The sequence below is a fragment of the Labeo rohita genome, unplaced genomic scaffold, assembly GCF_022985175.1.
Source record: "Labeo rohita strain BAU-BD-2019 unplaced genomic scaffold, IGBB_LRoh.1.0 scaffold_336, whole genome shotgun sequence".
In the NCBI taxonomy this organism is placed as follows: domain Eukaryota; kingdom Metazoa; phylum Chordata; class Actinopteri; order Cypriniformes; family Cyprinidae; genus Labeo; species Labeo rohita.
The window spans coordinates 1-72089 of NW_026129254.1; the positions used below are offsets into that span (position 1 = coordinate 1).

The 72089-nt window shown below is 36.0% G+C and overlaps 1 protein-coding gene and 1 long non-coding RNA gene across 7 annotated transcripts; one reads left to right on the forward strand and one right to left on the reverse strand.

Annotated features, from left to right (window-relative positions):
• Positions 1–5324: 5324 nt before the first annotated feature.
• LOC127160358 (uncharacterized) lies at positions 5325–20331 on the reverse strand. 6 transcript variants are annotated; one of them, XM_051103003.1, is made up of 13 exons: positions 20249–20331; positions 19443–19742; positions 18686–18736; positions 17784–17834; positions 17325–17396; positions 16140–16235; positions 15781–15833; positions 11857–11881; positions 11367–11551; positions 11232–11279; positions 7569–7646; positions 6972–7023; positions 6818–6890 (listed from the first exon to the last, which is right to left on the reverse strand). In XM_051103003.1, exons 1-9 carry the CDS (start codon positions 20301–20303, stop codon positions 11451–11453), a joined length of 804 nt encoding a protein of 267 aa, XP_050958960.1. In that variant the 5' UTR covers positions 20304–20331; the 3' UTR covers positions 6818–6890; positions 6972–7023; positions 7569–7646; positions 11232–11279; positions 11367–11450. The 6 variants fall into 6 exon arrangements, with proteins under 6 accessions (XP_050958961.1, XP_050958960.1, XP_050958965.1 ...); XM_051103008.1 differs by lacking the exon at positions 19443–19742; XM_051103007.1 differs by lacking the exon at positions 17325–17396.
• A 26954-nt stretch (positions 20332–47285) lies between these two features.
• Positions 47286–49342, forward strand: LOC127160357 (uncharacterized). The gene is made up of 2 exons (XR_007826713.1): positions 47286–47645; positions 48112–49342. It is a non-coding gene; the product is annotated as an uncharacterized LOC127160357 (long non-coding RNA).
• The last annotated feature ends 22747 nt before the right edge of the window (positions 49343–72089 follow it).

Consider the following 72089-nt stretch of genomic DNA (forward strand, 5'->3'; position numbering starts at 1 on the left):
CATGATATCAAAATTAATACTGTGTAAATAATTATTCACTCAGTTATTCATTTTATTAGGTACTAGTTTACTGCTTGATGCATAAAAGCACATGTTCATTGATCGGACAATTGTTTATCAGAGATACAACAAACAAAACCATAACAATTTTAAATTGCATGTAAAATGGCATGTTAAATGTTAAATCATAAGAAACCAAATAACAAAATTCTGATGAATAATCTCAAATATGATGATCACTGCTGAGAAAGTGATTCTTCTTGTTTACATTTTTTCCATAGTGGTATAAGTACTCTATTCTCTAATAAGGGATAATAAAAATGTACTTGTTTCTGACTTTCTGGTAGAATCAGGCAGAGTAGAGGCTACTAGAAAAATAAACTAAACATCTCACAGCTGATCTTCACTGAGCTGGACTCTCTTATGACATCTGGAGATACTTTTACATTAGGAGATTCTGCAACAACCCAAAACAGATCAATAACTACATTGCATATCCTAAGTGACCATGTTGACAAGTACAACATGTAATTACAAGGTCCATTGTCTGGCTGAGACTTTGGTTCATTCAAATAAGACCTTCACAGCTATTCAAATATTCCTGTATAAATATTAAACATAATCAATAATCATTTTGTACTTTGTGTTTGAACTTTCCGCTGATCAGACATGCTGAAATATTCTAGATGATGAAACTTCACAAAAAAATGAACACAAATGTAAACATAAAGTATTTAAGAAAATATTAAACAACATAAAACACTTACTGTAGGAATGAACCTGCAAAAAGAGGTGAAGAACTATGAAGACAAAAAACTTCATTGCAGTGAGTGTGACAGAGACAGAATAAAACGCAAATAATGGGTGGATTAGGAAGTAACACATCTGACCACAGGAAACATAATTTAGGCTACTGTACATTTTCATGTAGCTGAAACTGTGTATATTAAGACTACACGTAATGACATGCAATGTAACATGTGCACACAAGGAACTTATCTTGGTGATAAGCCCTGAACCACAATGTGGGGAAAACAAATTCAGTTTTATTCTGCATATGACTTCCCTCCATACAGCAAGATTAGGCTATCATTAGCAGATGTAACCAGGACTCTGTAAACACTGTAATAAATTGCCCATGTTTTCCCTGTTTTTCTCCATATTTTCAGCATGTAGTGCTGGGCAAACCGAACAGCAAGATGCGCCGCAACTGTAGTGCATGTTCATAATATACAACTAAAAACAACTCCAGCCTTTATATATGCCAACCAATGTCATATTGATCACATGTAACCTGATTTCTTCTTGATTACAAAATGAATTACAAAATTGTGTAAATGTATTATTTAAGGTTTGATTTAAAGGGGTCATCGGATGCAAACTTCACTTTTTGATGTTGTTTGAACATTAATGTGTGTTGACAGTGTATGTACAAATCTACCCTATAATGATAAAAATCCATGCAGTGGTTTTTAATTAATCTGTAAAAATAATATCCCCAGAAGTGTGTATAAGCGTTTTTTTATGAATCTTTGCCATCACCTTTCCTTATAACGTGGTAGTTAGGAAGTTTAGCGGCTAAACACAGCTAAATGCAGCTAAAGTAAACAAGATCATCATTCCACGGAGAGAAGAGAGGGGCGGGGCAAGCAGAGCTCATTTGCATTTAAAGGAACAACCCCTTAGAATGAGATGATTTTTGAAGAGCTCATTTTGACAAGGTAAAAAGGATGTTGTTTTACAAAACCATTGAGAATTTTGAATCAAAGTATATTAGAGACTTTTCATTAAGACCCTAAAGAATCATATCAACTTGTGGAAAATGGGCATCCGATGACCCCTTTAAGCATTAGATTTATGCAAACTGATAGCGACACCTGGTGGCCAAACAAACCTTAGACGCTTGACAGAGGGGTCCTTTGAGGTGCAGTCATTTGTGTACAGGGAGAAGAGCAGTGGGAAGGGAACACATCCTTGAGGGGCACCAGTGCTGATTAAGGGTCCTGAATATGAGTTTCCCCAGTCACTAGCTGCTGCTGATGTTTTTAACTTTAAACCGAAGTTTCTGGCTAAAACAGGAGTCCGCCATCCATAATGCTTTCTTTAGTGTTTTGTTTTGATGAGCTATGTTTCTTCCTACCTAAAGTCATCAATTGATTGATCACCATATGCAAAATGTTCAGTTATTATTGATTAATTAATTTCAGATCATTAATACTAACTTGGTTTTAGTCTTCCAATGAAATGAGAGAAAGATATTTCTAACCATTCATCCTTTAACAAAAGTAGAGGCTATGACAAGATCCTTTTTTAAACTTTATTGAATTGATTCAGTGTAACTCTGGTATGTTTTAGTTTAAAAATAAATGTCACTCACAAGTTCATGTGGCAGTTGCCAAAACTTCAACAGTAGAGGTCGCTCTTGAAACTGAAATTGATAGAATTCAACAACATGACATTTGTGATGCATTTAAAGTAATACATGACCTTATTTCCAGGCCTAGATATCACAGTTTTAAATCAGCTACCCAATCAAAGCTGCCAGAATATGGTAAACGTTTGAAAATACAACAACAACATAATCTGCAGAACATTTTTATTGTATATATAGTTTAAAATGTATTTTAATTTTATAGTAAACTCAGCTGACCAGTGTCACTATTTCAGTTTTGTCTTTTAGAGTGTGATTTTTAACAACTACAAGAAATGGATACCACATTTTTTGAAGTGAGAAAAGTGAAGTATTAAAGATCTGGAGATCTGGAGTTCTTAAGAATAAAAACTTGAGTGATGTCATAGTGTAACCATCTGTATAGCTCCCTATATAAATATATAGAGAGGCTTTTGCATATATATATATATGAAGAGTTAAATATGCAAAACCAGCTAAAAGCCATCTTGGTCAAAAATGAGATAATGATACTGAGTGAATGCTCCTGACACAAATTATACGTCCATCAAATACTTTTACTTTACAAACTTTACAAACTTGCTAAATTCCAGCCTCAGCCCAATCAGAAGTACCAGTACTTACATAGAAACCTATACAAAGTAGCCAGAAAGAAATGCTAATGTTAAAGAAATACGTCAGATGGATTTAGAGGCTTTTGCACTCTTCATCTTATGGGTCATTCCTGGGATTCAGTAACAGCTCAGCTCAACTTTGTTTGTTTCCTGAATAACTGAAGCAGATGCTCTCAATTAGGCCTGAGGAAGAGGTAATGAAGAAAAAATATAAAAATGGAGAAGTGGTCAAAAAGCAAAAAGAAATAGGGTATTTAAATTGCTTAGTTTCAGTTTTTTAGAAACTGTTTGGCAGTGAAAACTCATTGGTCCAAATTGTCTCTCATTGGTGCTCATCTGAGCACTTTAGCCATGCAAAAACATGGTTAAAACATAGCATGGTAACTTCAACAAATACATTTTTATCACAGTATTTTATTTCTTTAAAACTATGCTAGATTTTAGGCTTGGGTTTAGTGAAACGGTGCACAAAGTGATATAATGTCAGGTATAGATTGAAGTTTACGTGTTTTTATGTTCTATTAAAACTTTAACAATCAGATATGCTTTGTTACCTATACGATTTTGAAGTTGGAGAAGAAAATGAGATGGGAGTTTTTCGACGTACCCTAACTGTCATGAACTGGAATACAAAGAGTTCACGCAGAGCTAGACAAGACAAGCATTTGAAGTTAAAAAATGTATAAATTGTCTTTTTTTTTTTTAGAAAATAACCAATTGTTTCGCTAGATAAGACCCATCTTCATTTGATGGGATCATTTAGAGCCCTTTGAAGTCACATTTAAACTGCATTTTGGAAGTCCAAATTTGGTGCACCACAGAAGTCCATTATATGGAGAGAAATCATGAAATGTTAATTTCTTTATGACTGAAGAAAGAAAGACTTGAACATCTTGGTCACCTGCTGTTCAGTCTGTATTTCAACAAAATGTGGGAAGGATCATGCTTCTTTGAAACAATCGTAACATAAAAAAAGCCATTTTTAAAGCTAAATACACACTGGAATTAATAATTCACTAAAAACAGGATGTCAGTGACTATTCTCTATTCCATCTATGATGTAATCAACTAGGTTTTGTGGGAGGAGAAGCTAACGGCACAGGATGGACCTTTTGTTTTTTTGAGTAATATAGAATACTAAGAAGAATATTTATACATATATATATTCTCTGGAAGTAAAGATACTTTATTTATAGTGACTGTACATAATAAAACTTGAGATTCATCAGTGCATTTTCAACAAACTGTACACAATTTTCTGTGTTTGAGTGAACTAGTTTATATATATATAATTCTCCAATGCAAGTGGAGTGTGAGAAAAGAGACAGAATGAGACTCAAACAATGGGTGAATTAGGAAGTGACACATCAGACCACAGACTATTTAATGCACTGTGTGGTCATTTCTATGACGATGAACGTTGATCATGTGACCACATGTACAGCTGTCTTCACCCATATCTGGTGCAAAAACTCACACTTAATGAAGGAAGGTAGTTTTGTAAAAGTTACATATAAATGTGCCAAAACAAAGTCAAGTGGTTCAGTTGCTCATTTATCAGACAACTGACAGAGAAATAATAATACAAATTAAGTCAATATGCTCATTTTGGAAATTGTTTATAACATGCTGTAACTTTGTTAGGATTATGTTTAATACACTTATTTGTACTTGTATGACGATAAATTTATTTTTTATTAACTTTTTTTTTTTTTTTTTTTTTTTGAAAGGGCAATAGAAAACACAAACATTTTTCTACACTCTGTTTTCTTTATTTCATACTTTTCCATACTGCATATAGGAGCCCTGTTTATGTCCCTAAGCATGTGAAGAAGACAATTTCTATCAGAAAATACTCCTCACCCTTCCCACAACTGGTTTAGACCTTTTCTTTTACAGAACTAATGCCCAATACTGTGTATATTATATTTACTTAATAATATTAATAACTGTAATGTATCTGTTCACCTAGTACATACAAATCAATCATATCCCACTGCTGCTATACTTTATATATTATCTACTTATTTAACTGTCAGTCCTGTTTTTACGGTGTGTACCTTGTAGTACTATTGTCAGTATTTATTGTTCATATTTATTGTTGTCTTTTAGCCCTTGTTACTGTCTACTACACTCTATTGTTTCATTTTCATCCATTGTCATGCAATGTGCTAAAAATGAAAATAAATTTGACTTTAACTACAGTAATACTATATAGTAAAACAAATATGTCAGGTTTATGTCTTTGTGTTTTTAGAAAACCTTATATAGACATGCTGAAATATTTTAGTGAAACATTATTTATTATAAATATTGACATACATTTTTAAGAAGACAATGAACAGCAGAGATTTACTGTAAGACTAAACCTCCAAAAGAAGCTGAAAAACTGTGTTGATGAAAAACTCCATTAGAGCAAGTGTGAAAGAGAGAGAATGAGACCTAACAATGGATGAATTAGGCAGTGGCAGATCAGACCACAGGAAACCATTTAATGCATTGAACAGTTTTATGTAGAACAAAGTAGAGAATATTAGACATGTGCAAATGTAATATTGTACAGTGTGAACAAGAACATTTCATATAATAGATTTAGAGGCCTTAAATATAGTTAAAGATATTTAAAGATAAATATTTAAACTGTGGTATAAGCTTCATGATTATCACAAATATATATATATACTGACTAATGAAAATAAACCTACTTTTCTCCAAGTAATGATACTTTATTTATAGCTGTATGATGAAGACATGAGATTCATCTGTGCATTTCCAACAAACTGTAGACTTGATCTTCTGCATTTGAGTGAACTGGTTTGTCAGGGATCGTGCAGTACAGATGATAAACATTCTTAAAGAAAAAGAACGATTATTAAAGACAGAAGAAAATGTGTTTGTATTTTGTTCAAGATGGATGATTATGTATGTTTGGTGTGTGACTATGTTCACAAATACCTCATTTTCCTCTATATTTCCCTGTTCCTGTTGTTTATTGACCAAAACATCTGTAATGCAATGCAGAAGCATTTATCACTTAAAAAACAAGTTGACCTTAATGAAAAGCTCTTTGTTATAAAACTTTAATGCATTTTTAGCTTTGACACTTTGCACAGCAGAATCATCTTTTCTCAGACTCATTCTGTGCAAAAGTGTTGTGATGAATTTAATATTTGTCCAGCTTCCTCCTTATTAGCTTAGCGTGATTGGGAAGCTAAGTTTCCCATCTTCTAAATGTAAACATTAAAAATGCTGTTTTTGGATTGGAGAGGAAGTTTTGAATTGTGAAACCACAGTGTGTTTTTATAGTAGGTCTAATTAACTTTTATGTGAAAAGAAAGAGAACGATTTGATTCCTCAAGTATGACCATTTTAATGAAAGAAACATCTCATTACCTGAGGGCTGGTAAATTGAATTTACAGACATAATGAAAGAGTTAGTGTCTGTGGGATCTGTTGTGTTGTCCTGATGTGACTCTGGGTGTTCGGGGCCTTTGAAAAAACAACATGATGAAGAGGGTCAAACAGAGCTAATAGAAAACCAGAGGACAAATGCAAAATGACTACACCATGACTAAATGATGCATTTGCACAGAAGAAAGTAAGTCTTATGGTTTTGTAACAGTGTAAATTATTTTCATTTTGGCCTGAACTGTTCCTTTAAAAGAAGATGTGGTTAATAATGCAATAATGATGATCTGCTGAAGACTTGAAAGGGAAATAGTACCAGACACTGCATTTGTTAGCTGCTATGCTTTTAAGCCAAGATCATTTCCTGAGAATGATGTTCTCTTACCTCCACATATGGGTTGAGATGTGGCTGGTACAGAAGTGATCAGAGCATATGTCTCTGCAGGTCCAGAACAACTCTAAATAACATAATTAATAATTAAGATCAAGTCCCTTTCACATATAGTGATTTTAAAGATTGTAAATGCACAGATACTCACCATACCAATTTCTTGACTGGGCACATCTGGTTTTATTGATCTCATTTTATTGCTAAGAATCAAATATTGATTTCATAAATGCATATATCAGAAAAGAAGCTAAAAATGTACACATTTAGCTCCTGGACTAAAAAGTAATTTTATATACAACAATACATATCACAGACTACTGAATTCAATGCATGAAAAAATAACTTACTGTTTTCTTCTTTTTTTACCTAGAAAACAATGAGCTACTGAATTATGTGTTTAATTCTATATTGCATGATAAATTCTGTATTCAACAGCATGAAGTTCAGTATATATACAAAAGAACGTATAATAGGCCTCATTCATGACATAAATTTTCGCATTCATGAAAGATGATCCAAAGATCACACAAAATTCCTGTACACAATTCACATAATTGTAATTCATGGGCAGGGATAATGCTAATTGTGAATGAGTATGCAAATGCACACTATTTACAAATGATTCAAATTCATTAACATCAGAGGTTTACAATGCATTTACTTTTTATGCACAAATGACTCTGAATTTACTCTGAATGTTTCATGAACAAGGCCCAAAGAATGTATATTTGTAAACTTTACTTACTTGCAAACCAGCACAGACAGATGAGTCCAGACAAAATTACAGCAACACCAGTGGAAACCAACACTTTAAATGATATATCTGTGTCAAAACAAAACCAGCACTTTAATCCATGTTTATGTGTATTATTATGTTTAATATGTGTGCTTTAGATACACAAAACAATTGAGAAAATCTTGAATATAGAGATTTGAAATAGACTGAAATAGTCAAATCAGTTAAAATAAGGAAAAAAGGGACTCAAATAATAATAAAACCTGTGTTTTGTGATGTGAGTGGTTCCCCTTCAGGAACTCGAGCTGCGTCGAAAACGCTATGGGAGCGCCTCCAGCGTGACCACGCTCTGAAACACGTGTGCATATAGTCCAATGGAGAAGCGAGACGTCACAGGCGGGGTGACGTAGAGACCAGGAAGCTTAAAAGCATGTGCGGTGCATGCAGCTGGCAGCTACTGTCTTTCAGCAAGCGCGCTGTGTGTGTGTGTGTATGTGTCACTCTGTTTTTTGTGCTAGTTTGCACAGCTTTTATTTGAGAGTGTCACTATGTCCTACAAAGCATTCTTACGAATATAAGCAGCGGCATTTTAGACTGTGTGTTCCTCTCTGCCTGCGCTATTTCGGGTGGCGATACACACAATCTATTTGTTGTCTGTCTGGGAACGAAGTATGGGAGTCAGTTCTCGAGGGAGCTGACTGCCCGCGTTTGCATTCCCCGCGCTCAGCTCACGCTTCAGCTCACGCTTCGTTCCCGGAGGGCTCTCTTCGAGGAGGGAGCCCTTGTGAACTTCCCTGTGGCTCAGGTCCCGCTTTTGCCGAGGCAGAGCGGCGACTGCGGCCGTGGGGATCGCACATAGATCGACGGACGGGTTAGAGACGGGTCCGCCCTATCTCTGCCTTTCTCCCTAGATCTAGCGCTCTCTTTTTGGGTTTGGAAGCCCGCGCTGCGGTTCTTCCCCCTTTGAATGAGAGCTAGCGGCGAAGCGGGCTGCATCAGCTCCCGAGGGAGCTGACTGCCCGTACTCTCGCTGCGCACGCTTCGTTCCCGGAGGGCTCTCTTCGAGGAGGGAGCCCTCGTGAACTTCCCCGCGGCTCAGGTCCCGTTTTTGCCGAGGCAGAGTGGCGACTGCGGCCGTGGGGATCGCACATGGATCTACGGACGGGTTAGAGACGGGTCCGCCCTATCTCTGCCTTTCTCCCTAGATCTAGCGCTCTCTTTTTGGGTTCGGAAGCCCGCGTTGCGGTCCTTCCCCCTTTGAATGAGAGCTTGCGGTGGAGCGGGCTGCGTCAGCTCTCGAGGAAGGCTCGCTCTTGGAAGGCTCTCTTCGAGGAGGGAGCCTTCGTGAGCTTCCCCGTGACTGCGCCCGTGGGGATCACAGCATAGATCTGTGAACGAGTTAGAGACGTGTCCGCCCTCTCTCTGCCTTTCTCCTTAGATCTAGCGCTCTCTCTCGGGGCTCGGAAGCCCGCACTGCGGTTCTTCCCCCTCTGAGTGAAAGCTAGCGCTGCTGCGGCTATCTTTCTCAGAGGAGATTGATGCTGTCCGCATATGAGCTGACTGCATTTTAGATCGCTCGTTTCTACCTGCTCTCGCTTTTAAAGAATAAATAAATAAATAAATAACAGGAACGGGGATTCAAGCGATTTATGTGTGGTTTGTTCGGGAGCTGAGCATGTACAGTCCGCCCTTGAGGGGGCGGGCTATGTTCATTCATAAATGTGTTCAAAAAAAAAAAAAAAAAACGTGCATTTTGAATGTTTAGCTGTTCTCCTATTGTTATTTAATTCTGATGAATCAAATTTATTTACTGCACTCTCACCCTGTACTTTCGCTAAGTGTGTGGATGCTGCTAGGAAAAAGTGGCTTAGCTGTGGCTGCCAGGGCATCTGCATACTGAACCTTATTGACATTTTGTCAGTATTAGCTCATTCTGAGCATGGGCGGTGCGGCATCGAGATGTCGTCCTCGCCCATATGAAAGAACTGGGGTTGTGACTGAACGCAGAGAAAAGTGTGCTTTCTCCATTACAGAGAACCACTTATCTAGGCGTGGGGTGAGATCGACCACGATGCAGGCATGTCTTTTTCCTGCTCGTGAAGCAGTTTCATAATTGCTGGGTCTGATGGCAGCTGTGTCCAACGTGATACCTTTTGGCCTGCTGTACATGAGACCCCTGCAGTGGTGTTTTAAGACCAAGGGGGTTCTCCCTGAGGGGAAACCTGCTTTGCATGATCAAGGTCACGCAGCGATGCCTACGTGCCTTGGACGTGTGGAGGAGACCTTGGTTCTTGTCTCAGGGCCTGGTGCTGGGAGCTCCTTGTTGCCGCGTATGCTAGCGACGGATGCCTATCCCTCGCCGGCTGGGGAGTGGTCATGAGTGGCCACCCCGCCCACGGTCTGTGGAGCGGTCACCATCCAATTTGGCACTTCAGCTGCCTGGAGATGCTGGCTGTGTTTCAGGTACGGAAACACTTTCACCCAGACCTATGAGACTATGGTCCTGACTCCTATGGTCCAGGACCTCTGAGGGCAGGCCCTACTGGGGAAGGGCGTGGTCCACTGCATTCTTTGGTGCCCGTCTCTCCTCTGTGCCCTCGGGAGATTAGCCTGCCAACCCTGCCGGTCTTCCCACTCTGGTGGGCCCCGAGCAGGGTCTGGTAATGGAACAGGAAGTAGACACTCTCTTAAGGAAGGCCATCGAGGTGGTCCCTCCTCACGTCAGGGAGTCCGGGTTCTACAGCCGGAACATTGTTCCGAAGAAGGAGGGGGAGGTTGCGTTCAGATCTGAAGAACGCATAACTCCACATATCCATCCTTCAACACAGGAAGTTCCTGAGGTTCGCTTTGGGGGCGAAGTGTACAAGTGTCGGGTTCTTCCGTCCAGCCTTGCACTCTCACCCCACACTTTCACAAGTGTGTGGATGCTGCACTGGCTCCTCTGGATTCCAGGGCATCCACATACTGATCTATATCAACGATTGTTGATAATAGATTGTTTCAGAGCTTTGGGGGTTTGACATCGAGATGTCGTTCTCGCTCATATGAAAGTGTTGGGGTTGAGACTGAACGCCAAGAAAAGTGTGAGAAAAGGCCGGTCACTCACTGCAAAGCAGTTTCAACAACTGCTGGGTCTGATGGCAGCTGTGTCCAATGTGATACTTTTTGGCCTGCTGTACATGAGACCCCTACAGTGGTGGCTCAGGACCAAGCGGTTCTCCCCGAGGGGAAACCCGTTTCACACATCAAGGTCACACGGCTGCATGCACCGCACATGCTTTTAAGCTTCCTGGTCTCTACGTCACCCTGCCTGTGACATCTCGCTTCTCCATTGGACTGTATGCACACGTGTTTCAGAGTGTGGTCACGCTGGAGGCGTTCCCATAGCGTTTACGACGCAGCGTCTCGTTCCCTCGGGGAACCATGGTTACATACGTAACCTGAGACGTTTTTATGGTTGTTTTCAAAGCTTTAACAGTAGATGTCGCTATTCAGACAGAAATATAAGATTCATCAAAGTTGAAGTGTCCATTTAGTTTTGGAAAAAAAAAAACTCTAATTAGTAGTGGACTTATAATACAGCACAACATCCAATTATATAACATGACAATGTCAGAAATGCTCTACTATAAGAATTCTCTACAGGTATCTTGAGATGTAAGGTTACTCAACTTGTTTTTGTGCTTGTCAAAGTTTCACCAAAAGAGGTCGCTGTTGAGACTGTAACACATAGGAGAAGTATAGGTAGGGATGTAGTCATTTGTTTTTGAGAAAAGTTTTAAATGTTTATACATATAAAACACTTACTCTGGACTGTTACTGTCATTGGATCAGAGTGAGCAGATGGTTTTTGAGCTTGTCTCTTCATCACAGTGTAGTAGCAGGTTATTGTCACAGATGAACTCTGATCTCCAGACCAAATACTGATCTGCTGATCAGCACAGAGTTGGACTCTCTTATGACATCCAGAGATACGTGTACAGTAGGAAATTCTGCAACAACCCAAACACATAATACATGCATACTGACATTAACAAGAATATTATCATGACATATGATGGAAATGTCACGTAGAGTCAATAACCTGATCTCTATAACCAAAGTAAGCTGATACTTAAGATTCTAGCAGCTGATTGCATACAGGAAATATTCAATAGTAAAATAAATGTCAGGTAGGTTGTAGTTCATGTGTTTGTATATTCATATTAAAACTTCACACATAATCAGACATGCTGAAATATTTTAGAATGTGAAAATAAAGTATTTAAGAAGATATTAAACATCATAAATCACTTACTGTAGGACTGAAACTCTATCAGGAGCTGAAAAGCAATAAAGATGAACAACTCCATTACAGCAAGTAGAGAAGAGAGATAGAATAAGACTCGCACAACAGGTGAATCAACACATTAGACCACAGGAAATCTTTTAATATATTATGCAGTTAGTGTATGTAGAAACATGTAGACCACATTTACAGTCGTGTGCACTGTGACATATAGGGCAGATCAGGCCAGATGCAACTTTTTTTTTTTTTTTTTTTTTGCACCCAAAGGTTGATTTCAAAATGGCATATTAACATACTATGCATACTACTTCTGCCATATAAAAAAAAGCATATGTAAAGAGTAAGAGTAGAATGGCAGTATGCAGTTTTAAAATTGGCCACAAATATACTTTTGTTTGTGCTCTCACTTGTGATCCTGTAAATAAAAGTGTACACAAGTATTTTTTTTTTTTTTTTTCACAGAGATAATGAGGTATCATGCTGATCACAGACTAGCATTGAGTACCACAAGGCTCAGTACTAAGACCGTTGCTTTTCACACTTTACATGTTGCTCTTGGGAGGTATTTCCACAAATGGTTTAACCCATTCAAACCCTTTTCACAAATGGTTTAACTGTCAGTTCTTTTTTTTTACAGTGTCAGTATTTATTGTCCATTTTTACTGCTGTCTTTTTAGGCCTTGTTCCTGTCTGCTACACTATTGTTTCATTTTTATCCATCGTCATTTAATGTGCTAAAAATTACTGCATATTTGACTTGGACTACAGTAATACTCTAAAACGTAATATAAGTAAAACGAATACGTCAGGTTTGTTGTAGTTCATGTGTTTGTGTTCATATAAAACCTTCACAACAATCAGGCATGCTTTGATCTTTGTTCACTATAAATATAAATGTGGACTTTTTAAGATGACAATCAACAGCAGAGATCACTGTAGCACATAAGGAGCTGAAAGACTATGAAGATGAACAACTCTGTTAGAGCGAATGTGAAAGAGACAAAATGAGACTCAAACAATGGGTGAATTAGGTAGTGGCAGATGAGACCACAGGAAGCATTTAATGAATTAAGCAGTTTTATGTAGATTAAAGTACAGATCATTAGACCGCACTCACAGACATGTGCAAATATAGCATTTACATGTAACATATATCATAGAGTGTGAACAAGAATATTTGTTTTAATAGTTTTAGAGGCCTTTAACATTTAAAGATAAATATTGAAATTCTCATAAAACTGTATTTTCAACACGCTTTTCAAAGGTAAATTTAGGTTCTTTTTTTTTTTTTTTTTTTTTTCTTTGTTTTTTTTTTTACAAAAATAACACTTGGAGACTCCCAAAGGTCACCTGATATCTATAAGGAGTCCATATAAGTGTGCACACAAAACCACTCATGAAAAACTATCCAAAATATTATTTTCAATTGTAAAAAGACTAATAACAAGAACAATAATAACACCAGCACCATTAACAATAATAATAATTTTCATAATTCACAGTGTATGGAAAAAGTGCAACAGCAAAACTCATGAGGGAAAAAATGTTCAATCACAAGTCGAGATGCCATACAAAACAGGACTACATGGGGAAGACAAAAAGCAGCCTTGACCTGACTGCATTTACTCTACGGATCCATTCAAAATGACTAAACATATTAAAATAAGCATAAAAAACACTGTTAATGTGTGGAAACTCAGCAATATCATCAGTGATTTCAGTGAGTGCTTGTGTCTTTTGTTTGGAGTGTCTGATGCCCACTTGACCTGCCATTTAGCAGCATGTGGGTGGATCATGCCTTCTCAGAAACAATCACATATATAAAAATATATTTTTTGAAGATAAAAATACACTAGAATAAATGATTAAAACAGGATGTGAATCACTGTTCTCTCTTCCATCACTGATGTAATGAAATGGGTTTTGTGAGAGGAGAAGCTGGTAGTTTTATACAGAATACTAAGTACAACTTTATTAATTAAGTTGGCTTGAAAAAGCCAACTTACTGATATTGTATTTAAACTTCAACTTCTTCTTCTTCTTCTTCTTCTTCTTCTTGTTCTCCTCCTAGAGCTTTTAAGCTAGAACCACCAAACTCGGCCCAGACCTTCAGACTGGTCTGACTCGGGTTGCTATATCTTTTCTAACTGATCCGGCTTACGGTTTTTTTAAACCAGACTGTCAAAAGCACCAAAAAATCCCTTAAAAGGACTTAAAAGGATTCTTGGACTCTTGGAGTTTAGATTTGAATTCTGACAGTTGGAGTTGGCTTATTTGAACATTCCATCAATGTAAGTCTATGGGATTTTTAATCAGCTTCACTTCTATGTGCTATTACTAATCATTTAGACTCATTCAAACTCATCTAATATTTCTAATCTATTTAAATCATGTTAGCAGTATGCTAATCAGGCTGATTATAAGAGCCAGCAACATGCTAGTTAACATATTAATCATGCTAGAAACATGCGAATAACTTGATAATCATGCTAGTAACATGCTGATGATGCTAGAAACATGCTAGTAACATGTTAATCATGTTAGTAACTTGCTAATCATGCTGTTAGTAATTGAATCATGCTAGTAACATGCTGATGATGCTAGAAACATGCTAGTAACATGTTAATCATGCTAGTAACATGCTAACCATGCTAGAAACATGCTAGCAAATTGCTAATCATGCTAGTAACATGCTAATCATGCTAGAAACATGCTAGTAACTTGCTAATCATGGTAACAACATGATAGTAACACCATAGCAATCACCCTGAGTACTCTAGCAACTGCCTAGAAAAACCTTAGCAACCACCCCCAGGTACCCTAGCAAGTCCTAGCAACACTTTAGTAAACATTCTCAGTTGTTGCATAGCAACACCCTAGCAACCATCCCTGAGTACCTTAGCAACCACCTAACAACACCTTAGCAACCACCCCAGGTAGCATGGCAACCGCCTAGCTTTAAATGCAAACCCCCCCAGAGCACTCTAGCAACCGCCTAGCAACTGCTCTAGCAACCAGCCTGAGTACCCTAGCAACCACATAGCAACACCCTAGCAACCACCCTGAGTACCCTAGAAACCGCCTAGCAACACCTTAGCAACCACCCCGGGTACCCTAGCAACCACATAGTAACACTCTAGCAACCACCCTGAGTACCCTAGCAACTGCATAGCAACACCTTAGCAACTGCTCTAGCAACCACCCTGGATACCCTAGCAACCACATAGCAACACCCTAGCAACCACCCCAGGTACCCTAGCAACCACCCTGGATACCCTAGCAACCACATAGCAACACCCTAGCAACCACCCCAGGTACCCTAGCAACCACCCTGAGTAACCTAGCAACCACATAGCAACACCCTATCTATCTGTTAGTAGTTCTAATAGACTGTATTGCCTTCAAAACATTCAGACTTTAATCTTTCAAACTATTTTAAACTAAACTATTTTAAACTGAAATTAAAACTTTTAAACTTTCTGGCTAGGCTTTTTCAAGCCAACTTAAAGTTTGTCTGTGAACTTTACTATCTAGTTTATCATTACATTTTTAGTTCAGCTCGCCCAAGCTTTTCTTACAAGGTGGTATTGCACTAGTGGGGCTTGCCAGAGTAGATCCTCTGGTTATTCAACAGTTCACAGTATATTCCACACCAAACACTGCATAATAAAAATAAACACCTATTTGTCTGCAAATAAACAGACTTTACTTACTGTATAGTAGCTGTATATAATGTACACAAACATGAAATTCATCAGTGCATCTTCAACAAACTGTACACATGATCTTCTGTGTTTGAGTGAACTGGTTTGTCAGGGATTGTGCAGTACAGATGATAAACATTCTTAAAGACACACACAAAGTAAACGTGTTAGTATTTTGTTCATGATGGATTGTCATGTGTGTTTGTTGTGTGGCAGTGTTCACACATACCTCATTTTCCTCTGTATTTCCCTGCTTCTGTTGTTTATTTACATCATTTACATCTGTAAAGCATTTACATCTGTTTAAAGTTGACCAGTCAAATCATGTGACGTGTTGTTCTTGATGAACAAGCTCTTTGTCGTAAAGCTTTAGTGTATTTTAAGAAGCTTTCTGTGCATCAGTGTTGTGATTAATTTAGTATTTGTTCTACTTCCTCCATGCTGTTTCATGTGAATCAAAAATGCAGTTTTTGGATTGGAGAGCATTTCGAGTTGTGAAACTATAGTGTGTTTTTATAGTAGGCCTATATTAACATCTCTTATGTGAAAACAAATATGTCTACTTTAATGAAAGAAACATTTCATTACCTGAGGGCTGGTAAATGGGATTTATAGATGTAATGACAGAGCGAGTGTCTGTGGGATCTGTTTTGTTGTCCTGATGTGACTCTGGGTGTTTGAGGCCTTTGAAAGAAAAGCATGATGAAGGGGTCAAACAACGTCAGTGGTCAAAACTATACAAAGCAAGAGGACAAATGTGAAATGGCTTCACCTAAAACGCTTCAAAATAGTCAGAAATGGCCCTGGGTTCACACAAGCTTAAGATGTTTTTACAGTTTATTCTACAATATAAAATACAAAAGTAATAACTCCTTGTGATTACTGGCTAAATGTTGAAGTCAAATGACCATGGTTGTTCATAGTCTATGTTTAGTTTTATACATTTGGCGACTGTATTTAGGCTGTAAAATTGATAAAAGTGTGTTCAAAATGCTTAAGAAACGTAAGTTTTTGTTGTTCGTAGAGCTTATTTTCTTCAGTAGTCCAAAAGCCAGTCACAAAATCGTATTGTTTTTTTTTTTTTTTTTTTGGGTTGTTTTCTGTTGCCTTTGTCGAGGGAATGTGATAAAAGGTTGTTAATGCTGATCTGCTTTTGTTTGATTTTAAAAGGGAAAAATGTGTAAAAGGGAAAGATTTTAAAAGGTTATATGATGTGGTCACTGAACGATGTTTCTAACTAAAAGATCACACTTTCAATTTTGCTAAGAATGATGTTCTCTTACCTCCAGATATAGGCTGAGATGTGGCTGGTACAGAAGTGATCAAAGAATATGTCTCTGCAGGCTCAGAACAACTCTAAATAACATAATCAATAATTATGATCCAATCTCTTATGACGTTTAATATAAATATTTATTATTGTAAATGACACTCACCATTCCAGTTCCTTGATTGGTCACATCAGACTTTATTGGTTTCGTTTTATTTCTGAGAATCAAACATTGATCTTCATGGCATATTTACATACATGCACATATCAGATAAGAATCTAAGCATCTACAGCTTCTAAATTTTATTTATTTATTTATATTATTTATTAGACTAATTTTTTTATTTATTTTCCAAAAAAAAAAAAAAAAAAAAGAAAAAACAATATGCATGAAAATACTTACATATTTCTTCCTTTTTTACCTAAAAAAAAAAAACCCAATGAGCTAATGCATTATATGTTTTGGTACATGTATAAATCAAAATTGACATTAAAATACTTACGTGTAAAGTGGCACAGACAGATGAGTCCCATGAGTCCAGCCAAAATTACAGCAACACCAATGAAAACCAGCACTATAAACCATATATTTGTGTCAAGAATAACACCAACACTTTTATGTGTATTATGTTTAATTTGTTTGTTTTAAATACATCAGTCCACCTGTCAGTTGAGTGATATACAGCATAAATAAACTGAAAATATATGTACATGTTCATTGGTTTTATTTTTGTGTGCATGGAAACGTTTAACAGAGATTTGAAAGAGAATGCAATGGTCAAATCAATTCAAATATGGAAGAAAATGACTAATACCTGTGTGCTATGAGGTGAATACACCTTCAGTATGATCTCTGAGTTCTACTGCTTACCATATACAAATAAACTTTGAAAACAGATCCCAGCTATATTTTTGAATTTGTCTTTTTGAATCTATATGAATTCTGATGTGGATGAACTTACTTATAGTTTCCTTTGGTGTGCTAATTGGCAGGTTTGTCTTGGATGGGAGGGCTACCAATAAAAAAGTAACATAACAAGTGAAATCACTTTTCAGAAGGGATTAGTAACTAATACACTTTTACTGTATGTTGTGGTTTCAGAAGTGCACATTACAATTTGAAAAGCCATTGTAAAATTTGCAGTGATGTACAATATAGTAATTATAGTTGTTAGGGGCCATTCAGACAGAATGTTTTTGCTTTGAAACTCAAGATGCAGACAGTGGAATGAGAAAATACGGAAAGTCTCGAGATGTGTTTTTTAAAGTTACAGTTTAAATTGAGTGCCATGTTTTTAAAATGCTGTGTCATGCACGAAACACTGCAAGAGACATGAGACAATCAATAGTCAAGCACATCTGTTTAGTACATTTACATATAAAAACAATGAAAAAGTAGTGCAATGGTATGGAAAAAATGTGAATGCCCCATAACCAATGCCCCAATACCAATACACTTTGAAACAGGGTCCCAGCTGTATTTTTTTTTTTAAAATGACTTTTAAATCCAACCTATTCATTTCACACAATGACTTGTACTATTGAGCAATAGTGGACAAACTAGGACTGGAGGTGTGTCAATACAGAAATAACATATTGCAAGGGGAAGAAAATCACAAATTTAATCTACAAACCCAGAAAAGCTACTCATATACTACTGTTTATGTTGCTATGTTATTAGAAACCAGTTTTACTGTGTGTTGTTTCAGAAGTGCCCATTATAATGTTAAAAAAGACGTTGTGAATTTTGCAGTGACATATAGTAAATGTTCAACAAGTAATCAGGAACTTTAAAGAATAATTTTTATTTTGAGGACATTCAGAATGGAGTAAGAATAACTAATTTTCAAATTCAATTACTCACAGGTTTTCATGGCTGTTGTTGTAGTTTGTTCAGTGGTGTTTGATGTTGAACCTGCAGAGACAATTTATCAGCATTATAGGAAGTAATTTTACTTTATTTACAAACTTTAAAGAAAAGACTGTTGAAGGTACACGTCCTGCAAATACAAAAATACCATATATATTTATAACTTGACATTACCTCTATACTGTTTCGCATAAGTATATTAATAAAAAAACTCACTCTGAACGGTTGCAAAAATCTTAAGTCCTTTTGTAATATTATTTTGGAGGGATAACAACAGAACAAACATCCATATTAGCAATTGTTTGATGAACTCAAGTTTTTATATATTTGTCAGATATAGTTTGGCTCTCTGACCTCTAACCTTGGATCACATGATTAGTTCGAGAGACTCTTCCTTTGTGCCTTAATTTATTAGATTATTCACTTTTTAAAGTCACACTGTGGTTTAAGTGTTTGTCTAAAAAGGACTTACAAGTTTTTCTGTGTAAAATCAAGACTTAACAGATTACTTAACAGTGTCTGACAACATCACACAACAGATTGAATCAGCGTCAGTATGTTGTTTCTAAATAAGTCTGTAGCGTCCTAGGTATTTTTATCAACAACATTCAATTCCTGCTATATTTAGTAGCCTATATTTGTTCTTCAATAGTCCTTCTGACCTACACAATAAATCATACTGGCTAAACATTTATACAGGTGTCTTCATGTGCTCTTGTTATATTAAAAAAAAACAACAGTGATAACTCACCTCTGATGGTGTATGTGTCACTGTGTGGTGATCTGATCTCAGGTTCAGTCTTGAGTGAATAAACACAGATCAGCTGTCTGCTGTTCACTGATCGTGTGAAGAGTTCACTATGACTTAATCGAAACATACAAAAATTCCCTCCAGACTGACTCCACTGAGAGTCACCTTGATACCGAAGATCACCATCCTCAGTGTAGAGACTACAGTTGACATCAGCTCTGACTGAAAGTGGTATTTCACATGCTACCATGAGCAAGTCGTCATATTTACTAACACTGATGGTGGGTTTCTGAAGTGAATCTGTTTGAAGAACAGTTGTGTAGTTACAGGTAATGTAGATAAATACAGGTGATTTTACAGCTGCCCATCTGAACACTTCAGCACCAGTGAGCTCAAGCTCACATGATGGACTGACTTTTATTTTCTCCTATTCTGTGTTTGTGATGAAATAACACTGATACACTATAACATCTGCTGCCATCTCACAGCTGATCTTCACTGAGCTGAACTCTCTTATGACATATGTAAATACTTTTATAGATCAATCACTACATTAACTACATACACTTTAACACATCTAATCACTGACCAGAGTTTTCGGGCACATACATTTTGGTTCTAAAAACCCAAATAAGACAACTGCTGATTATATACAAAATATTCTACTACAACAAAATCAATGTCAGGTAGGTTCACCTGTAGCTCTACTGATCAACATGTTAAAACATTTTAGACAATGACACTTTGTTCACTACAAATGTGAACATACAGTATTTAATCAACATTAAACAACAAAGAACCCTTACTGTCAGACTGAACCTCCATAAGGAGCTGAAAAACTATGAAGACGAGTAACTCCATCGCAGCGAGTGTGAGAACTGGTGTCGCACAATAGGTGAATTAGGAAGTAATGCATTAGACAGGAAGCCACATGCTTTATGCTGTCTGTTTTATGAAGATGTACGTGATCATGACACCACACTCACAGCACTGTAACATGTAAGTGAACCTTTACTTTAACTGTTCAGAATGTAAAAAAAAAACATTTATGTAAACTAATTAATTTTAAATTAAAATATTAAATTAGCAGAACTTAAAATTTTCATTTCATGCTGTAAAAGTCAAACTAAAACCTTTACGCCAAAATGCTAGTTAGCAATAACAAATAACGTGTAATGTTGATGTAGCTATCAAAGAGGCTATAAGGATATATAGTCTTAAAGTTTTATAGTCCGTCCCAGACTTAAAGGGATAGTTCACCCAAAAATAAAAATTTGATGTTTATCTGTTTACCCCCAGGGCATCCAAGATGTAGGTGAATTTGTTTCCTAAGTAGAACACAAACAAAGATTTTTAACTTAAACCATTGCAGTCTGTCAGTCATATAATGGCAGTCAATGGGATCCATGGCTTTGAGAGTCAAAAAACATACACAAACAAAACCAAATTAAACCCTGCGGCTCGTGACAATACATTACGGTGTATGTACGTTAGACACGAAACAAGAAACTGTGCAAGAAACTGAACACTATTTATATTATTTTTTACCTCTGATCCACTGCAGTGTCCAACGGTCTTTTTTATCCCCAAAATTTTTTTTTTACTGCTCTGAATTGCACCTTAGACCACACAATCCCTCAAAAAAATCCAGAAACAGAAACAACAAATACATCTGTCTAGGAAAGGTTACACTAGTGTTTACACTAGTGCATTTTTGCCATGCCATCATTTTCAAGTCTCAGTTTTGGTCAGTTTACACTGAAACACAACCCAAGAGTTTTAAAATTAAAACGGGGTCTTCAGCGTTTTGCGAAAGTCTCCATTTTATACGATCGTAAACAACACAACGTGTAACTGTAGCTAAAGTTAAGCGATTTAAAATGAAATCAGACATCTGAACAAATCATTCGTTAAGATAGTCACTTGCTGCCACCTATTGGTGCTGTATTAAATCTCATGACACATGCGTTTAATACGGTTAGGGAAAACTGCCCTTTAAATAGGCAAAACAACAAAAAATAAATAAATAAATAAATAAATTTTAGTACACAGTAACTTTAGTCATATAAAACATATTTACATACATGTATATATTAAGGAGAAATATTAAAATATATTTATTAAAATATAAAATGTATAAAAATATTTATATTTATATATAATATAAATTATATACAAATATTTACATACAAATATATACAATATATACAAATATGTTTTTAAATATATACATATATGTGTGTACTTATATATACATAATAAACATACACAGTGCATCATCATACACAGATTCAGCATTTTGAATCAATTAATCGCAACTAATCATTTAGCAGATTTAAAACACACTAGTGTAAGCGTAGCCTTAGACTCTAAAGAACCACAGTGAGAGCCATCGTCTCCAAATGGGAAACTCGGCACAGTAGAAAACCTTCCCAGAAGTGATCAACCTTATTCCTCCAAGATCACATCAAAAACTCATCCAGGAAGCCACAAAAGACTAGGGCTTGACATGAACTTTTTTTCCTCACCAGCCACTGTGGCTAGTGGGTTACCAAAATTTACTAGACACTCAGCATTTTCACTGGCCACACTTTTGTTGTTGGGAATTTACGTTTTATATGACTAAACTTACTGCATACTAAAATTTATTTAAAATGATTTCCAGGTTGTTGTTGTTGTTGGTTTTTGGCCTATTTAAGTGGCCTATTTTTTGCCTATTTAACTGAATTTCAACACCAAGCTCATAAAAGATGATGCATGCACTTTAAATGCATGCATCATCTTTTATGAGCTTGGTGTTGAAATTCAGTTTTTTTTTTCACTGAGTCATGCCTTCAAACGATTCGTTAAAATGGCTGATTCATTTAAGAATGAAGCAAGTGCCTGTCTTTATGAATGGACTACTAAATCATTGAATGAAATTATTAATTCAGAAACGCCAAATCATTCAGTAACAAAACAGTGCTGTGTTGCTCAGAGATCCCTGGTGAAAAAAACAGCATGTGCTGGTAGGTATGTTTTGATACTGGTTTAAGCTGGTCCTTTGCTGGTTTATGCTGGTCATGTTGCTGGTCCTTGACCAGCAAAGGACCAGCATAAACCAGCAAAGGACCAGCTTAAACCAGCAAAGGACCAGCATAAACCAGCAAAGGACCATCTTAAACCAGCAAAGGACCAGCATAAACCAGCAAAGGACCAGCTTAAACCAAGCTTAAACCAGCAAAGGACCATCTTAAACTAGCATCAAAACAGGGATGCATGACTGTTCTGTTGTCATCTTTGTTTTGAACTATTTTCATTAACCAAATCAAGCAAAAAACAGTCCACCCTGACAATATTGTACTAAAATGTGTATTAACTACTCATTTGAACTCTTGTATGAAATCAATGTCAAATTTACAGTTGTGGTTTTCAGGGAAAACTGCACTCTCTTGGTTGTCATGTTGCTTAACTGAGCTACATGTTATAAACATTAAACCTACATTTTTACTCCAGTATGTTTCTTCTGTGTGCAGTTGTGTTCGTTTGTGTTGATTTCTCCACAAGATTCTCTCACAACTGATCCTCAGCTGGCGTGATCTTGTTACTGTCAATACATTATCCATTTTAACTTGCCCCTTCAAAAAATCCACTTGTCCCAGACAAGCATTAATTTCTAATTCTGTTATAAAATTTAACCCGCAATGTGGGATGCTTTGCTGATTCAAACCTTGGCCAAACTGTAATAATATGAACTGTGCTTTCTACCAGTAAAACCTGAAGCAGAATGCCTGGCTTTTTAGTCTATAAACTGAAGCTCAAGCACTTGATTTTCCTGACTTGAACCTAGCTGAGATGCTGTGGCAGGACCTTAAATGGGCAGTTCATGCTTGAAACGTCTGTGGTCAAACTCTGTGCAACAGACTGATTTCTGGTTATTGGATGTTAAGGAGGTAGTTTTTTTCCCACATGGATGGTAGGTGTTGGAACTATTTATTTCAGTTTCACCAGTAGAGGTCGCAGTTGAAGCTGCAATTAGATATTAACAACGTAACATGGTGCACTTTAGTTTTGGAAGTAAAACTTTAGTTGTGGCATTAATACAGTATAACATACAAAAATACAATATTATATTCAAATTAAATTAAAAACATTCATATTTCATATCCAAAGTGTTATTATATTGTAAAATCTGCGACGTGTATAAGTGTAACAAAAGCTTGTATGTTGATATGTAAGGTATATGTCATTAATATTTTTAATTTAAAAATTAACTTTCACCTACAAGTTTTATGGTTGTTGTCAAAGCTTTAACAGTAGAGGTCGCTGTTCGGACAGAAACATAGGATTTAACAATGTTATAGTGTCCATTTCGTTTGGAAATAAAACTCTAATTAGTAGTGGTATTGTATTACAGCACAACGTACTTTAGAAAGTTACAAAAACATTTACTGTTAGTCCTTTTCAGTTCTTTTGTAATATCATTTTGGGGGAAAACAACAGCACAAGAACTGAGCAATAGCTTTTTATTTTTCTATCATGTTTATTCTGTTGCCAGTGTGCAATAATCATAAGTAATCAAGTCATAATAAAAAACATGAGTTTAACTAGAGTACATTTCTTCAGAACAAAATGATCCAATAAGAACTTACAAATAATCTTTTTATTTAAAATGTTATTCCTAAAGCTGGAAAAATTCAATAGCAAACCAAATTTCAATTTCACATCAGACTTGCTGAAATATTGTAGAATATGGCTTTAAATGTGGACATAAATACCAGTATTTAAGAAGATATTAAGCAACATAAATCACTTACTGTAAGACTGAACCTCCACCAGGAGCTGAAAGGCAATAAAGATGAACAACTCCATTACAGTGAGTGAAGAGACAGAATGAGACTCACACAATGAGAGGATTAGTACATTAGACCACAGGAAATCTTTTAATATATTGTGGAGTCCATTTATGTAGATGAAAGTGAAGATCATAAGACTGCACTTAAAGCGGCACAGACAGATGAATCCTATGAGTCCAGACAGAAATACCAGTGAAAAACAGCACTACTAAAAGCCACAAGTCTGTCAGAAAAAGAAAAAAATAACCTATATTTATATTACAGTACAGAAATTTAATATATCTTTGTTTTAAAGAGTTTTTAGAGAATCTCTTTGATACAACAGCTGACAAATCAGTGTTGTGTTGTTGTATATGTAGATTAATAACTTTTAAGATTAATGTGAACAGTAACAAAAAAAGAACATAACAGAACAGAAAAGATCTCAGGTGAATCATGCAGTATTAGAGTCAGAACTAAAAATGCACAGTTCTGCCTGTTGTCAATGTTTTACCAGTAGATGTTGCTGTTGAACCTGAAACGAACATTCATTGTGACAGAGTGTGCATTAAACCTTTAATTCGATTTTGGACAATTTTAAGAGGGAGGTTTTCAGTTTTCAGGTTACAGGCTGGAGGATGGAGTGATGAAATAAGGATCCATAAATGTAAGTAATGAGAAGCATTCTTTGTGTTGTGATGCTGTTTAGTTCCTGTTCTGTGCAGTGCTAATTGTTTTAACCTTTGCTGCTGTGCTAAGAGTGTTTGCAACAGCGTGCTGTTGTTGTTGCTACCTTGGATGCATGGCCAGGTGATACTCAGATGTAAACAACAGCATTGATTGCACTGTTATGTACTACTGAATATGCTGTTCTGATAATTAATGCTGTCTAAACCACAGAAGAAAAGAAAAAGTGTGGAAGCTGCTAAATGGACTTAGTAAGCAGGAAAGGTGCAATATTTTGACTAACTAAAGTTTACAGGTGTTATAGATACGTGCAAGCAGTTTTAATTAAGATATTAGCCTAATATTTCACCTACCTGATTGATTAATAAGAACAAAAATGTTGTCAAGATTCTTGCTCTGAATATTCTTGCCCTGCTCTCTTTGATTTGTTATAACTTTTGGCAGTTTATAGTACTTAAAATGTTTTTTCCGGTCCGACCGGTTAGTACCATTCAAAACATGAAAACATGATTTGTATATTATTGTAAATATTTTTTTCATAAATACTGTTTTCTCTTGGTTTTATTTTATTATTTTGTTGTTGTGTACTGTATTCATTTTGTTAGGTCAGGGAGGTATACTGATATATTGCCAGAGAAGATCCATTAATACAAATGAAAAATATGAAATGCATATTGTTGCCTTCGAATTATAAGGTTCTATCTGACATTTTTGTCAAAATTGACACATGTTCTTTTTCGGTGACAACTTATTTACATTATGTGATTTTTTTTTTTTTTTTTTATGTAAGCTGTGTACATTTTGGGCCTTTTTTTTTAGAAAACAAAAGTGGTTCTATTTACAAAAGTCTATGGAATGCAGAAACTTTGAAGCTCAGTATCTCAAAAGTGCTCAGAATGCAGATAGAACCTTATAATTCATAATTATAAGGTTTTTATAATTAATGATGTATAAAAACATCCAAACAGACTCAAGTGGTTCAGATGCTTATGTATTATTATTATGTATTTTATCAGACAAATTACAGAAGAACGGCAGTGAAATCTTAAATATTGTGAATTTCCATCATGAGCTGAAAAACGAAGAAGATGACCAACTCCATTATAGCGGGTGTAAGAACAGAAATGCGACTCACACAATAGGTGAATTAGGAAGTAACACATCAGACCACAGGAAACCATAAGCTTTCTGCAGTGCATTTTATGAAGGCAAATGTGATCATGACACCACACTTACAGTTGTGTGCATTGTAAACCTGTAGCAAGCTTTTACTTTAGTACAGTGGGTCATACGTTTAATTAATACTGTAAGTTTTAGGTGGAAATAACTTTGATTTACAGATTTTACCAGCATTTCCCACAGTGCTTGCAATTGTAGGATTCACAAACGTCTCTGAGTTGGCTCTTTTAATGAATAGTTTAAAAGACTTAAGTATATACATATAGACTACACTAAATTTAATACTTTTAGCAAAAGGAACAGAAAGTAAAAAGTTCATTCATGTTTTGAGGAGCAGCTCTGTGAGAACATCAGCAGAGATACAGACTTTATTATCATATGTTTCTATATCATGGACTTCAGTTTATGAACAACTAAACCTGTACATTGTACTTAGTGGTAAAACAGCACAGACAGATGAATCCTATAAGTCCAGAGAGAAATAATCCAATGAACCAGTAAAAATCAGCACTGCTGAAAGCCATGAATCTGTCAGAAGAAAATATTTTTTTGATTACATAATTTTTAATGCATCAGTAAAAATAAAAAGTTGTATTTCATTTGAAGATCTAAAACTGTTGGAGGACATTTCAAGGTTTGTGTTTTATGTCTTATAAATGTGCTATAATTATTTTTATTTAACATTTAACAGATTTAATATCAATGCACATGAAAAATATACGTATGTTTCTGTGTCTCTGGTTGAATCAGGCAGAGTCGAGGCTGCTGTGAAAACAGCTGATAGAATCAACAGTGTGTCAGAGTGTGATGTGATATGACAGACATGAAACTATACAAATACAATATGTAGTAAATCAGTTGCCACAGACAATGGTCAATTACCTATACAGTTTAACTGTACTTACATAACACTTATCAGTCACATAATCAAAACAGCTGTAGAATAAACTGATACAGTGAACTCAGTAAGAACATTTTTAAACACTGTAGTTTGAAGTGAAATGCACAATGTTTGCTTGTCAAGTGTTTAATTTTAAAAATATATATTATAACTTATATATAAGTTCTTTACATGCAAAAATCAGCCAATCATATAGCATCACCAGTCATTAATTGGACCGTAGTTTGACAGAGAAAAATAACACAGACAAAATCAGTGGGGCACTATGAGAATTTTTTATAATTTGCATATTTAGTTAATATTTTGGCTAATATGAAGGCTCTTTTAGCTACATGTAATACATTTTACCAATATAAAACCCATTTTCTCCTAAAATCAAATTGTCAGTAGCTACTATGCAGATGCTATGTATCTGGACATGTCATTTTTTTTTTCTCTTTAGCAACAGAGGTGCAACAAGTAAAGAAAGTATACAGTTTGTTTACACTGAGAGAAATCAGTAGATTTCTCTACTTCTATTACATCTACTTTACCAGTAGATGTTGCTGTTGCATCTGAAACGAACATTCTGAAACAACTTTACTACTGTCCTAGAGATAAGTAGAGGAGAAAAGAATGGGAAGAAGCCTGTGGACATTGGAATAATAAAACTTCCTAAAGATCTGCCTCTCTGTTTTCTCCACTTTAGCTCTGGTGTCTTTTAAGGCTTTTAGTAGACCACAGCTACTGAAAGAGCTTACAAATGAATACAGCTGCCATTCCTGGAGATAAATCCACTATAGCCGTCTGTTTAGTTATGGGTGATCCGTGTGTTGGTATCCTTTATGTGGTGGAGCCACTGCAGGGGTGTATGGTCAGAGCAAAGTGGAACTGGGGTGAAGACAGCTCACCTGATCTATAACCTGTTTTATGAATGTGAATGTGATCATGGCACCTTGACTCTATAGTGAGTTACAGTCAATGGGTTGCAAGGTTTTAGGTAGACATAAGTTTGATTTACATATTTTACAAGTGTTTCTTGCAGCTACTGATGCAGTAGGATACATGAACACATCACTCCAATGAATTCATCTAATGAACAGTACTCACAATTGAATAGGTTTTTATTAATCTGACGAATCCTTGACTGAATGAATTCACTGAATCTGTGAGAGCAACTACTGACTCGCCTACTGAACTCAAGTACCACAACAATGCATCTATCCTTTAGTAAAGCAGTCAGGCTGCTTTTACTTACTGTTCCACCAAGAAATTTCTTTATGTAAATACTTCACACTCATGCCTTTGTTCTTGTTTATCTTCACTTTTATAGTACACACTATATAGTATAAATGTTTTAGTGATTTCACACACAGCTGTACACTCAGTGATCATTTTATTATGCGCATGCTTGCCTCTTAATGCAAAAAAAGGTGATCAGAATATCATATGAAAGCAACTGCATGAAAGTATGCAGAAAAAATTAAGCAGTTTAGTTGGTCAGTTATCATACTGTTATCTGACAGAAAACAATGGACAAAACCAGTAGGACACTATATGATCATTTTCTGAAATTGTTGCAGTTCAATTCTCAACTTTATTCTTAGAATTTGTGTGCATGTTAAAAGCAATGCGTGTTCATAAACCTACATTTAAACAGTATATGCATATAGACTAAATTAGATTTAATATTTAATACTTTAGCTATAGCAGTGCAACAACTGAATGAAACAGGAAAAAAATAAAACGGGTCACCCATGTTTTGACAGTTAAAAGAGATGTTGTTTCCATCTGGCAGGAGGTGTAGTTCAGCTCTGAGAACATCAGCAGACCCTGCAGAGATACTGTCATGAATCCTGTCTGTCTGCCCACCACCAGAGGTCGCCTGTGCATCCCCACTAACAGTTCACATCACACAGACTGTTGCACTACACCCCGCACTACGTTTCCCATCACCCATCCTGCTGTATCCTATCACCTGTACCCAATCAGGCGTGCTATATAAGCCTCAGACTTCCCTCTGTATATCACAGAGTATTGTGGTTAAATGAGGTAGAAAGTACAGATATTTGTGTAAAAATGTAAGAAGTAAAAGTAAAAAGTAGTCAGAAAAATAAATACTGAAATAAAGTACCAATATCAGAAAAATCTACTTAAGTACAGTAACGAAGTATTTGTACTTCATTACTTCCCATCTCTGCAATGGGTGAAGTAGCAGATCAGACCACAGGAATCCATTTAATTGCATTGAGCAGTTTTATGTTGAACAAAGTTCAGATCATTAGACCACACTCACAGACGTGTGCAAATGTAGCGTAACAGATCAGAGCGTGAACAAGAATAGTAGCTACAGTACTTTTAAAGGCCTTAAGCATATTTAAAGATATGTTTGAAGAAATGTTTAAATTCTGTTACAAGTTTGAGGATGATTAAACTGTATAAAACTCTATTTTAAATGTAAGAAAATATAGTAGTCTTTTCAAAAAGGTCACTTGGAGACTCCAAAATGACACCTGATATGTATAAGGAGTCCACATACAATTTAGGACTAGTGTACAAACTAAACCACTCATGAAAAACATTCCAGAATATGATTCTGACGACACATAATGGACCTTGAAAAACTGATCTTAACTTTTTTTTTTTAGCAATACAGAATACTACAAAGAAAAAGAAGAAAAACTTTTTAATTTATCATTGCATTTTAGTTCTTATTGAATGCACAAGATATTTTTACGATGTGGTATTGCACCAGTGGGGCTTGACAGAGAAGATGCTCTGGATATTCAATAGGTCACAGTATGTTCCACACCAAACACTGATTAATGAAAGTAAACACCTATTTGTCTGCAAATAAAGATGCTTTACTTACAGTGGCTCTACATAATAAAACCAGACTTCAGACACATCAGTTCATTTGCAGTAAACTGTAGACTTGATCTGTGTTTGAGTGAACTGGTTTGTCAGGGATTGTGGAGTACAGATGATAAACATTCTTAAGGAAGAAGAAAGAAAGACAGAAAAGACACAAAGGAAGTTAATCTGTTACTGTTTTTTTTAATAATGGATGTCTAATTTAGTTACGTGGGTTTGGTGTGTGGGAGTGTTCACACATACCTCATTTTCCCTTCTCATTTCCTTGTTTCTGCTGTTTATCGACCAAAACATCTGTAATGCAATGCAGAAGCGTTTAAACCAGTCATATCAATTTAAAAAACATGTGTTGGCCTTGATGAACAAGCTCTTTGTCATAAAGGTTTGACATTTTGCACATTAGTATAATCTCTTCTCAAACTCATTTTATGCAAAAAAGCTGTTTTTGGACTGTAGAGGAAGTTTCAAGTTGTGAAACCATAGTGTGTTTTTATAGTAGGTCTGTATTAACATCTCTTGTGTGAAAAGAGCAAAGATTTAATTCTTCATGATATGACCATTTTAATGAAAGAAACATCATTACCTGAGGGCTGGTAAATTGGATTTATAGATGTAATGACAGAGCGAGTGTCTGTGGGATCTGCTGTGCTGTCCTGTTGTGATTTTGGGTGTTCAAATCCTTTGAAAGAACAGCATGGTGAACAGGGTATTAAAAACTTGGAATATAGAGTTGTTTGTTGTCCTTTATAAGACATTCATGGCAATTTAATTTTTTTTTTTGTGTGTGTGTGAAATGTTTCTTTAACAGAAGATGTGGCTAATAATATTGATCTGCTAAAGACTTGAAAAAGAAACTTAAAGCTCACATGGTGACATTTGTTAGCCACTATGTTTTTAATTTATCTGAGATAATTTCCTGAGAATGATGTTCTCTTACCTGCAGATATGGACTGAGATGTGGCTGATACAGAAGTGATCAGAGAATATATCTCTGCAGGTTCAGAACAACTCTAAATAACATAATTAATAGTTAAGGTCAAGTCCCTTATGACAGTTCTTATAGTTTAATATAAATATTTATTATTGTAAATATTATACACTCACCATACCAATTCCTTGACTGTTCACATCAGGTTTTTTTGATCTAGTTTTATTTCTAAGAATCAAATATTGATCTTTATGGCAATTTTTATGCATATATCACATTAGAACACAAATGTTTTTTTTTTTTTCCAAACAACCTACAGTACATATCACAGACTACTAAATTGAATGCATGAAAAAAACTTACTGTTTTCTTCTTTTTTTACCTAGAAAACAATGAGTTAATGCATTATATATTCAGTTTTTATTAATTTAAATATAAAATTGACATTGGCATTAAAATACTTACTTGCAAACCAGCATAGACAGATGAGTCCAGTCACAATCACAGCAACACCAGTGAAAACCAGCACTATAAACCAACATTTTTATCCACGTTTATCAGTATTATGTTTAATTTGGTTGTTTCAGATACATCAGTCCACCTGACTACTGATAGATCAAAAATGAACTTTTTTTTTAATGAATTTGTATGATGTGTGATCTTAAAGAAGCATTTATGATGCATATGTGTAAGTCTGTAAGCCAGAGTTAAAAATGCAGTGACATCTACATCACTGTGGTTTTCCCAATAAACAAACAAACACATATTTTGGATTAAACATTCCATGTTCATCCTTTATGACCTGACACTTTGTATAAATTTTAAGCATAACAATTTTGCCATTTGCTTGCAAACTTTGCATCTACAGTACTTACTCTTTTCTGATATTGCGCTGTTACCAGGCGGAGTAGAGGTAGTGATGGAAACTGCATAAAAAACATAGTGCCACAGTATGTAGTTATAGTATTCAAATAGAGAAAAAAAAACAATGCAAGTAGTAACCCTGCTGGAAAACACAGCATAATCATGAAACACATCATTATTTAGTTTACTTACTCATGGTATGTTTTGTCATGCTGGTTGGCAGTTTAGTTGTGGAATGAAGGTCTATCAATATAAAAATAACATATTGCAATGGGAATCACTTTTAGAAGGAAATCATTTCTGAAATTTAATCTGGAATAACTAGAAAAGCTGTTATCCGTAACTTACTAGTTTTACTGTGTGTTGTTGTTTCAGAGATAGACGCTGCTGTTAATGCTGCTGAAACGACATTGTAAATTTTGCAGTAATGTACAGTATAGAAATTTAGCTGTTTGAGGCCATTCAGACAGAATGTGTTTTTGCTTTGAAAAACTCAAGACGTGGACAATGGAATTGGGAAAAAGCACAAGTTCTTGACATTTAATTTTTTTTAAGTTGAATTTTAAATTGAGCGCTTTGTTTTTACAACACCTTGTCATACACAAGACACTGAAAAAGACACAAGACAAAAGCGCAAAAGTGAAAAAAGGTCAAGCACATCCATCTAGTGAATTTACATATAAAATCAATGGAAAAGTAGTGGAAATTTTATATTTTTACATATAAAAATGCATTCTGTATGAATGGCCCATAACCATGTTGACAAAAGCAGCATAATCATGAATCACATCGTTGTTGAATTCTCTGTGTCCTACTGCTTACCATACTTACAAATAAACTTTGAAAATAGACCCCAGCTTTAATATTTAATATAACTTTTGACTCCAGCATATTCATTTTACACTGAGACTTTTATCATTGAGCAATAGTAGATGAATTTACACGTGGTTTCCTTTGTCATACTGGTTGACAGGTTTGTCTTGGACTGGTGGCCTAATAATATAAAAATAACATATTGCAAGGGAAATCACGTTTCAGAAGGGAATCATTTCTCGAATTTAATCTGGAATAACCAAAAAAACCTGATTTACCAGTTGTTGTTCCAGAAGTGGACTTTACAGTTAACGCTGCTGAAAAGACATTGTAAAATTTGCAGAGTTGTCTTATGAATTTTGACTCCAGCATATTTACAGTGACTTTTGTCATTGAGCAACAGAAGATGAACTTACTTGTGGTTTCCTTTGTCATGCTGGTTGGCAGGTTTGTCTTGGTCTGGTGGTCTACTAATATAAAAATAACATATCGCATGGGGAATCACTTTCAGAAGAGAATCATTTATCAGATTTAATATGGAATAACCAGAAATGTTGCTATTATTAACTTACCAGTTTTACTGTATGTTGTACTTTCAGAAGTGGACATTACAGTCGATGCTGTTGAAAAACATTGTGAAATATGTGGTGATACACAGTATATTAAATGTTCAACAAACAATCATTATAAGGACATTCAGAATGGAGTAAGAATAACTGATTTACAAATTCAATAACTCACAGGTTTTTATGGTTGTTGTAGTTTGTTCAGTGGTGGTTGATGTTGAAACTTCAGAGGCAATTGATCAGAATTAAAGGTCAGTTTACAAAGTCAAACTTTAAAGCAAAGTTTGTTTGTTGAAAGTAAAGGTCTTTCGAATACATATGTCTCATACTAGTTATGTAGCTTGAAATCACCTTTATATTGGTTCACACAGTGGCGGTTCTACACTGAATTGCTCCCCGGGCGAGACTCCCTCCCGGCGCCCCCCAACCCCACAAAAAAAGACGACAAAACTTCACATTTTGTACACACCACACGTTTTATTGTTGTAATACTACATGTCATCCCGTAACAGACCAATTTTGGCAAAATAAATAAATAAATAAATAAACTGCTCATAACTTGAATAAATATACTGTGTACAAACAAATATTAAGAAAAAATATTTTAAATTATTACGAATAATATACAGATAAATTATAGAATAAATATAGAATAAATCACACTAAAGAAAATTAAATTTCTTTATTTATTTCATTATTTTATTTCATTATTTATTTCACTGCAGAACAGATAACACAAACTGAAACTAAAATCTGACATTAATAATAGAACCCTGCCTAAAAATAATAGAAAATGTAATGGATTTAATGGTTATAATGGGAATTGTATTGGTTTTAATGGTAAGTATAACAGTGTCTGCTGGTATATGATGGATTCTATGGGTGGGTGGGATGGTAAATCCTATTGGAAAATTGTCCAAAACACAGTACAATAAGGAATTTTGTAATAGTTTCACTGGAAAAAGTTAATGGTTCATAATGCTATTTAATAGAAACCATTAGAATTTCTGAGATGGTTTGTATATTAGGCTTTTATTGTGTTTTTTAGCAAGGTAAGCATAGCAAGCATCATAAGCAAGAAGGCTAACAAACCTAAGAGTTAACGTTATACCACTAATTAACATAATGACATGAATACCTTAATCATACAGAGAGAACATTGTTGCATACCTTTATCTTTCGCCCGTTTCTCGTCATCTTCTTTTCTTTTTTTCCTAAATTGGGCACCTGACAGCTTTGGCCTTTTTTTCTCCATCGCTGTGTTTACTTTATAATCGACAATCAACAGATTTCCCATCCCTCAACGCTGTCACTCACGACCAGAAGTCAAGACTAAACCAATTCACCTCCACATCATAATCGTTTTTTGTTACCTATTTTTATTAGCAATTTCACACAATTAAATAAATAAAAAAAGTGCAACTTATTGGTCTGTGTTTATAACTTTTTTTTCTCTCTTTTTTTTTTTTTTTCAAAGTAATATTTTGAATGAAATGTGCGTTATTTGTAATTAGTTTAGCCCACCTCCTTGTCCGCCTCATTTGGGAGAGGTGAACTGTACTCTGCGTACAGTTCCCTCTCCTCTCTTCTCCTCTCCGCTCGCTCAGCTTCTGTGCGGCTCCTTCAGCAGCAGGGGCGGCACAAGTATCATAGACAACAGAAAACCGCTTAGCGGCACAGATGATTTTTTTTTTCCCTCCAAATTCGTGTGCCGCCCCCCACGTGTCATGAAAAAATGCCTCCCCGGGCGGCTGCCCCGTTCGCCCATGCCTAAAACCGCCACTGGGTTCACATGAATATATTAAAAAACCCATTGGTTACTCACTAGTTTTTGTGGTTGTTGGCAAAATTTTACCAGTAGAGGTCGCAGCTGAGACTAACACACAACAATACAAATATGCTTATAGTTATTGGATTATCTCAGATTAGAAACAGGTGATTCTTCACAAATTTGCAAAAACCTTTACTTTCAGTCTTTTTTAGTAATTTTGTTAATATCATTTTGGCGTGAAAACAACACCACAAACATCCATATTAGCAACTGATTCCATGAATTCAAGTTTCCATAAATTTGTCAGACATAGTCTGGATCTCTGACATCTGAACTTTTATCACATGATTAGCTCAAGCAGCTCTTCCTTTCTGCCTAAATGTATTCAGTTGTTCACTTGTCAAAGTCACACTGTGGTTATGTATTTTTCTGAAAAGGACATTTAGCTCTTTCCTTTATTTTGTTTGTTTGTCATTTCATTTCAGCCTATTGAAAGAGTCTTTATAAAACATATCCATCCAGACATCTTACACAGACTTTTTTTTTTTTTCATATTTGTGTGTTGACGATACAGACTTGGATTTTTTTTTTTTATTGACATCTTTATTTTTTTATATCTATTTTTTTCATTCGATGATATCCATCAGGCCTACATAGTGAATCATTAGAATTAAAATAAGAATTATATTTACTAATATAAATTATACAGGTGTCTCTAATCATATGCTCATATTTTTAAGAATCGTAACAGTAATACAGTAATAACTCACCTTTGGTGTATGCGTCACTGTGTGGTGATCTGATCTCAGGTTCAGTCTTGAGTGAATAAACACAGATCAGCTGTCTGCTGTTCACTGATCGTGTGAAGAGTTCACTTTGATTTAAATAAAACATACAAAAATTCTCTCCAGACTGACTCCTCTGAGAGACACGTTGATACAGAAGATCATCATCCTCAGTGTAGAGACTACAGATGAAATCAGCTCTGACTGAAAGTGGTATTTCACATGATATGATGGGCTGGACATCATCGCCATTAAAACTAATGATAGCTTTCTGAAGTGAACCTGTTTAAAGACAAATGATCCAGTTACTAAAAACACTGCCATAATGGTTTCCAAACCACAAGAACAGCAGAGAAATATCTCACCTAGAACTGTCACTGTGGCAGGAGGAGATTGAGATGATGGTTTATCAATGCCTTGCTCATATATTGTGTAGTAACAGTAAATGTCGAGTGAAACAGGTGATTTTACAGCTGCCCATCTGAGCACTTCAGCACCAGTGAGCTTGAGCTCACATGATGGACTGACTTTTACAGTCTTTTCTGCACTGTTTGTGATTAAATAACACTGATTCACTGTAACATCTGCTGGTGTCTCACAGCTGATCTTCACTGAGCTGGACTCTCTTATGACATCTGGAGATACTTTTACAGTAGGAGATTCTGTAACAACCCGAAAGAGATCGATCACTACCTCACATCTCTTAACTGACAATGTTTACATGCACAATAATATTCTGACAATAATTACGTATTTTGTGGTTCTAAAAACCCAAATAAGACAAGTGCTGATTATATACAAAGTATTCAACTGCAAAATGAATATGTCGGGTAGGTTCACATGTAGCCTTCTGATCAACATGTTGAAATATTTTAGACGATGACACTTTGTTCACCCCACATGTGGACAGTATTTAATCAGCATTAAACAACAGAAATCACTTACTGTAAGACTGAACATCCATCAGGAGATGAAAAACGATGAAGATGAGCAACTCCATTACAGCGAGTGTGAGAAAAGTGACGAGACTCATTCAGTAGGTGAATTAGGAAGTAACACATCAGAACACAGGAAACCAGATATGCTTTCTACAGTCCGTTTTATGAACATGGGAGTGATCGTGAGACTCACACTCACAGTTGTGTGCACTGCAAACTTTAGTATAGTGGTTTTCAAACAGTAGGTTGCAAGTTTAATAAGTTTTAGGTGGATATTGTAACACTTATGTTCAGTTTTTATCATGTTTTCATTGTGTTTTGGTGTTCTGTCTTCCTTTGGCCTAGTTTCTGATTCTTTTCACCAGTTGTTTGGTTATTTATGTCATTAGTTCCAGTGTATTTAGGCATTCAGTTCCTTTAGTTCGTTGTCTAGTATTGTTTTTGTGTATGACACGCTGTTTTGTTTGATCATCGTCAGTAGAGTTACCTGTGTTGTTCAGTTTAATTATGATCTTTTGTTATTTCCCTGTTGAAAAAAACAAAAAACAGCTGGTTAGGTATGTTTCGAACATGGCTGCTGGTTTGAGCTGGTTTAAGCTGGTCCTGGGCAGGAGATAGTTGCTTTGGACCAGTTAAGGACGACAGTAGCACATGACCAGCTTAAACCAGCTTATGACCATCTTAAACCAGTTAAAACCAGCAGCCATGCTTCAGAACATATCTATCCAGCATATGCTGTTTTTTTTTTTAACTGAGGATGGAATTGTTTTGATTTACAGATTTCACCAGTGTTTCTCACAGTGCTTGCAAGTATAGTGTAACACTCACTTTATGACAAAGACAAAAAGAGAAATGTCTGAGTACGGACCAGTCAAACCAGAAGAATAAATTCGTCTACAGAGAATAAGGATGTCACAACAATAATGAACCACTCAAGCAATGTGTAAAGTGTAACTGAATGTATTGTTTTCAATCAAAAATTAGATTTCGATTAGAGCATGACAGAAAATGTTAAATAATAAAAAAAAAAAAGTACAATATGTAACTTTTCAACCAAAAAAACTAAAAAAAAAATTGAAAATTTGCTTAAACACCAAGCTGATTAGTTCTTGTATTCTTAACAAGTCTTCCCTTTTCCTTACAGGTTTCAAGATTCACTGTGCTCAAGGGACTCCAAGGTATAATCACCCTTTTTGAAAATTTTATGTAAATTAACTGAATTAACTGTTAATTATGTTCCCTTCTAGACTTCACTTATTTCTTTCAGTTTTTTTTTAAACTGTGATAGTTTGACTTCACCTTATGTGAAATTTCAATTCAAAGAAATGTTCACTTAATTAAATCAATTCAAAGTTTAAATCCCTTATTTGCTACTTCAAATTCGTTGAATAAATGTCTCCATCTTGTCTTAAATGTGCAATACAAAATAAAGAAGAAAAAAAATGCATTTGGTCACTGAACAATCAGGAAAAAAAATATATTTTTTTTTTTTACAAAAATACAATAAATAATATAAAAATAAATTAACATATGAATCCTTTCACAAAATTTAAACCTCAGTTTCCAAAGTGAGCTGATTCAAAATGAATAATTCAGTCTCTCAAGCTGTGTGAATATAGCTGAAATCACTGAGCAGCGATTAAATTTTTCGTTACTCAGTCTCTCCTCCGTAATCGAATCCTTCCAAAGAACAATGAACGGAGTGTATGCAATGTAAGTTCAATTTCCTACCGCCCAAATTGGCAAAACAAAAGTGTCCGTTTCACGAAATCCCGACTCTCTATTAGGTCCGTGTGGCTCGCCAGTCCCGACTCCCTCCACGAACACGGGAGTTAGTAAGTTATCAGTCCAGTAAACGTCGGTCTAAATGCAGCTTTGATTCAGCAGTTCACAGCGTGCACTCAATCGGACAGCAATGATATTGAATCATGAAAAAGAAGAAAAGAAAGGACAACAAAAAAAAAAAAAAAAAAAACTGACCTTGAATACAAGGTCACAAAAATCATCATTAGAATTCTTTCCGTATCATCCGTATATCATGTCTATTACGATCATTTACCACAGCATCAAAATGACGATCACATTTTTCACATGAACGTGCAAACGCATACATTTGCCACATCTACCATACATTACACTTAACAATTAAATGAACTTAAAGTACAGCTTTCTTATTTATATATTTCACATATGAACTCATGAACTTTTTTTTTTTACCCAAACTATTACATGAAATAAACGTTTTAACTCACCAAGACCAGATGAACTTGAACAATTTTATCCCCTATTGGTCTGAAAACTCAGTTTCAACTTGATCTTTTGCTTATCCGTCTCGTAGAAATTAAATATAATCATATGCCTCTTTTTCTTTTGCGAAATATCCTTTGTTAACGTGCTTCACGTTAACGAGGCCTAATTATCAACTGAGTCACAAGTTTAAAAAAATAAAAACAAACAAAAAATAATAATAATAATAATAAATAAACAAAAGTTCCAATAAATAAAAAAGTTCCAATATCCTAAATCCTATAGTATACCCCTGAATCCTTCAGATATTCCACAACAGCATCCTGTGCATCTTTAATCCCCTCTCCTGTTGTTCCCAAAATACCCTCAAGGTTCCATTTTCTTCCTGTCTGATTAATCTTTTCCTTTAATCTAATCCTCTCTTCTCTATACTTCCCACAATGCAGCAGTATATGTTCTACATCTTATGTAATTTTACATTCCATACATTCATTTGATTTACTTTTACCTAACAGAAATAATGTTTTATTTAACCCAGTGTGGTCAAATCTTAGCCTGGTTAAAACTGACTCCTCCCTTCTATTCCTTCCATTCACACCCTGTGTATTGATAGATTTCTGTATACTATAATATTTCCTCCCACTCTTATCTGCGTCTCATCTCTCTTGCCATTTCTTCATCATTGCTTTTTTAATTATTGTCTTAGCTTCTCCTTTACCAAAAGGAATATTTATAGTATCGCTCATCCTGGTTGATTTCTTTGCTATTTTGTCCGCTTTGTCGTTTCCTCTTACATTTACGTGAGCAGGTACCCAACAGAATCTCACATCTATCTGTAGCCTCTGCAATCTAAATAGGTTTTGATGGATTTCTAGCATTAAATCTTCTCTACTAGACTTCATATTTTGAATACTGTAAATAGCTGCTATAGAGTCAACACAAAATACCACTCTATCTGGTTTTACTTCCTCCACCCACTGTAACCCTACAATAATTGCCATCATCTCTGCCGTATAAACTGACAACTGATCAGGTATTCTTTTCCCAATACTTACATTCAGTGTTGGTATATATATTCCTATGCCTACCCTATTTTCTTCATCTTTAGATCCATCTGTATAGATATCTAGATAACTGTAGAATTTATTTTTAATGTATTGACTTGCCATATATCCTTTTTCACTCTCTACCCATTTATTCTTTAATTCCATTATATTTAAATCTACATTAATTTTTGGAAACAGCCAAATAGGGATATTACTAATAGGAGTAGGAGTGTTAAAACAGATACTGTCTAATCTATATTCCTCTGATTTAGCCTTTATTACCCATCCAAAGCCATTATTTTGAAAAGAATTATACTCCCAACATTCTTTAATAACACTATTGGTACACTCTAAAAAATGCTGGGTTAAAAACAACCCAGTTTGGGTTATTTTGGCAACCCAGCGCTGGGTTGTTTTGACCCAGCAAGTTGGGTTGAATGATTGACCCAGCATGCTGGGTTGCTTTTTTTATGGTTTAAAATTACTACACTGCTAGGCAAAAATGAACCCAAAATTGAGCTAGGCATTAAATCTACAAATCTTGATCATTATAAAATCACTTTAACACACAGAGAATGACTATCAAAAGATAAATGTTTATTAAAAACTACAACAAGAGAAAACATTCAAAAGTAACATGCATGTGAAAAGAAATGCAGAAAAAATATGGCAATAGCAGGTACAGAGTTTATAAATGAAGCACTGAACATCTGCTGACTATTTTGTCTGGTAAATTCTGTATATTGTATAAAACTACTGTACAAAAAACACTACTTTACAATAATTGTACAATTAGTTAATAGTTTCTTTCTTCTTTTTTTTTAAACACAAACTAAAAATAAAACCACAACATTAACACTTACATTATAACATATTTAACACAAGCAAATGTGTGAAGTATTGTGAGTATGTGTATGAATGAATGTGAACTCCATTTCTACTGAACAACACAGAACGAGCATTTAACATTTTGTTTTTACAGACTATACACTTACGGTTTGTTTCACAGTCCATGACTGCATACAGAAAATGCATCACTGCCAATTTCCTTAATCTCTTTAAGATAATTGATGTAGTCATGAAGTCCCATCAGCTCAGCAAAGGTGTGCAACATCTTTGACATTATCCAGGGCGGCCTCCTCCTTTAAAACCACCGTTGCATCAGTTTGGGGGAAGATCATTTCTCCTCTTTGTCCAGCATTCATCCCAGTCACCACCTGCTCTTCATCAGTGGCCTAAAATAGAAAAACATTTAAAAAAGAAAACATTTAGTTCAAATGTAACCATTTTCAAACAGAGGTGCATCCAATTCTGTAAGGATAGGTAACTAGACTGTTTTATTATTTCAACCATATTGTGTGGTTGTTTATTGTCTTTGTCTACCACAGTGCTTTAGAACACTACAGTAGCAGACATTGGTAACGTTTTATTTTCTAAAACATAATTCCCATCTATCTTAAAAGAATGAAGCTCTCTTATGTCTCTGGCCTTTTAACCTCTACATAAAACATTTTTTTACAGTCAAACAAACAAAAAAAAAAATTATGACCATTACTTGCCTTAAACCGCCTTTCCCTCTCTTATGATCGAGCTGAGAATATCACATCCTCACACAAGCAGGATTCTGTGTTGTTAACTCCAAAGTTGGTTTACGTTCTGCAATGAAAAACACAGACACCAATGGTTTAAATAAAATGTGAACAAGTCATCATACTGTTCAAAATGTGAAGCAAACAGGCAGAAGACAACAGAAACATGTATTTTCAAAAATAACTCACATCAATCCTGAAAGAATGAAGCTCTCCTATGTCTCCGGCTTTCAACATCTACAAAAAAGTAAACATTCTTTTACTACTAGTCAAAAAAATATATAATATGGAATTATGACATTATGACCTTTACTTGCCTTAGGCCCCGATCACACCGAACGCGTTTTTAGTTCTAAAAACGCGAGGCGCACCGCACTGCCTTTTTCTGGTGACTTTTAAAAAAAGAGCAGTGCGTTGCGGTTTTATATGTTGCTAGGCAACCATCAAATAAGCCGTCCTGTCAGTCTAATCAAAGGATTATAGCGCGAGCGCTCTAAAATCTTTGGTTTTTAGCTGTTAAGTAAACTGTCATATCAGCAAAAAACTTAAAACATACAGCTCCGGATAACCCGCGATAGACACCAAAAGTTTCTCCTCCATCACTGCAGTCTCCGACTTTTTAAGCGTCGGTAAAACTTTCGTCACCACAACAGAAGGCCCGCCTCCAAAAACGCCTAAGGCCGCGATCACACCGAACGCGTTTTTGCAGCGAGAGGCGCCTTTTTTGAATTGTTTTCTACGGGCAGTGAGCGTTATGCGCGCTGTTTATGCGCCGCCGGCGCCTTGCGTTTTAACCGCCTGCTGCGCCTCGCATTTTTGACGGAACGCTCTGAGCGCCTGAAGTTGAAAAAAAAGCAACTCTGCGCGGAAAAGCGCCCGACGTCATCGCGGTTTTTTCCATTATCCAATCGAATGAATGGAGAGGCGGGCCTTCTGTTGTGGTGACGAAAGTTTTACCGACGCTTAAAAAGTCGGAGACTGCAGTGATGGAGGAGAAACTTTTGGTGTCTATTGCGGGTTACCCGGAGCTGTATGTTTTAAGTTTTTTGCTGATATGACAGTTTACTTAACGGCTAAAAACCAAAGATTTTAGAGCGCTCGCGCTATAATCCTTTGATTAGATTGACAGGACGGCTGATTTGACGGTTGCCTAGCAACATAAAAAACCGCAACGCACTGCTCTTTTCTTAAAAGTCAGAAAAAGGCAGTGCAGTGCGCCTCGCGTTTTTAGAACTAAAAAACGCGTTCGGTGTGATCGGGGCCTTATACTGTCTTTCCCTCTCTTCTGAAGAAGCTGAGGAGATCACCTCCTCTCACACGCGGCCTTCCGTGCCGTTAACTCCAGAGCTGGTTTGAGTTCTGCGATGAAAAATATGCACATCAATTATTTAACTAAAATGTGAACAAGTAATCATACTATTTTTGCATCAAAATATTAAGTAAACAGGCAGAATACAATGGAAATGTTTATTTTCTACAAATAGCTCGTATCAATCAAAAAGAATGAATCTATCCTGATTCTGGCTTTGAACATCTACATAAAACATATTTTTACTCTTAGACAAATAAATAAATTAATTAATTAAATAAAATACAACATTAAATTATTACCTTTACTTGCCTTAAATCACCTTTCCCCCTTTTCTAAAGCTCAGAAAAATCGCCTCCTCACACAAGTAGGTGCCCGTGGTGTTAGCCTGAAAGTTGAGTTCTGCAAAAAACGGACATCAATGGTTTAAATAAAATGTGAACAAGTCATCATACTGTTGTTGTATCAAAATGTGAAGTAAACAGGCAGAAGACAACAGAAACATGCATTTTCTAAAAATAACTTGCATTAATCCTGAAAAAAAATGAAGCTCTCCTATGTCTCTGGCTTTCAATCTCTAAAAAAATGCAACCATTCTTTTACTAATAGTCAAAAAAGGTGATATTAGACGGAATTATTACCTTTACTTGCCTTATACCGTCTTTCCGTCTCTTCTGAAGAAGCCGAGCCGATCGCCTCCTCTCACTCGCGGTCTTCTGTGTCCTTAACTCCCGGCGCGGGCACAATGAAGACTCACAGCTCAACAAGTCTGAAATATCACATGCAAAACATTACTTTTAACAATTAAAACTTAATGAGCCTTACAATAATTAAGCTAGTCTTCATTACACGACGCCGTTTTCTTTAGGAAACTACTTTCAGTTTAATCGCGGGAAAAAAAAGGTTTACGAATTAACATGTAAATCGGTTAATAACCCTCTATTAACACCTAAATCTTGTGTAAATATGACATATGAAACTCACAGACGTTGTATTAAAGCTATCTCTTCCGTTCAGTAGAAGAGGCCCTTAAGACTATTTCTGAGGCGAAAACTGCGTCAGCGTATTTTACAATAAAAGCTCTTTTCCGACTTTTCCCGCGTTCCAAGTCTTAAAATACTCCCGGACACACATAATGAATGATGATTTTACATTTTTTAATTTTTACTTACCGAAAATCATCCTTCACTCGCTTCCATCTGCAGACGCTGAGAAAATGGCCGCTTCTCGCACTTTTTGACGTACGGTTGACACGACGTGCCTGCTCTCTCTCGAGTCCGCGTTCCCAACTATAATTATAAATTAAAACCAGTTTTAACCCAAAATTGGGTTAAATTAACCCAACTTTCTTACCCAGCGGTCTCAACCCAGCATTTGGGTTGAAAAAACAACCCAGCGTTTTTTAGAGTGTAGGGTTTTTATTACCACATCCACGTAAACGACACCAGTATGTAAGCATAAGTTTATCTCTTCTTAAATCTGAGGGCACTTCTCCTAACTCCTGAATTGCCTTAGTTGGTGTTGATCTCATCGTACCAGAACAAATCTTCAAAGCTTAACAACACTATCTATTTTCATTAAGTGTGTTTTAGCTGCCGCTCCATAAACAAAACATCCATAGTCTATTGTTGATCTCATTAGAGCCCTGTAGACGTACATTAATGATTGTTTATCTGCTCCCCAGTCTTTTCCAGCTAATGCTCTCATTAAGTTTAGAACTTTTCTACATTTTGATTCCAGCAGCAATTGCGGGGCCAAGCACAAAAGACGCAGAATGAGGAGCTAAGCATGGCAATGAGCAACAGACCGACTACAACAATGAGTAATTAAAGCCATTTTAGGATGATATCAGTTAAAATGGCTGAAAAATCATAAAAACAACAACTAATCATATAATTTAATGGCTTATCACATTTGACCAGTAGGTGGTGCTGTTTTCAAATTGATGTGACGTGTTCCGTGTGAGGTGACAATGACACACACAAAGTTTGGTGCCATTATATCAAAGCTTTACAGAGATACAGCCTCAGAGTCATTCTGGCATCATGCGTCAAATGTGTTGTGGCACTGTACGAAAACGGTTTTGTCTATCGACACGAAATCCATAACTTTGTGTCAGCACAGTCTGAAAATGATTTAAGTCAAATTTGATGAAAATCGGACCAACGGTCTAGGAGGAGTTTGAAACAGTAGGTTTTCTACATTAATCAAAATGGTGGACAGGATGTTTGGCCAATTTTGGGATAATGGGTATTAATGCTCGGCTTGACCCAAGGAATCTATTGACATGAGTTTCGTTACAATAGGTTAATGCAATCAGAAGTTACTAGCATTTAAGGAAATTTTATTATTAATGTTTAGTGAATGGTGTATTACTTTTGACCAATAGGTGGCACTGTTACAAAATTGATGTGGCGTGGTCAGTGTGAGGTGACAATGGCACATATAAAATTTGGCACATATAAAAGCACAAAAGAGGCAGAATGAGGAGTTAAGCACAGCAAGGAGCAGCAGACCGACTACAACAGTGAGTAACTTAAGCCATTTTAGGATAATATCAGTTGAAATGGCTGAAAAATCATAAATACAACCAATCGTAATAAAATTTATTGGCTTATCACTTTTGACCAACAGGTGGTGCTGTTTTCAAATTGATGTGACGTGTTCTGTGTGAAATGACAATGACACACACAAAGTTTGCCGTCATTATGTCAAAGCTTTGCAGAGATACAGCCTCAGATGTAGTTTGGCATCTTTCCAGCAAATTTGTTGATGCGCTAAACGAAAATGGTTTCGTATATCGACACGAAATTCATAACTTTTTGCCAGCATAGTCTGAAGATGATCTGAGTCAAATTTGGTGAAGATCGGACTAACAGTCTGGGAGGAGTTAGAAAAAGTAGGTTTTGTACATTAATCAAAATGGCGGACAGGAAGTTTGGCCAATTTCGGCATAATGGGTATCAATGTTCTCGACTTGACCCAAGGAATCTATTGGCATCAGTTTCATTCCAATAGGCTAATGTAAACAGAAGTTATTAGCATTTTTATAAATTTCATTATTAATGTTTAGTGAATGGCGTATTACTTCTGACCCATAGGTGGCACTGTTACCAAATTGATGTGGCTTGGTCAAAGAGTGTGGAGACAATAGCACATATAAAATTTGGTGTCAATATGTCAAAGCTTTGCAGAGATACAGACTCGGATGCAATTTGGCATCTTTCCAGTAAATTCGTTGATGCGCTAAACGAAAACGGTTTCATGTATCGACACAAAATCCATAACTTTTTGTCAGCATGGTCTGAAGATGATCTGAGTCAAATTTGGTGATAATCGGACTAACGGTCTAGGAGGAGTTCGAAAAAGTAGGTTTTCAACATGAATCAAAATGGCGGACAGGAAGTTCAGCCAAAATTGGCAAAATTGGTATCGGTGTTCTCAGCATGACCGAAGGAATCTATCAAAATCAGTTTCATTTCAATAGGCTAATGTACGCAAAAGCTATTAGCATTTTTCGAAATTTCGTTATAACTTTTGACCACAAGGTGGCGCTGGCCCCAAAATTTTTATGTACATTCAGGGCATGGTGCCGAACATTTTTGTAATTAATGTCGAAACGATACGCTAATCCGTTCTCAAGATACAGCATTTTAAAGCTAAATTCAAAATGGCCGACACCCAAAATGGCTGACATGGGAAAATTGGATATGGTTCGACTCGGTATGACACACCGAATCTAAAGAGACCAGTTTTGTGATTTTTGGACAAATCATTCAGACGTTATAAAGAAAAATAGCCATTTTTCGTATCTCCTGACCACTAGGGGGCACTGCACCGAAACACTGCAGTTAGCCTCAGGTCATGCTTGTTATAACACACACCAAGTTTGGTGTCAATATGACAAACTGTTACGGAGATATAGCCTCACATTGATTTTTGCTAGCTTTTCGTAGAATTCTTTCGCGTGTTATTCGTGAATGGCTGGACGAATCGACTTGAATTCCATAACTTTTTGCCAGCGTGGTCTGAAGATGATCTGGATCAATTTTTGTGACAATCGGTGCAACGGCCTAGGACGAGTTCGAAAAAGTAGGTTTTACGAACAATTGAGAATAGCGAAAAAACTAAACCTTACGATTTTTGAATTTTGGTGTCCATTCAACTCGGCATAAGCCAAGGAATCAGAGGAAAAAAGAATTTTTGTTGTGTGGCTTACGGTTCAAACGTTATTAGCATAAATCTTTTGAAAGTTTGGACAAGTGGTGGCGCTAGAGAGTTTGAGTTAGAGACTCCAAACTTGCTATGGTTAATGTTGGGACTGTCCTCTATCAGTGTGCAAAATTATACAACTTTCCCGCAAGCGGTTCTATGGGCTGCCATAGACTTGCGGCGGAAGAGGAAGAAGAAGAAGAAGAAGCGGAAAAATAAATATAGCTGCAAGCAGCAATTGCGGGGCCAAGCACAACAGAGGCAGAATGAGGAGCTAAGCATGGCAAGGAGAGGAGCTAAGCAAAGGAGCAGAGACCGACTGTAACAATGAGTAACTAAAGTCATTTTAGGATGATATCAGTTGAAATGGCTGAAAAATCATAAATACAACCAATAATATAATTTAATGGCTTATCACTTTTGACCAATAGGTGGTGCTGTTTTCAAATTGATGTGATGCGTTCTGTGTGAGGTGACAATGACACACAAACAAATTTTGGTGTCATTATGCCAAAGCTTTACAGAGATACAGCCTCAGAATCATTTTGGCATCAAGCCTAAAATCTGTAGTGGCGCTGTACGAAAATGGTTTTGTCTATCGACACGAAATCCATAACTTTTAGTAAGCACAGTCTGAAGATGATTTGAATCAAATTTGGTGAAAATCAGACCAACGGTCTAGGAGGAGTTTGAAAAAGTATGTTTTGTACATTAATCAAAATGGCGGAAAAGAAAGTTCAGCGAAGTGTGGTATAATTGGTATCTATTTTGTCAGCATGACCCAAGGAATATTTTGAGACCAGTTTTAATACAGTAGGCTAATGCAATCACAAGTTATTAGCATTTTTGAAAATTTCATTATTAATGTTTAATGAATGGTGTATTACTTCTGACCAGCAGGTGGCGCTGTTACCGAATTGATGTGGCGTGGTCAGGGTGTGGTGACAATAGCACATATAAAATTTGGTGTCAATATGTCAAGGCTTTGCAGAGATACAGCCTCAGATGTAGTTTGGCATCTTTCCAGCAAATTCGTTGATGCGCTAAACGAAAACCGTTTCGTGTATCGACACGAATTCATATCTTTTGCCCGCATAGTCTGAAGATGATCTGAGTCAAATTTGGTGAAGATCGGACTAACGGTCTAGGAGGAGTTCGAAAAAGTAGGTTTTGTACATTAATCAAAATGGCGGAAAAGAAAGCTAAGCGAAGTGTGGTATAATTGATATGTATGTTGTCGGCATGTCACAAGGAATATTTTGAGACCAGTTTTATTACTATAGGCTAATGCAAACAGAAATTATTAGCATTTTTGGAAATTTCATTGTTAATGTTTAATGAATGTATTACTTCTGACCAATAGGTGGCACTGTTACCAAATTGATGTGGCGTGGTCAGTGTGATGTGACAATGGCACATATAAAATTTGGTGTCAATATTTCAAAGATTTGCAGAGATACAGCCTCAGAAGTAGTTTGGCATCTTTCCAGCAAATTCGTTGATGTGCTTAACGAAAACCGTTTCGTATATCGACACGAAATCCATAACTTTTTGTCAGCAAGGTCTGAAGATGATCTGAGTCAAATTTGGTGAAAATCGGACTAACGGTCTAGGAGGAGTTCGAAAAAGTAGGTTTTCAACATGAATCAAAATGGCGGACAGGATGTTTGGCCAATATTGGAATAATGGGTATCAATGTTTTTGGCTTGACCCAAGGAATCTATTGAGATCACTTTCATTACAACAGGCTAATGTAAGCTGAAGTTATTAGCATTTTTGTAAATTTCTTTATAACTTTTGACCACAAGGTGGCGCTGGCCCAAAAATTTTTATGTACATTCAGGGCATGGTGCCGAACATTTTTGTAATTAATGTCGAAACGATACGCTAATCTGTTCTCAAGATACAGCATTTTAAAGCTAAATTCAAAATGGCCGACACCCAAAATGGCTGACATGGGAAAATTGGATATGGTTCGACTCGGTATGACACACCGAATCTAAAGAGACCAGTTTTGTGATTTTTGGACAAATCATTCAGACGTTATAAAGAAAAATAGCCATTTTTCGTATCTCCTGACCACTAGGGGGCACTGGACCGAAACACTGCAGTTAGCCTCAGGTCATGCTTGTTATAACACACACCAAGTTTGGTGTCAATATGCCAAACTGTTACGGAGATATAGCCTCACATTGATTTTTGCTAGCTTTTCGTAGAATTCTTTCGCGTGTTATTCGTGAACGGCTGGACGAATCGACTTGAATTCCATAACTTTTTGCCAGCGTGGTCTGAAGATGATCTGGATCAATTTTTGTGACAATCGGTGCAACGGCCTAGGACGAGTTCGAAAAAGTAGGTTTTACGAACAATTGAGAATAGCGAAAAAACTAAACCTTACGATTTTTGAATTTTGGTGTCCATTCGACTCGGCATAAGCCAAGGAATCAGAGGAAAAAAGAATTTTTGTTGTGTGGCTTACGGTTCAAACGTTATTAGCATAAATCTTTTGAAAGTTTGGACAAGTGGTGGCGCTAGAGAGTTTGAGTTAGAGACTCCAAACTTGCTATGGTTAATGTTGGGACTGTCCTCTATCAGTGTGCAAAATTATACAACTTTCCCGCAAGCGGTTCTATGGGCTGCCATAGACTTGCGGCGGAAGAAGAAGAATAAGCTAACGGATACAATAGGTGCCACCGCACCTTCGGTGCTTGCCATAATAACGCCAACGGATACAATAGGTGCCACCGCACCTCTGGTTATTAGAATCCTTTCCAGGTTTTTAAAAGGCAATATTAATGCTCTCTTCCAACTTTTTGCCATTTTCCCTTCTTCCCATATCTTATTAAATAAATATAATATTATCTCTAAAATTTTTTCTGGTAATTTCTGAAACATGACATAACTTAATTGATCTTCTCCTGTAGCAGTGAAAACAAACCTCGTTCTAGATTCGGAAACTAGAGAAAGAAAAAAAAATATGCGCATGCAACATCCTAAATCCTCATTAGTCGATTTTCCCCAAACATAAAATATTAGAATTGGCTATTAAAACGCCCATGAAAATAATATAAAATACATAAAATATATATATATATATATATATATATATATATATATAAAAAGAAAAATAACATACTTCATATTTATTTAATTTGATCATCTTTAAACACTACTGGTAACCTGGGTTACAATAGGATTCACAAACAAATGACTCTAATGAGTTCTTTTAATGAACAGTTCAGAAGGCACAAACTCAGAAGTTACAAGTTTTCATCAGTCTGACAAATTCTTGACTGAATGTACTCTCCGAAACCATGTCAGCTGCTGATTCAATATTCAGCTTAATAAAATATAAATATTAAAGTCCTTTAATAAAACACTTAGGCTGCTTTTACTTGCTGTGCCACCAAGACAGCAAAATATGCAGTATTCATGTGTACACCTCACACTTATACCTTTGTTCATTTTTAACCTTATTTTTATAGCATAGTTTATTGATTTCACACAGAGCTGTATACTCGGTGGTCACTTTATAAGGCACAAAAAATGTAATCAGATAATCATATGGAAGCAACTGGATAAAAGAATGCAAACAAAATTCAAGCAGTTCAGATGGTCAGTGATTATAAAGTACATAATAATAAATGAATGTTATTTAGTTAAAAAATAACAATAAAAATAACAATTTTATTCTTAGGATTTGTGTGCATGTTAAAAGCAATGTGTATGATTAAAAGAAAGTAAACAGGTCATCCATGTTTTGAGGAGCACACAGGGGAAGTTATTAGAGATGTTGTTTCCATCTGGCAGGAGGTGTAGTTCAGCTCTGTGAGAACATCAGCAGAACCTGCAGAGATACAGACTTTACTATCAGGTGTTTCTATATCATGGAGTTCAGTTTATGCACAACTAAACCTGTACATTGTACTTACTAGTAAAGCGGTACATACAGATGAATCCTATGAGTCCTGACAGATATAAAGCCTTGACCCTATCAAAAGAAAATAATATATTTTTTAATTATAAATTTAATTACATTAAATATGTAATTAAATTATATTATTAGTTATTATTTTTATTTAAACTATGTTTATATTGTGATAAGGGAATGAATATGGATAATTGCACTAAATCAGATTAATTATGTGCAGGTTTTTAAAATTATACTATATAATATATATACTTTTACCATTTTAGGAAAAGTAGATGAATCTTTGTCATATTTGTTGGCAGTTTTGTTTTAGAATGGAGTTTTACTAATATAAAACTAATATATCACAAGGGGAATAACATTTCAGAAGGGAATCTTTTCTCAGATTTAAAATTATCTAGAATAACCCGTAAATTTGTTATCAGTAACTTACCAGTTTTACTGTATGTTGTTTCAGAGGTGGACATTACAGTTAATGCTGTTGAAAAGACATTTTGAAATTTACAGTGACGTACAGTATAATAATATTCACAGCGTTTGCAGTGGAATGAGGGAAAAAAGCATGAGGTCTTGAGACAAGTTTTTAAAAGCTGAATTTTAAATTGGGCACCATGTTTTTACAAGACACTACAAGCTCAGTGGTCAAGCACATCCGTTTAGTGCATTTACATATAAAAACAATGGAAAAGTAATGCAATTGAATGGAAAAATGCACTTGTGTGAACAGCCCATAACCATGTTGGGAAAAAAGTATAATCATGAAGCACATTATTGTTGAATTATGTGATTGCTTATCATGCTTGTGACTAAACTTTGAAAATGGACCCCAGCTTTATTATTTAATATAACTTTTTGACTCCAGCATATTCATTTTACAGAGACTTTTGTCATTGAGCACTGATGAACTTACTTGTAGTTTCCTTTGTCATGCTAGTTGGCAGGTTTGTCTTGGACCGGTGGCCTACTAATATAAATATAACACATTGCAGGGGAAATCAATTTCAGAAGGGAATCATTTATCAGATTTAATATGGAATAACCAGAAATGTTGTTATTTGTTACTTGCCAGTTTTACTGTATGTTGTACTTTCAGAAGTGGACATTACAGTCGATGCTGTTGAAAAAACATTGTGAAATATGTGGTGATATACACTATATTAAATGTTTAACAAATAATCATTATAAGAACATTTAGAATAGAGTAAGAATAACTGTTTCACAAATTCAATTACTCACAGGTTTTCATGGTTGTTGTAGTTTGTTCAGTGGTGGTTGATGTTGAAACTTCAGAGAAAACTGATCAGAATTAAAGGTCAGTTTACAAAGTCAAACTTTAAAGCAAAGTTTGTTTGTTGAAAGTTAAGGTCCTTCAAATACATATGTCTCATACTAGTTATGTAACTTGAAATCACCTCTATATTGGTTCACATGAATATATTAGAAAACCCACTGGTTACTCACTTGTTTTTGTGGTTGTTGGCAAAGTTTTACCAGTAGAGGTCGCAGCTGAGACTAACACACAACAAATACAAATTATGCGTATAGTTATTAGATTATCTCAAAGTTGCAAAAACCTTTACTTTCAGTCTTTTTTGGTCATTTTGTTAATATCATGTTGGAGGGAAAACAACACCACAAACATCCATATTAGCAACTGATTCAGTGAATTCAAGTTTCCATAAATTTGTCAGACATAGTCTGGATCTCTGACATCTGAACTTTTATCACATGATTAGCTCAAGCAGCTCACACTATGGTTATCAGTGTTGGGCAAGCTACTTGGAAAATGTAGTGAGCTAAGCTAACAGTTACTCTGCATTAAATGAAGCTTAACTACACTAAAGCTACAGCCTTGGGTAATGTAGCAAGCTAAGCTACAGCAACATGGCAAAAGTAGTTTACTACATATAAGCTATTTTTTACATTTTCATTTTTCTATTGAACCAACATCATACCAAGTCAATGCTCTCTCAGTGATCAATTAAATTGTCAGTCATACAGGCATAAAAGTCCAGTTTAACTGTTTATTCAACCACTCTTCCAAACCAATTTGGCAACAAAAATCAGTATAATGTACAGGGCTGGGTTTATCTCATATTTTGGGGGGTTAGGGGGGGTTGAATTCTTTCTTGAAAAACATTTTTTTTTAAAACACCTGTTTCAGAATGTTGAATGAATAAAACAGGGAAAACACGAAATTTTTAAATAAAATAATTTATACATATAATTGAATAACATAGTCTATATATGAATGGGTGTTTGTCAACTGATTGCATGCCATCAGAGTTTACAGTGTTGACAGCTTCCTAAAAAAACAGCCTAATGGAAGTGCTGTAGTTTTGCTGTATATAGCTACTGAAATATGACAGACCGCACAAAAACAGCACTTTAATTTACTGCCATTTTTAAAGATAGTAATTGATTTCATGAATACAAGACTGTGAATAAAAAACAAGTGCCAAATGTAAGCCAGATTTGGCCCAGACCTTGTTATCTGGGAAGCAAAGCTAAATTCTATTGTAAATTTGTTAACTGACAGTAAGAATATTTAACCGAATCAAGCGGCTATTTTCGTTTGCCGAAGTTTTTTTAAAAAAACATGCTAACGTAAATTGTACGTCTTTGAGAGCAAAAATTAAACCCGACAGGTCACGGCGGCTAGGCCTATAAGTCACATTTTATTATATTTTGAAATGAACAGGCCTACAGCGTAATGTTATGTTCCGAGATTATTTCCCTCACTCCACAACAAATCCTTTAACTTTAACCGTATTCAGAACCGAACGAGGATGAAAAATAAAAAAATAAATAAATAAATTTGCCTAAACAATCCAAAACAAATTTAAAGCGAAACTGAAAGTAAAGTTGGGCTTATGTAGACTACCTCTCTCGCCAAAAATACAAATGTTACCATATCTGCAATGTATTTGAAGCGAAAATATTACGCATTGGGTAAGCTTTGTACTTCATGCACGTCGACGGAAAATATCACGATGAGCAAAAATGTGCCACGGGACCAGTGTTCATGCTGAACTGCACGTAACACACACTATTTAAATTGACTAGTGTAACTTTTGGGTGACTGTGTTTTATTTTTCAAATGAACAGGGTGCAGTGAAAGTGCGCGATCAAACAGCTGAATAGCATATTCCGGCATTTTGGTCATAGTAAAGGCATAATTCGATACTGCAAAGTCCAAAGCAGTTGGAAGTGTCAAGAATATTAGCAAAGATTATTATAATTCGATAATTCGTTTAGACTAGAACACTGTTTAATTCTTATTTCGCTATGGAACCTGATCGTTTTTTTTTTTTTTGTTTTGTTGTTGTTGTTTGTTTTTTTTGCTAAGAACGAACCGAAACATTTTGCCTTTCGCCATGAATTTGACAACCCACACCCACCCACTCCCCATCTCCTTCTTCTGAGTTTGAGATCTTCCCAGAGCACTAGCCTGCTTCAGAGACTAAAATCAAGGCGCCCACCACTAGTTCAAGTACTAAGTTTTTTTCTCAATACCGCTACAATCCAAGTATACCCGGCTGCAGCCTGCAGAACGGGGCGGGGCTTCTCCAACAATCGGTCTTTGTCAGGTGACGTCACACTCACGAGAATCGAATTGCATTTTGGGTGTCGCCGCCATTTGTAAGGTATCAAAGCCGAGGTGTTCTTTAATTGCAGAATTGTTCTTTTGATTTGCTTCAAAATTGTACGTTCTTGTTGTGTTAAAGTCAGCGATGGTAAATTACACGATAGAAAAGGTTAAAAACTGACAACAAGGAAAGATATTTTAGGTCTCCCACTTGAAAGACAACATACAGCGGAAATAACCAAGAAGCGTCGGATGGCCTGCATAGCAGCAGTGATACGCAAAATCATCATATTTGCCCTCGACATTTTCATAAAGGTAAGTAAGCGATTTTTTTTTTAAGTATGTGCTTATTTTCTATTTTCTTTAGTACCTAATGTTATATCCACATGTTGTTTTGGGTTATCAATGCTATTCAGTGGTGTAGTGCAGGTATACGGCGTAATGACAAGTGTGGATAAATGCAAATGTTCCCTAAAAGCACCCAGTAAAGACAGTGATGCGGTCAGGAACGTGGCGCCGGATTCCTTTTAAAAAATATGTTTGATGGTTGCGCCGGTGTTACGGTTTAACTGGTGACCGTGTTATCTGGTGACCAACTTCCTGGTTCAGGTCCTCCGCACCAGATGTGATGGAACGACAGTGGCAGATTCGCCGATTCTGAAAGCATAAACTGACGTGATATTAAGCTGTCTAATAAACGCACGCTTGCTCATTACATGATTTTGCTATTCTTGTAAAGATTACAAATTATTGGTATGATGGCCCGTAGCGGCGGAAATAAAAAAAAAAAGCTTGTTTGGCATGGGTTTCGAACACGCACAAAACACAGTCGCACTGTGAGACGACATTAACGATCGCATTGAGCTATGGAACTGCGCTGATTCAACTACGGATTTCGAGATTCAAGTAGGATTTTACTGTCGGCATGATTATGCAACTGGCTGAATCAAGAAGATATGCCCGTGCTAACTTGTGACCTGTGTTTACTTGTTATGAAAACTAACATTAAAGCAAAAGTATATTACATTTCATGGTTTATGATGTTAAAGTACCTTCAACGGAGTCTCAGACAACTGTTGTGGTTTAATTACAAACGCTATCGTTAAAGTATATTTAGGTACTATAGTAGAAACATGGTACATTTTCTTCAGAGACTAGCTGATGTCTCCTTTAATTAATATAAAAACTTGACGTTATTTCCACGTTGTTTTACCGGTTTCCTCGTAGAAATACTTCGGAAACTTGTGATTTGATATCATGATTGTAGTGAATGACATATAACGTTAAATTCTAGTTAAACGCCGCTTAGAAATGTTACTTTATAAACGTGTTAACTTGTTTCCGTTCAATAGGTGGTGTTTTATTCGATTGTAACAGTATATGAAATATAAGAGCCTTTTCTGCAGTCGAAAAGCTGCAAATTATTGCTGCACTTAACGTGTTACATTGTGACTTTTTTATTGAATTTTTTTTTTCATTTTCGTATGATTAAACAGTACGATCATTTAGCCTACATGTCGACTGCGAGTACTTAAATATATTCACCAACAGAAAACAACGTTTATGTCATACTTTCAGAATTATTCTGCTAGTGAACACAAGCCACAATGTAACACGTTAAGTGCAGCAATAATTTGCAGCTTTTCGACTGCAGAAAAGGCTCTTATATTTTTATATACGGTTACAATCGAATAAAATACCACCTATTGAACGCAAATAACAAGTTAACACGTTTATAAAGTAACATTTCTAAGCGGCGTTTAACTAGAATTTAACGTTATATGTCATTCACTTCAATCAAGAAATCAAATCACAAGTTTCCGAAGTATTTCTACGAGAAAAACGGCAAAACAACGTGGAAATAACGTCAAGTTTTTATATTAATTAAAGGAGACATCAGCTAGTCTCTGAAGAAAATGTACCATGTTTTTACTATAGTAAATATACTTTAACGATAGCGTTTGTAATTAAACCACAACAGTTGTCTGAGACTCCGTTGAAGGTACTTTAACATCATAAACCATAAAATGTAATATCCTTTTGCTTTAATATTAGTTTTAATAACAAGTAAACACAGGTCACAAGTTAACACGGGCATATTTTTTTTTTTAATTCAGCCAGTTGCATAATCATGCCGAGAGTAAAATCCTACTTGAATCTCGAAATCCGTAGTTGAATCAGCGCAGTTCCATAGCTCAATGCGTTCGTTAATGTCGTCTCACAATGCGACTGTATTTTGTGCTTGTTCGAAACCCCTACGAAACAAGCTTTTTTTTTTTTATTTCCGCCGCTAGGGGCCATCATACCAATAATTTGTAATCTTTACAAGAATACCAAAATCATGTAATGAGCAAGCGTGCGTTTATTAGACAGCTTAATATCAGGTTAGTTTGTGCTTTCAGAATCGGCGAATCTGCCACTGTCGTTTCATCACATCTGGCGCGGAGGACCTGAACCAGGAAGTTGGTCACCAGATAACACGGTCACCAGTTAAACCGTAACACCGGCGCTGTCCCCCCACCACAGATGCTGCCTGTTCATACGCGAGAGCATGTCAACTTCGTTTGTAAATTTACAAATAGGCCAAACGCTGTGTGGGAGAATAAGGAAAGCATTCTGTGGCATTAATTATATCTATTTTCATTTTACTTGTAAATATAACTGATAATATCACAACACATATGCTGTCTTTAACTTACCTACAGTAGTGATTTTGTCCAACGCAGTTATAAATCCGGATTCCGGAATTATTTCATTGCAGAGGATGTAACTGCTGGTTAATAAGTTCCGTTGTGTTGTCTGACAGAAAATATGTAACGCAATTGATAACAGTTTTATATTGGACACGTGAAGAAGGATTAGGGAAAACACGCAGAATGCAAATACGACGTAATTACGTCATCAATATGCAAATATACGCATGAGGTCGTCTAGCGACATTTGGCAACTTTTCGAGCAGACTTTAGCTACTTTCCATTGAAAATAGTTGGCAACACTGCTGGTGACCAACTTCCTGGTTCAGGTCCTCCGTACCAGATGTGATGGAACGACAGTGGCAGATTCGCCGATTCTGAAAGCACAAACTGACGTGATATTAAGCTGTCTAATAAACGCACACTTGCTCATTACATGATTTTGGTATTCTTGTAAATATTACAAATTATTGGTATGATGGCCCGTAGCGGCGGAAATAAAAAAAAGAAAAAAAAGCTTGTTTGGCACGGGTTTCGAACAAGGACAAAATACAGTCGCACTGTGAGACGACAGTAATGAACGCGCTGAGCTATCAAACTGCGCTAATTCAGCCACGGATTTCGAGATTCAGGTAGGATTTTACTCTCGGCAGCATTACGCAACTGGCTGAATCAAGAAAATATGCCCGTGTTAACTTGTGACCTGTGTTTACTTGTTATGAAAACTAATATTAAAGCAAAAGTATATTACATTTTATGGTTTATGATGTTAAAGTACCTTCAACGGAGTCTCAGACAACTGTAAATTTGTGGCTACTGTGGTTTAATTACAAACGCTATCGTTAAACTATATTTACTATAGTAAAAACATGATACATTTTCTTCAGAGACTAGCTGATGTCTCCTTTAATTAATATAAAAACTTGACGTTATTTCCACATTGTCCCAACAAACATGAGACGTCCACCCGACGTGCAGATCATGTCTATATTGCGTCGGTCGGTCCAGGACCACATTTGTACTTCCGCACGACGTGCAAATCCAGTACGGTATCTGGACGTCGGACTACGACGTCCCTTGGACGTAGATATGCAGTTCAAAATTTGAACGTATATGAAGGGGTTTTCCTGGACGTCTGTAGAACGTGCAGAACAGGTTCAGGAAATCGACTTGAGAACTTTTTTATACAATTAAACATGACAAAGTTCTGACTTAAAAAAAAAAATTAAATATCATTTTTATAAAACATTTATGTGTTAAAACAGTGTAATATTTGTATAAAAACATCATGATAGTAACATAATGCGGCCATTTAATTATTTTATTAATATTATTAATATTATTTATTTTTTTATGTGTAGTATTTTTCACTGGGACATTGATAAACAGCCGCTTACATCTATGTGTGATTAAGTTAAAGTTTAAGTTAAATAGATGTAAAGAGATTTAAATATAATAGATAAATATATTTAAATATTTAATAATAATACAGAATATTAACACAATATTATTGTTTATTGTATATTTTAATAATACTTATGTATTTAATAAATTAATTTAAATTTAATTTAATAAATAGATCTCTATTTAAACGTGCGCTCGCATGAGGGGCATTAACGTAGTGACGTAAACGTGATGGCGCAAGCAGCCGCGAAGACGGAAGATATTGATATTGTGTATTACCAAAGACTGAAGATATAACCACCACGATAGATCCGTCGTGTAATTTATTTAATTCTACGTTAAAGACACTTTATTAAACCTACAGAGGATGGGACCCAACCTGACCAACAAACAGCCTTCACAACGCAATGCAGCTATTTGGAAATTTAAACAGTAACGGTCTCTAACGGTCATCTGAGAGACGGACGGGTGCTAAGCCGAAGGTAAGCGATATAAATGTACCTTTATTCGTCGTTTTGTCAATCTAATGTTAAATTTCAATTTAGATGTATTTTGTTCTGTGTTATGACGATTTCAGATTCAACTTTTTGTAATATTTATATCTCCCTGTTGGTTAATTTGCGCGTAAAGTGGTCAGTGAAGAATACAGTCTGAGGTAAATTTATGTTGATCACTTTTAATTGTCTAAATTAGTCACTAAAACACGTAACTTCACAATAATGTAAGATTTTCAAAACTTTATCTTGTGTTAAGTATGTGTTCTTGTAGTAAAATAGACTTTCACTAAATTCACTAAAGACTAAATATCAGTCTGGCAGTATTTTCTGATCATATGTTTACGAAAGAGGTCATAATGAGCATTGTGATGCCGTATTTGTAGTTATAATAATCGTTTATATTTCATTTATTTTGTTTTCAGGGCAGTTCATGAAGACAAGATGAGATGTTTTGTCAACCTGGACAGAAGTTCCACCTGCCACACCAGACCCTCTGCTGTATATGGAGGCCTGTCCACTAGCACATGGGTTTTTGGAGCCAGGGACCTCTTGCAGGGAAGAAGATTTTCCAAGGACCCCCTCATAAATATAACAGTGTTTAAGGCTAAAGTTATTGTGGATGGGAGTATAATGAACATAATATGATTGTTTTATTGGTGCAAATGGTCCCTATTTTATATGAACTGTTTAATAATACAGCACAATATAGGCCTAATTTACCATATTTTCCAGACAGTTACACCAGGTCAGGAAAAAAAACATGCATAAGTTGCATTGGTGTATAAGGCACATTTTACTGTTACTTTCAGAAATAATGTAAATACTGATAAATAAAACAAATGTTAATAAACTTAACAAACATTATAAACAATGTAAACATGTAATTTACTTTTCTAAATCATTTAAATTAATTGGCATTCAGAACAGATATATATATATATATATTAGGGATGTGATGAGACACTTATCCCACGAGATGACATGAGACTGGGTTCACGAGAACGAGACGAGAATTTTAAACTTTTCTTAAGAAATCCTCAGTGATTAAATATATAGGGAAAATAGTCTTTTATTCAACTGAAAAAGACAAAATGCAAAAAAATAATTATATGCAGTAATAAACAACATTTAGACAAGAGCTTCACGATTCTGGATGAATTGCAAATCCCAGTTTTTAATAATTTGGAGATCACGATTCTGGAGAAAAAGATTAGAAAACTAAACTAAATAACATAATTTACTAGTGGGTTTGACAAACTGTTCATTGCTTAAGTCTTTTAAAAACATATTCATTTAAACAAACAAACAAACAAAAAAAAAACATTCATTGAAAGGAGTCAGTGTCTCACTTCATTAAGACTTGTTTGACTATTGAGTGCTTGTTCAAACCCTACGAAACAAGCTTTTTTTTTTTATTTCCGCCGCTAGCCATCATACCAATAATTTGTAATCTTTACAAGAATACCAAAATCATGTAATGAGCAAGCGTGCGTTTATTAGACAGCTTAATATCAGGTTAGTTTGTGCTTTCAGAATCGCGAATCTGCCACTGTCGTTTCATCACATCTGGCGCGGAGGACCTGAACCAGGAAGTTGGTCACCCAGATAACACGGTCACCAGTTAAACCGTAACACCGGCGCTGTCCCCCACCACAGATGCTGCCTGTTCATACGCGAGAGCATGTCAACTTCGTTTGTAAATTTACAAATAGGCCAAACGCTGTGTGGGAGAATAAGGAAAGCATTCTGTGGCATTAATTATATCTATTTTCATTTTACTTGTAAATATAACTGATAATATCACAACACATATGCTGTCTTTAACTTACCTACAGTAGTGATTTTGTCCAACGCAGTTATAAATCCGGATTCCGGAATTATTTCATTGCAGAGGATGTAACTGCTGGTTAATAAGTTCCGTTGTGTTGTCTGACAGAATATGTAACGCAATTGATAACAGTTTTATATTGGACACGTGAAGAAGGATTAGGGAAAACACGCAGAATGCAAATACGACGTAATTACGTCATCAATATGCAAATATACGCATGAGGTCGTCTAGCGACATTTGGCAACTTTTCGAGCAGACTTTAGCTACTTTCCATTGAAAATAGTTGGCAACACTGCTGGTGACCAACTTCCTGGTTCAGGTCCTCCGTACCAGATGTGATGGAACGACAGTGGCAGATTCGCCGATTCTGAAAGCACAAACTGACGTGATATTAAGCTGTCTAATAAACGCACACTTGCTCATTACATGATTTTGGTATTCTTGTAAATATTACAAATTATTGGTATGATGGCCCGTAGCGGCGGAAATAAAAAAAAAAAAGCTTGTTTGGCATGGGTTTCGAACATGCCCAAAATACAGTCGCACTGTGAGACGACAGTAATGAACGCGCTGAGCTATCAAACTGCGCTAATTCAGCCACGGATTTCGAGATTCAGGTAGGATTTTACTCTCGGCAGCATTACGCAACTGGCTGAATCAAGAAAATATGCCCGTGTTAACTTGTGACCTGTGTTTACTTGTTATGAAAACTAATATTAAAGCAAAAGTATATTACATTTTATGGTTTATGATGTTAAAGTACCTTCAACGGAGTCTCAGACAACTGTAAATTTGTGGCTACTGTGGTTTAATTACAAACGCTATCGTTAAACTATATTTACTATAGTAAAAACATGATACATTTTCTTCAGAGACTAGCTGATGTCTCCTTTAATTAATATAAAAACTTGACGTTATTTCCACATTGTCCCAACAAACATGAGACGTCCACCCGACGTGCAGATCATGTCTATATTGCGTCGGTCGGTCAGGACCACATTTGTACTTCCGCACGACGTGCAAATCCAGTACGGTATCTGGACGTCGGACTACGACGTCCCTTGGACGTAGATATGCAGTTCAAAATTTGAACGTATATGAAGGGGTTTTCCTGGACGTCTGTAGAACGTGCAGAACAGGTTCAGGAAATCGACTTGAGAACTTTTTATACAATTAAACATGACAAAGTTCTGAAAAAAAAAAAAAATTAAATATCATTTTTATAAAACATTTATGTGTTAAAACAGTGTAATATTTGTATAAAAACATCATGATAGTAACATAATGCGGCCATTTAATTATTTTATTAATATTATTAATATTATTTATTTTTTTATGTGTAGTATTTTTCACTGGGACATTGATAAACAGCCGCTTACATCTATGTGTGATTAAGTTAAAGTTTAAGTTAAATAGATGTAAAGAGATTTAAATATAATAGATAAATATATTTAAATATTTAATAATAATACAGAATATTAACACAATATTATTGTTTATTGTATATTTTAATAATACTTATGTATTTAATAAATTAATTTAAATTTAATTTAATAAATAGATCTCTATTTAAACGTGCGCTCGCATGAGGGCATTAACGTAGTGACGTAAACGTGATGGCGCAAGCAGCCGCGAAGACGGAAGATATTGATATTGTGTATTACCAAAGACTGAAGATATAACCACCACGATAGATCCGTCGTGTAATTTATTTAATTCTACGTTAAAGACACTTTATTAAACCTACAGAGGATGGGACCCAACCTGACCAACAAACAGCCTTCACAACGCAATGCAGCTATTTGGAAATTTAAACAGTAACGGTCTCTAACGGTCATCTGAGAGACGGACGGGTGCTAAGCCGAAGGTAAGCGATATAAATGTACCTTTATTCGTCGTTTTGTCAATCTAATGTTAAATTTCAATTTAGATGTATTTTGTTCTGTGTTATGACGATTTCAGATTCAACTTTTTGTAATATTTATATCTCCCTGTTGGTTAATTTGCGCGTAAAGTGGTCAGTGAAGTTACAGTCTGAGGTAAATTTATGTTGATCACTTTTAATTGTCTAAATTAGTCACTAAAACACGTAACTTCACAATAATGTAAGATTTTCAAAACTTTATCTTGTGTTAAGTATGTGTTCTTGTAGTAAAATAGACTTTCACTAAATTCACTAAAGACTAAATATCAGTCTGGCAGTATTTTCTGATCATATGTTTACGAAAGAGGTCATAATGAGCATTGTGATGCCGTATTTGTAGTTATAATAATCGTTTATATTTCATTTATTTTGTTTTCAGGGCAGTTCATGAAGACAAGATGAGATGTTTTGTCAACCTGGACAGAAGTTCCACCTGCCACACCAGACCCTCTGCTGTATATGGAGGCCTGTCCACTAGCACATGGGTTTTTGGAGCCAGGGACCTCTTGCAGGGAAGAAGATTTTCCAAGGACCCCCTCATAAATATAACAGTGTTTAAGGCTAAAGTTATTGTGGATGGGAGTATAATGAACATAATATGATTGTTTTATTGGTGCAAATGGTCCCTATTTTATATGAACTGTTTAATAATACAGCACAATATAGGCCTAATTTACCATATTTTCCAGACAGTTACACCAGGTCAGGAAAAAAAACATGCATAAGTTGCATTGGTGTATAAGGCACATTTTACTGTTACTTTCAGAAATAATGTAAATACTGATAAATAAAACAAATGTTAATAAACTTAACAAACATTATAAACAATGTAAACATGTAATTTACTTTTCTAAATCATTTAAATTAATTGGCATTCAGAACAGATATATATATATATATATTAGGGATGTGATGAGACACTTATCCCACGAGATGACATGAGACTGGGTTCACGAGAACGAGACGAGAATTTTAAACTTTTCTTAAGAAATCCTCAGTGATTAAATATATAGGGAAAATAGTCTTTTATTCAACTGAAAAAGACAAAATGCAAAAAAAATTAGGTGCGTTTTGAACTTTATGAAATTAAACTTCCATTGTAATGGACTGTAAAAAGTAATACCTAGATCCAACTTATAAAAAGTGAGGCAAGTGGCTGCATGGGATGTTTTAAGTTGAGTCAACTTGCAGCCTTTTTTAAGTGTAATAAACACTGTAACATTACTTAATACAAACACAACAAAATCAAGTTGAGATAACTAATAGTACTAGTATTACTCAGTTAGATAAACCTACTTTTATTGGTACAGGTAACTTATTTATGGGTTGCTACAAGTAACCTGTACTCATTTTAATTAGGTTTTATGAACTTTATGTTCTTAGTAAAATTAACCTAATCATATGTGAATAAACATTTTAATTGAGTCCTGCCTATAACCTCAGAAAAAAATCTAAATGGCTATATAGTCTAAGTACTACAGTGATTAACTTTACATAAACAGACTTTGTCAATAACAATTACAAATTAAATTGAAGAAGAAAAAGATGGGAAGATAGATTGAAGACAATAACATTTATTTAATGTCAACCAGTGTCACTTTTAACAGGGACTACAAAACAGCCAATAAATGTGGCCGCAAATGTACACAATAATATAAAACAAACACTGTATACAGTAAGTGTATTTTCAACCTGTTGGATAAGTAAAATATCCAAACTGCCCAATCTGCAATGTTTAGATAAAGGTAAATGTGAGAAATAACATCACATTGTACCACACTGGAACTGCAATGTCAAAAATTATTACAGTATTTCTATAGTTTGACCAACTATTATTTTTAAGAACTTCCAAATTGTGCACACAACACTGTTGAGTATTTACCTCATGAGGTGATAATCGGCACAGAACACAGGCCAAAGTCCACATTAATTAAGGCACTGAACAATGAACAAAAAAGGAAAATAACCATGGAAATTATATTACCTGAGCAACTTGTACCTGTCAAATGAGTCTTAAGGTCAAAAACAAACAAAAGAAATCTGTAAGACTAATTATTTCAAATCAAAATACTGGTAAAATTCAGAGACAAATATTTATATCACCCTGAAGATTATCAAATTATCTGATTATGTTACAGTACGTTTATTTTGGCATTTAGCAAACTCACCTACCAAAGTGACTGCATTTTTCAAATGATGGCAAAAAATGCCAGATGCCACTGAGAAATAGTCTAAGACAACTTGGTAAGGAGATTTGCATACTTGGATGATGGCTTAGGACGCATGGGGTCCAATCCCACAAAGAGCCTCTGATATATCTCAAAAGTATACACCATTTTTGAGGGATACTTGAGGTCGAGGGCATATGTAAGTCCAAACAGGAGGCAGCATGCTTTCGACAGGTTTGGCACACCTCTGACCACGGGCTGTCCTTCTATGATGATCCCAATCGTGTCGGGCTGATGGCACAAGTAAATTTTCAGTGGGCAACTGCCAAGCTCAGCGTGCACCTCTGTTTCATCACGACTCTATTGGTGGAGACAAAAAAAGAATCAAGAGTTTGGTCAGACAAACAGGTAATGAGATGAATATATGTGCCTCACAGTATGAATACATACAAACAGAAAAATAGACAAGTAGCTTTAAGCCCAATACATACGTGGTGGACACTGATGAGGTCTTCCTGTCTCTCCCCCATGTACTCAATCAGGCATCTCAGGACCACTTCTCTCCTTTTCTCCACAGAGGCAGATGGATCCTGTTAAAAAGTAAAATCTGATCAAAATTCATAGCCTGATGTCAGATTGCTGTTAAAGGTCCTACTATACATACACCACTGTACTACAAGATCTCACGCTATCACCAGCATCTCAAAAAAAACAAAAAACAAAAAAACATATGTGGAAGTTGTTTACTCAAAAAAGTCAAGGGGGACAGTTCACAAAATTGAGATTTAACTGTCCAAGTAGGCTGTGTTCATCAATATGTATCAAGCTTCTATTAGTACATTGTCTATTTCTCACCTCAAATGCTTTCTTAAACATGTTTTAGTGGACCTTTTATGTGTAAAGAGACTGCTTAGGAGCAAGGCACAGTCTTGGAAAATGGTGACAAGGGAATTGCATTACGTATACACTTACATACATATGCAGCCAGCATGTCTATTAACAAAAAGAACAGTCCTGGAGTACACAGAGGAAGTGTAACTTCACTGAATGTTTGGGCATACATTTTCACACTAGATCATCATAATAGCAAGGTCATGTTAACTCACTGTAACTAACTTTGGGGCTAACTATCCCCTTAAACTATGCTACTCTTAGAACAGTGCCTTACATGTAGTTGTCTTTTATAGAATGAGAGGTGGGGGGTCTGACAATTTAGGGTGTTATGATCAGTCTCTGGGTAGTATGAATGTGCTCACCATGTGTCATAACAATTGGCTCAGTAGATTTCAACATATGCTGCAGATACACAGACACCACCATCCTTCCAATTAGGAACACGGTGAAATATTGATGACTACATGATAGAGAATACATTTTGGATGGAAAATGTTTTACATAAGACCATTTTTTCCTCTCACCTGGATAAGTGTCATCATTTGGGACTTGATTCTTTGACCGACGGCTCCTCCTTTTGCGTTGAAAAGTGACAACAGCTTTGGAGTTTGCCTGTCCAACTGTGACATAAATGTCGACTCAAGTGATATGCCACTGATTCTCAGAAACTCTTCACAGATCTGTAAAGAGAAGTATACCATCTTAGTTACATACCAAAAGAGATATATTTTTTCTGTGATTTAAACAACATGAGAGTTTTGGATACAAATCAGTTTTCAATCAAAAGAAAATCATGGACAGTGTCAAGCAGTAAAGGTACATATTCACTATATAGTTATTTTTAAGCATGAAAAATGCAAGAATGAAATTTAATCTTTGGTCAAGTTTGTTGCCTTATGTGCCCTGTCTTCACAACTACCGGCCATTTACCATAATTGAGCAATGTGAAATTCAACTGAATGTGGCACAGCATAAAAGAAACAGGGTCTGATGGTGAAGAAAGTTTTGTGCATACTGCACTGTATTTTTAGCCATACCAGTAGATGCCAAAGAATTGGATTTTAGCTAGTCAACTTTGCTGAGTTTACCTTACCTGTGATGGTTCAAAGAGGGCAGGCCATCTCTCTAGAAGTTCTGCAACACTTGGGGCTTGACCTACAATCTCCTGTCTTCTCAAACTGAAGGTTCTTGACATCATCTCATTTATAACTCTGCTGTTATTCTTTTTCTTTGTCTCAGAAATCAACTCCAGCCTGTTACTCTCAAGGGAATCTTCTGTTTCCCCAGCTGGGTGAGGAGGCAGGTAGTTTACCTCAGCTTTTCGGGGTTTTTTTATATTCTTTGCTGGTTGCTTGTCTTCAGAACATTTGCGCTTTAGAGAGTTCACCAAGACTTCTGGAATCCCATGCACCCGAAGTTTGCTTCGGTAGTTTCCTACTTTATACTTAAGGCTCTGCTGCCATCCATAGAGACCATTGAAGGAGCCTGGCTCCTTCAAACATGGGTTCTTTTTTATGAGAGCCTCTGCGACTGCACATCGCTGTGCATCACTTGGGTAGGGAGTGTAAGAAAAGATGAGCTCAGCTAAACACTCCAGAATGTTGGACTTAACGCCAGGGTAAGACTTCTCTTTGCACAAAAGGGAACCATCTCTGAGGTAGTTTTCATTGCCTTTTTGAAGCACTAGTTCAGTGTTATATGAAAACTTTGGAATAGGAAATTCAGTTGGCCATGGCTTGTGCATTCCAGTGCTACGGGGACTGAGTATTATAGTCTCATCAGATTCAGCAGACATGGACCCACTTGATGTTGATGGTAGAGACACAGAGTCATTTTCTGACACTGATCTGGAGACAGAGCAATCTTCTGTTGGGAGCTCAGGAACGTCAGCATTTGTAAACAAAATGACAGGTGGAACATACACTACCTTCAGTGTGTCCCTATCCTTCAGGTCATCAATTGAACTTAAAGTAACAAAGTCATCAAAATCTTGGTCTTTGCGCTGAAGGCTTATGTCCATTGAGATCCCATATGTTTGTTTTATTGTTGCTTCCAAGTCTTTAACTGTATGTGGCATTCCAGGAAGACAAAGTTTCTTTATGTCATGGTCAAGGATGACTCGAAATTTTACAGCTGCCTCCATTTTGATGATGTAGCCTTAAAAAAGATTACAGAACAACATATTAGTTTACATTCAGTCTGGCATTGTTTAGCAAGCATTCTATTGCATACATCAGTACCACCTGAATTATACCAAACGGTATATGAAACATGTATCTATTCAAGACAAATATGGCGCTTCAGTGTCACCATACGCCTTCCTGCAACCTTGTAGTCTGAGAGCGGACATACATCAGTGAGATCCTTCTGTTCCACAAAAACTACAAGCTCTGTGCTCTCCAGCTCAAACGATCGAAAGTGCTCATCATACCAGGAAATGAATACTTTAGCAATGAAATGGACCTTGTCTCTCAAAATTACTATCTGAAGAACTTCAATAAAGTCTGGGAGTCCTGCAGTAGACCCATAGGCCAAAATCATGCCTTTAGAGTATGTAGTTCCATAAACTGACACAGTGTTGGAAAGATGTACAGTAGTCTGACCTGGAGACACTCTTTTTATTGCATTCTGTACATTTGAATGCAAAACAGCTACGGGCACTTGGGATACTCTGGCAGTACTGAACGTGGGAACTGTGGTAGTTGCATGCAGATGATGTGCAATCATCAACTGATGCTTGGTTGCAAGGGAAAATAGTACATTTTTGAAATTCCCTGTATGTCTTACAATTTGTTTGAAATAACGATGTTTTCCCTCGAATCGCATCGTCCAAAGTGCAATGACAGGTCCAAACGCTTTAATGAGTGCTGGATAGTGCTCCAGGTAGTGGTGTTTGGGGAGCAACTTAACCTGAGGAAACGCAGCAAGTAATCTAAGTCGATGCTCAGAAATCTTTGTGTCAAGATATGACAAACTTGCTTCAGTTTGGGTTGGTGCAACCACAAGTTCAACTATGTCTTTAAGACACATGATTACATTCCATGCAGGATCATTCAGTGGTATCTTGTGTCCTATCATTAGTGGGAGCAGTCTGATGAGGGTCCAGTTTTCGTGGGCATTTCCTCCGATACTTTTTCGAGAGGAGAATGCAATGGGAATGGGCTGTGGACTGTCTGTCTTATCTCCCCACTTGTAAGGAAATGATTTGATTGTGTTGTTAAGCTCGTCAAGTGTGATGTACTTTTTAGCTATGAAATCACTAAAGCACAGTGCTAATTCCATGGGAATAACCCCCTCAAAAAGGTCGTGCAAAATATCAGGCGGATAGCCCTCAACCATATGAAAATGGCTTAGTTTCTCTGTCAGTGGGCAAGGCCTTTTCACACCAAAGCAGTGGGGTAGTGCAGGGTTTGCTTGTAGAGTCTTAACATGAACAGAATAATCCTCCTTTGTCCGGATGTGAAAAGCACCTGATCTCACTTCCTTTTCTTGAAAGTCAGTGTGCTCTCCTAGACAGAACCTGCAAATGTATGGTCCTGAGAAACTTTCAACAAGGCCAGCAACTGAATGTGCGCCAAGATTGTCGGCAACTACACAGTAGACAGTCCCTCTGACAGTTTTCCCAAGGACAGGAACCAAAATACCATCCTGTTCCAGTATAGCTATGTCATCCAAGAGGGGCTTGAGAACCTCTGCATAGCCAAATCTTTTAATATCATTAGCTTTGCACAAAAGTGCAAGATACACTGAAGTTAGTGTGGACCGAAAACAGGATTGGATATTTCCCAATATCCAGTACACGGCTGTTATCTTATGTTTTCTTCGAGATGTTCCTAAGGGATTACATACCTCAAAATCATCTACATAAAGGAATATACAGATTCTCTGCTCTTCAGAATAGAAATCACTCTCTCTATAAATGGCACCATCACGGAATGATCTGTACTGTGCAGGAATACCTGTGTGTCCATCATCTGTGAGGAACTTCTCTCTGATATCTTCACTGTTTAAAATTTGTTTCAATGATTCAAGGATCGGAACATACTGAAAACTCTTATTTTCGTTTGGATCAAGAATATATTCAACTGGCTCTACAACGTTAAACCTTTGTAGAAAGTACCGTCTCCTTTTGAAAGCTGACGACAGCGGGCCAGCCTTATCAAAAGCCATGCTTATGGGGCTGGATTCATTTAACTCCTCAAATAAAGATGTGACAACTGTGTTATCAATCACACAATTATTCTTCTTCAAGTGTGATTCAACAAAGTCTCTGATAATTGGTATGGATGCTGATGACACAAACTGCATCTCATCTATTAATTCATCAATACACCTGTTTGAGACATTATGCACACTTTCCAGTTTGAGCAGGAAAGAAGCTATATGGTCCACAATTAAGTGCCTGTCATCCTTTTCCACAGAATGTGCACCTGAGCTGGTTCCTTCTCCACTACCTTCATCCATATTCTCATCATGGGTGGCTCCAGTGTTATCAGGTTCAAAAGTTGGTTTCTCATTTGTCTTTTCCATAAGAACAGCTCCTTTAAAATCACTCAGAATATGAGGAGTGTGCTTCCTGTGTTTGTGTGCTGTAAACGTTCCAAATATTGGTTTGAAAATCACACCCTTCAAACACACACTCAACAGTCTCATTACTTTTAAGGTGATGGCCAACATGTGCAAAATATTCTCTCTCTGTTGGAAACCCTTGTGTCCTACACACCAGGCATGTAAAGGACAGGACAATCTCAGGTCTTTGTGTCTGACTTTCCACATGGCATCGAGACAAATGTGAATGCAAACCACTCCAAGTTTTGAAAGAACATGGACATTCCAAGTATATGCATGGTAATGAATGACTATGGCTGAAGGTTCCATGATGGAGTCTATAATGTTTCAAAATGTCACTTCTGGTAGGCAAGCGGTCACTGCATCTTTTGCATTGCCAACTCATTTTTACCTGAGCCTACATAAATTAGAGAGGAAATGAAAGGCAAAGTAATGACATCTTAGGTAAACTTTGCAGTTACAATAGTGAAGGCACACCATTTGTTTACAAATGTTAAGGATAAGAATGATACAAGAATAAAACCCCTCAGGTTCATGCCAAGACTATTAACCCACATTAATAATTTAAAGCAATATGTAACTTTTTGTATTAAAATGTCTACAAAAAAACAGTTATATACTTTGAGCTGTGTACGTACATTATTCCAAGTGTTTTCAACAAGACCAAATTTGAAAGAAATCTGTCATTTTATTCAGTGTAATGGTCCATTACATTTTGGTCACCTGTCAATTATAGCATCCCCTATGTGCAGGCATCAGTGTTGTGGTTGTCTGCCGAAGCCACATTTAATGGACTTTTTCTCCAATTTAATTTTTATGATACACTTTTTAAAGCCTGTTAGTTTTTAGTTGTACAGTATATTTAACTTGATTAAGGATTTTAGTCATCATATGTCAGGATCTTAAAATATGACAGAAAAAAAGTTGAGTAAATGTTAGTGGGAACTGACATCTTACCAAACTGCCTCAGAGAAAGACTGACTGATAGTAAGTAACTGCTCTATTAGGTGTTTTTTACTGTTTGTTGTGGGGAGGAGGAGACAAAAAGGTGATCATATCTGCCTAATTGTATGGAGCCCACACTATTGTTTGCTATTTTACTTAAGTTTTACTTACCTGGGAATATATGTAACTGTATCTATTCTGAAGTTTTTCTTACCTGAATGTGAAGCTTGAAGACCCCAGGTAACAAAAGTGCTTGGGTATCTAAAGATCAGGAAAATGCATGTTAGAATAAGGTTAAAAAGTTGTGGTAAATTTAACTTATTTAAGCAAAAGGTTAGAAATAGTTTTAGGGTTTTTTCAAACAACAATATATCATTAATTGACTATGCAGCATTAAAAACCAATCAAATCTCTAAAAATCAGACAGACTACATAAGCATACATCTCTACAGTCAAATCTGTGCATCTGCTTTAGTAATGCGAAAGTATACTAACATAATCTCTGATTACAGAATCCTGTCAAATTCCAGCTCGTTTTGCCTGTTGTCCATAAAACACCACAGCTTACTTTTCCTTATTTGCCCGCACAACTACTGCCTGAAGGCTCGAAATTGCGACCGTTTCGATTGCATTTGACCCTGTAATTTAAATTTGTGCAATCTAAAAATATAACTGAGGGCATTTGTGCAACTAATTATTA

Bases quoted from the DNA above. Each gene is read 5' to 3' on its own strand.
- LOC127160358 (XM_051103003.1), bottom strand. From the start codon at position 20,303: ATGGAGTTACTCGTCTTCATAGTTTTTCAGCTCCTTATGGAGGTTCAG. The intron at 16,236-17,324 runs GTAAGTATTTTA...TTTCTTTCAAAG, and splicing joins CTGTCTGTGCCACTTTACAC to GCCTCAAACACCCAGAGTCA. The intron at 15,834-16,139 runs GTAATGAAATGT...AATGCTTTACAG, and splicing joins TCCCATTTACCAGCCCTCAG to ATGTAAATGATGTAAATAAA.